The following is a 72,089-nucleotide window of genomic DNA, read 5'->3' as shown; positions in this document are numbered from 1 at the left end:
AAACACCACCTTTTTATTTATTTATTTATTTATTATTTATTTATTTTTCACTTTATTTATTTTTAATGTTACATTCCAAAAATTTGAGGACCCATATACACCCCACCCTCCTCATCTTACTCCTCCCATAACAACAACCTCCTCCATCATCATGGGACATTCATTGCACTTTGGTGAATACATCTCTGAGCACTGCTGCACCACATGGTCAATGGTCCACATTATAGTTTACACTCTTACCCAGTCCACCCAGTGGGCGATGGCAGGACATACAATGTGCTGTAACTGTCCCTGCAGTACCACACAAGAAAACTCCAAGTTATGAAAATGCCCCCACATCACATATCCTCTTCCCACACCCTCCCCTCAGCAGCTACTGTGGCCACTTTCTCCACATCAATGCTACATTAACTTCCATTACTAATCACAATAGTTTCAGAAGAGAATATCAGTAAGTCCACTCTAATCCATACTCTATTCCTCCATTCTGTGGGCCCTGGGATATTTATGTCCACTCCATCTCTATATCGAGAGGGTAATTAGATTCCACTTGGATGATGGATGCAATTCTCCTGCTTTCAGTTGTAGGCACTCTTGGCTCCCTGGTGTGGTGGTTGACCTTCTTCACCTCCATGTTAGCTGTCTGGGGTAAGTCCAATAAACCAGGGGGTAGGAGTTGCAAGTCTGTTGAGGCTCAGGGCCTGGTTATCACATGGTCAGTCCAGAGAGTCAGGTCCCCTGAGTATACACTAAACCCCAGAACCAAACACAGGTCCAGTAAAAGTAACAGGAGAAGCTTGTGAACAAAGATCACATCTGAGTCCAACTCCATCAAACTCAGGAACACAAACTCCAAAGTGGGGCCAACTGACATGGCACTGAACTCCATCTGCCATGATCATAGAACCTGTGGGTTTCTGTAGCCCTCAGAAGAATCAATACCTGGGGTTGTATCTACTTTATCTGTCTCTGGGACTCTGCTGAGGTGTGCATAAGAGTGACCCCTCTAATGACCTCCGAGCTCTCTTTTGGAGACTCATAGCCATATGAACTCATTTGTCCTTTCCATTTCCCCCTTTTATTCAAAGTCAAAAAGCATTTTTAGCTCCTGATATTATGATATTACATGTAGGCTGAGATATTCTGCTGGTTTGAGTTGACCCTTTTATTCAAGGTCTTTTTCCAGTTACATCAGCAGCTGGTACTTGGTAGCAATCCCTCGGTGCCAGAGAGGCTCATCCCTGGGAGTCATGTCCCACACTGGGGGGAAGGAAATGCATTTAAATGCTCAATTTGGTTTTGAGACTGGCCACATTTGAGCAACATGGAGGCTCTCAGGAGGTAACTCTTAGGCATCGTGCAGCTCTAGGCTGAGTTCTTATTTCAGGCGCACAGGCTCACAAGCATAGTCTTTAGTATCAAGGGCTCATTGTTGGACCATCCTTCTTCATTGGTCTTAGCCATTGCAATTGGGGGATTGTTGCTGTACCATTAGGGAATGGTACCATTAGAGATCCCTGGCTAGGAACTCAGCACTCCCTCAGTTGTCATTTTTCACTGTAGCAACTATGAAAATATCCATTTTTATGTAGCCCATATATATGCCCTGTAGATCTCACTCCCAACCATGTGCTCCCTATCAATAACAGCCCACACCAGTGTTCCTCCCCTGCCATTGCTGTACCTCTCTGTGGTCTGAAACTTCTTCAAAAATGAAGCCCAATATATTGCCAGGTTCCATTAATAGTAAAATGAAACATAGTGAAGGTTTTACAGATTAGATATACAATACATACTAATTTAGAAAAATTAAAGTAAAAATAATTGGGATATCAAAAAATTAAAAAAATTAAAAATCTTTGTTTTCGATGTTTTTCCTTCCATCACTGCAATAAGTGTTGCCCTGAATGCACATTGACAGGGCAACATCTTCCATCTCTTCATCAGTGTCATCCTTTCATTTTCTTTTCTTTTTTCTAATTATTAAGCTTATATTCACAAAAGTTTTAGATCACAGTAATTCATATATATGATATACAGTACTCCCACATATCCAACATCAGACACTTTGTCCCTTCCCAAGCAATAATCTTTTTACATGTTCAAACTATATTTACTGCAACTGATGTACAGATATTGAAACAATAGCTTTCAAACAAGGTTACACTTGGGTTTACATTATGTTTTATATTTTAGACTACACAATTTTCTAAATTTTAATTTATCTTATGTTTTACATTTTTATTTACATTTTAGCTTATACATTTTTCATCATCGTAATAGGTGTTGCCCTGTATGTACAGTGGAAAGGCAAGTTCTTTCATTTCTTCCTCAGTGTCTACATCCTTTCTTTCTTATTTATGAAGAAATTTTGGTTTCAGCACAGAGCTTCTGAATTCTCACATAGTCCTTTCAGGGCTGTTACAACTTTGTTGAGTTCCTAGATTTTCAAGTGTTCTCCTTTGTTGGAAGGACAGTGATTGTGTCATTAGGAATGACATCTACATCTCAACAATGGAAATATTAGGGTATCTCCAAGGTGAATGGAATAAGATCTACCTTTGGAGTACAACAGTTATGGGTGTGATTCCAAGTTCCACCTATATTTTACTTCCTTACTTACCTAGATCACATCACCAATTTTTTTCGTCTGTAGAAGGATAATTGTAATACCTATCTCTCAGATCTTTTGGAAATAACAAATGTAAACAGTCTGGCACACAGCTTATATTTAATATCGGTCAGCATTGAAATGATCTGTTTTATGTGATTCTTCTATACTGTGAGCTCCTCGAGGCACAGGCTGTGAGAATTATCTCTGTGTCCTCCAAACCCCTAGCCTAACATTTAAAGTAATGTCAGAGAATGCTTGTGGTACACAGCTGACCAGATCTCAGTTTTTTTATCTGGAAAACAAAAGAGCATTCTAATTCTGCTGTCCTCAAGTTCTTTGGAACTGCACATGCCCCAATTGTTAATATAGATCTCTGTTTTACACAAAGTCAAATTTTCCTGCGTTGCAATTCTTGCCATGATGATTTTCATTTGTGCTGAAGAGCTACTTAGGATTAGGGTTTGACTGCACTCTTTCTAGTCCTCAAATCCAGGTACAGCAATATGTGGAGGCCTAATGATTTTGTCTCTAACTGAGTATCTTTCTTAGGAGCAGAGAAATATATCCAAGAAGAATTGCCTAGCACTGGTCCTCAGGCCTAATCCTCAATCAGTCACAAACGGAAAATGTTGCAAAAGAGGTGTGAGTTATGTGTGTGTATGTGTGCCTGTGCGCACACACACATATGCCCAACTAACAAGTGGCTGATTCACAGGTCCAGCATGATGGTACAGAGCAAAAATGGCCCCATAGTGAACCCAGAGATTTCACCAAATAGGGGAAAGCTCACATGAAATTTATATATATCTGCCTAAGAGCATTAGGAGAAGAAAGTCCATCACATCTGTCTAGTACTTATTAATGCCTTGCAAATTGGATCTGAAATACTCATAATCCCATGGAAAAGTCTTTTTCTATCTTGAGCAGTGCTAAGATGAGCGTTGATATGTTTATTTCCAGACTGACCAAATATTTGCCTTTTGACTGATCTTCTCCTGTAGCTATAACATTTCAGTAGTTTTATTCTTAAATTTTAAAAAGTCTGTTCAAATGTCTTACTGGGTTTTGTAGCTCAAACATAGAGGACAAAATTTTTTGTCTCAGTTCATATTTTCTGGAGTATCAATGGTGCTCCTCATCATGAACTGTCAGTGGAAACCTTTTACAAACTGGGGAATTTTCTTAGGCTTCCACCTGTGTACATACTCATATAAGGAGCTCTTTCCCATGAGGGTAATGCTGGCCTTAAATCAAAAGTATAAGGACTGAATAAATTAATGACCACTTGTCGCACAAATTTCAAAATGGATGGAGATTCTACTGTAATCTTGAGTTATGTAGAAAATGACAGATTTGAGACAGGATTACCAGTGGCTTAGAGATAGCTAATGTTTACTGAACACTTACCATGAGACAAACCCTTTCCTCAATGCTTTACTTACATTAACATTTAATCATAAAAACAAGGCTTACTGCAATAGGTTAGTACATGGGGGAAATAAAATTAATGAAATCTATGGACTGTAGTTAAAAGCAATATCTTAATACATTTTCAACTGTAACAAAGTTACTACTTTAATGCTAATGTTAGTAATTGAGGGTATCAGGGGTATGGGGTTTTTCTTTTGGGGATAATTAATATGTTCTGAAATTGCATTGATGAATGCACAATTCTGTGATTATAAAAGAGCCACTTATTGCATGTACACTCTGGATGTGTTGTAGGGTGTGTGAATATGTTTCAATACAATTGTTTAATATAAAAATAAGGAGGAAGCAGATTTGGCTCAATGGATAGAGCATCTGCCTACCACATGGGAGGTCCAAGGTTCAAACCCAAGGCCTCCTGACCCGAGTGACAAGCTGGCCCATGTGCAGTGCTGATGCATGCAAAGAGTGCTGTGCCACACAAGGGTGTCCCCCGTGTAGGGGAGCCCCATGCACAAGGAGTGAGCCCCATAAGGAGAGCTGCCCAGCGCAAAAAAAGTGCAGCCTGCCCAGGAGTGGTGCTGCACACACAGAGAGCTGATGCAGCAAGATGACGCAACAAAAAGAAACACAGATTCCGGGTGCCGCTGACAAGAATACAAGAGGACACAGAATAACACACAGCGGATGGACACAGAGAACAGACAAGTGGGGTAGGGGTGGGGCAGGGGAGAGAAATATATAAAAAATAAAAATAAATCTTAAAAAAATAAGGCTCATTAGTTTAGGGATAGGTGTTATCCAATTTTACTAATGAAGATACTGATAAGAGGGGTTCAGTGACATGTTGATAGTCACTCAGCACAAAAGTAGTGGAAGCAGGATTTGTATCCAGGCAGTTTTCCTCCAGGGCCCAGCCTCATAACTACTGTGGCTTACTGCTTCCACTCCAATGGCTAGGACAGGAGAGAAGCTAGATTCTTTTGTTATTTGGGGGCAGTCAGTACGATCTAGTGTAAAGGGCATGAATAATCTACCTTCTGATTTTCTCTGATGTTGAGTGAGAGAAAAATTCATGCACATCACATGGCATTTATGGAGAAGCTCAATCAATAATAACTGAGGTCTATAAAAGAGATAAGAGAAGAAAACAACTCTTCTTGTATTATTTAAGGATGGAAACAACACAACCACAAGAAAATGGACTGTCAGACTGTTTTGCAACTGTCTTTCAGACATCTCAGACAAATCTACCTGTATGGATGGGGTTTCCCCTGAAAAGGAAAAACAGTCCCCTGCTAAACATCATAGATGAAAGTGGGTCAGGAGGTCTGAAATAAGGACTCTATATATAGAGTTCCTCTTTAAGACTGAGATGACAGAAAAGATTTCCCCCTCTTGAACTGTTGGTAACTTTGGCCATGATTCCAAGGTGGAAAGGCTCATAGAAAATTCTGGCAGTGCTGAACTTTTCCTGGTCATTTGGAAGCAGACTCAGAGCCAGGAAGGAAACTGGCAAGTTGATAGAACCCAGAATGGATCTGAGACCTACTGATGGCTGTAAACGCTGCTGTTGTAGTACTCTTTCCTATTATAATCAATGAACCATCAATAAAATCTCATTATATTTAATTACATTTCTAAGCCTCGTTTCTATTGTGTTGTGGGAACTTAGTGACTAAGTCCCAAGCCTGGAATAAAAAAGTAGAGTCAAGGGAGCAGTAACCTCTCCTAACGTGGGAAAGTGTGGGCTATGGTGTGGACCATTGGCCATGGGGTGCAGTGATGCCCAGAGATGTACTTGCCAGATGAAATGGATGTGTCATGATGATGGGGGAGAGTGTTACTGTAGGGGGAGTGGTGGGGTGGAGGCGGTGGGGTGAATGGGGACCTCATATTTTTTTAATATGTTTTAAAAAAATGAATACATAAAATAAAATTAAAAAACAAATAAAACCTCTCCTAAAAGGCCTGAGTGCTGATGGCTGATGTGCTCACCAGCAGAGTAACAAAGTACTCTGAGGAGGAACAGTATCTTAAGTGTCAGTCACGGCAGAGGGAACAGTGGCCTGCACAGAAAGAAGGACTCGAGGGGAATTTTCCACATTACATTTAAAACAGCATCAGAGCCACCTCTAGGAAATTTGTTTCCACTAACAAAATTACAGAAAGGACTCCTCACCTCTCTCATCAGGAAGATGGCTTTGGTTTTCTCCATTTTGTCATTTTAACATGAAAAGAATGATCATTGCAGAAAACCATTGTACAGAGTTTAAAAACTCCTTAATCTTTTAGTTTTGTTTTCCCTCTTTTAATTCCAAACCCTTATGGTAGATCATCAAAAAGGAAATTAGGAATTTAAATAAAGAGCATGTCTGAGTTTTCAAGATAGCAAGAGTTGATGTTACGCAGGGTTTTAGTGAAGGTTGCAGGATTTGGAGGCAAATATTTCTAAGGTCAAAGTATGACTGAGTGGTCTGGTGGCCATTACTAAACATCTGGTACTCTTAGTTTCTTCATCTATAGACGTAACTGATAATGGCACCTACATGAACATATTTAACTAGTTTAGATGTGGTGAAACAGTCATTCTCATAAAATGAAGGTAATAATGTGAAGCGATTCAATCTTTGTGGAAGTCACGGTGTGTGTCAAAGAATAAATAAACAGAACCGTAGAATAAGTAATGTCCCAACAATTTATTATCAAGGAAATAAATGGACATGTGTACAAACATGCAAGTAAAAGATTGTTCACTAGTGCATTGTCATAAACAGTAAAAGAATGTCCTAAAATTTCATTGCGTTTCAGCTTACAGGTCACTAACTTCCTCTAGGATGCATTCCCTGACCACATTTTATAAAGGTTATTTTCCTGCCCTCCTAGGAAGACATATGGCCTGCCCTGGGACTGGCTGATTTGGTCTCCTGTGGTCCTAATGGAAGCTCCTGGGTGCTCTGTGAAAGACATCGTGCCTAGAAGTTGAGAAGGTTGTGGGGCACAGATGTTAGGCTTTAGGGTATAGGGATATCCTGGAATCCCAGGTACATCCCCTCACCATCAAATCCTTGATTTTCCCGTCCCAGTGGCTCTCCACCTCAGCACTGTGCATCAGCAGTGTCCTGAAAGACTGCTCAGAAAGGCTGCCATGGCCTCCTGTGCCCCTGTGTGGCAGCCCCATGCTTGCTCCCCGCCCACCTCATAAGACTCCATATATCCCAGGGGCACAGGGCACTACCCTCTACATTTTATTTCTTATATCTATCTTTGTTCCCATTTTCCTTCCCTGGACTCCCTACCTCTTCTTTGCTGGTCCCTTCTTCGGGGGCAATATGAATTTCTGAGAAGAAGTGCATGTCCATGTTCCCCATCTCTGCCATCAGCCTGGACATAAGATGAGATCGAGGCAGAGGAGAGAGATTAAGGTGAGAGAATGAAGAGAAATAGATAATAGGGAAAGAACAGAGAGGTGGGAGGAAGATCAGTGAGCAGAAGAGGGTATAGAATGGGGGAGGGGTGGAAGATGGGCAACAGAGGAGGAGGAAGAAAAAGAAAAATGAAAAGGAAGAATAAAAGGAAAGGAGGGACTGAAGGACAGAGCAGAGACAAGAGGAGGAGGAGAAAGGGGGAAAGGAGCACAGAGAAGGGATTCAGGGTAAAGAGGGAAAATGATTAGGAGGTGGAGGTGAAGGATAACCAGAAGACGGAGGAAGGGGAAGAGGAGAGGGAGGTGGCATTATAGAGGAGGACTGGAAAAGGAGAGGGAAGGAGTTAAAGGAACTTGGAGGAGGTATGGGGAGAAGGGTAAGGGAGGAAGAAAGGAGAAGAGAAAGGGAGGAAGAGAAGATGAAGGTGGGGGGATTTGTACATCTGAGCACCCAGTTGATGAACCTGGGGTCAGTATGTTCAGATAGGGTTTGGGTCCAACTTCTTCTCTGCTTTCCCCACAGGCAATGTCAAATGAGGGTGTTCCTTGCCTACCTCTGACGCTTGCACTGTAGTTGCTGGTGTTGCTCGGAGGCTGCCTCCAGGAACTCCGTAGCCTTCTTGTACTCCTCCTCAAACAGCTCCCTAGAGGGACAGTCAAAGGAGTTGAAGGGTCATCAGACCGTCCTCCAACTCCTCCCTTCAGCTATTCTCCATTAGTCTATGGAAGAAGAGACCTTCGCTGAGTGCAGAGTGGCCCTCTCCACAGAACATCTTGCTCAGTTGAGGCAGGAAGTCCTCCAGCTTCACCTCAATTAGTTCCTCTGTGGATATAAGCAATGCGGGGCAGGGACCTCTTACCTCTGAGCCTCACTTTCCTTTCCCTCGCATTGTAGCAGGAAGATCTTCAGTGTCTCTGGGGGAAGAGGAACCAAAGAGGCCCTGTGAGAGCTCGTAAAAAGAATGAAAGTTGGACAAATAATGAGGTAGAAGATGTCAAATAAATTTAAAGTAATTCTGATTCCCTGCCTCAATGCCCTGCTTCCAAATCCCCTATCACAAAGATTGGGCCCTTAAAGGATAAACCTGTATCCTACTAATACTGTTAGCCTTAGCACACAGCAAGGGGCCTGGTACAATTGTTATACATTTGTGTGAACTGAACAGAATCCTCAGGTGCCAGAGTGCTCTCTGTATACCTATTGGTGTTTCTTCGCTCAGCAGGCATAGAGCAGAAACTCCCTAAGTATCTGTCATAAGTGGTGGCACGGACTGTGATACACTGACCAGCGAAGCAACAGGTTTACCCCACATGAATGTTTCAACAGAATCCATCTACTATGGGGAAAGTGGACTTTTATAACAAAGCTAGGGCAGAAACAAACACACACAGAGTGACAGAGCAGCTACTAAATACCTTGCTTTTTCCTCAAGACTTCCTCCAGGCGCAACTGTTCTCCATTCACTGGAAAAAATAATGACACTACCAAATTTCAGGCACCACACTATGACCTGTCCCTGACAACTCCAAATTCAGGGAAGGATCTCGCCAAAGGTCACACAAAAGGTCTTGTACAGATCCAGGAGAGCCTGAGTGTCTTCCTATAACCCCATCTCCTTCACCTAATGAAGATCTCTACGAGACCAGTCCTCTCCTCTATGTGTGCCCATATTCCCAATAAGAGGTACAGGGCCATGCCATTTGCAAATGGTGGTGTGAATATGACACAGAATGAACACTATTTTAGACAAACGTTACATCTGGTGGGAATATATGACCACAAAAATGTAACTGTATCAAGTCAGATGGGGATAAGTGATGTAAAGGGGAAAATACTAAGGGAAGAGGAATAGAGAGTGACCAGGTATGAGTGAGGTATTATTTTTAGATGGGAAGACATGGTAAGACCCCTCTGAGGAGGTGAAGTTTGAACTGAGAGCTGAATTACTAAAGACAATAAGATGACATGTAGAATATCAAGGGTAAAGATCACTGTAGGCAAAAGGAACAGACAGTGAAAAGTCCATGAGGAGGGAGTGTGCCCCAGATTTTTTTCTCTGAGGTACCAGGGCTAGGGATTGCGGGAAGCTGGCACTCAGCCACTGAACCAGATTGGCTCCCTTAAGTTGGTTTTTTCATTTGTTTACTTATTGTTTGTTTTTTAATTTGTTTTTAGGAGGCATCAGGTACTGAACCCAGGACTTCCCATGCAGGAAGCAGGTGCTCAACTGCTTGAGCCACCTCTGTTCCCATCCAGGAGTGTTTTGTTGCCATTGGGGTAGGCAAGAGGTAGAAGTTAAGGCCAAAATGGTGGCAGTACACCCCACTGGGCTTTGGGAATAACACTGAGAAATCTGGGTATCTGGAAACTAGAGTTTAGGTAGGGCAGTGGAATTTAGGGTTTTGAGATATTCTGGGACTACACTGTATTCTTCTCATACCACTTACATGAATCTAATTCCTTCTGTTTGGCCTCCCAGAGGGCATGGGCCTCTCTCACCTCTTCACTGGCTTTCTGTTTCACTGGGCCAGAGATGAGAAAGACCAACATTGAGCAAGCAAATTCCTCAACTCTCCATTCTCTCTTAAAGTGTAGCATTTCAAACTACTCAACAAGCATCTCTGGATTACAGAGATAAAGAAACAGAAGTTTCCAAAGCCCACATTCTTTGTGATATAAGCCAGAAGATTGAGGCCCCTGAGCTCACATTGTTTAAACTCCTTAATCCGTTTAACCAGGTCCTCAATCCGCGGATCCAGGCTTTCTGCTGCAGAGGAAAAGGAAGATTGAACTGGAGAAGGCCAGCAGTCCAAAGCAGGTAGAGATGGGGTGGGTGCTGGCATGGTGATTACACTGCTTTCATTCACATGCATTTATTGCATGTCTGCTGTGTCTCAGAAGTTGTGCAGGACACTCACGTGCTTCTGTTTTGGGTGGCAGAAAAAGACATTGAACAGAAAAACAGATCACAACTTGACATCATGTTGGGATGTGGCAACTGTGTTGTGAAAAAAAAATAATGCAAGATTTGGAGAGACAGATGGCAAAGGGGTGGAAGATGCTTCTCCAAGTACAGGAAGGACTTTCTAGGCCCTAAGTAAGGGAGAAGAGTAAACCCTACAGCTCACAAAATGGGGATAACATGAGAACCTTTCCAGAGAGAGGGAACAGCAAATGCAAACACCCAGAGCTGGGGACATAGGAAGTATTTATTTCAGGGAACAGGGAGGATACGCAGGGAGCAAGTGGACAGTGGCAGGATGTGAGGTCGAGTGAAGGAAAATGGAAGATCCCACAGGGTCTTGTGAATCAAGATGTGTGAGTCTGTATTTTATTCTCTGTGTTGTGAGAAGCCAATGGAGATCTCCTTGCAGTTGTACCTTGTTAAGACCCCTGGTAGCTGAAGGTGAGGGAACAGGATTAGTCTTTGACTTAGGGATAGTCCACATTTGACAAAAAGCAAAAAAATCTTCCCCTTGCATTTTAGGGGGCAGCTTGAGTGCCCTTCAGGAAAGGGGAGCAAAACTGTCCCTTGGGGAAATTTTTGCTACATTTTTTTCTAATTTAGCTGCCTCACAAGTTTCCCGGTTTAGATAATCTGAACCAAAAAGAGTTTTTCCTTTTTCTTTCCTCTTTCGTTCCAGGATCAACAGTGCAAAGCTGGAGGACTAGGCTGGAGAGAAAAACAACTCTCCTTTCTTAGGGAAAGGTTCACGAGAACTTCTAGGTCTCAAGTGCCCAGTTCTTTCTATTTGTCAGGAGTCTACCTGTGGGCATATTCCCTACATACTCTATTTCTGGGATTGGAGGGAAAAGCATAGAAATATAGGAATAAAACCTCTTCCTCACCTAAAGAAACTAACCAAGGCTTTAATATGCTTATCTCAGCTCATCCCTTAGGCTGGGCTCTCAATTCTCCCCAGGGCAAGAATTGAGTGTCTTCATCTCTGCATCTATCCAGGGCCAATTCTAAAGAACTTACAAAAAGTCCGCAGAGTTTATAAGCACAGGTTTTGGGTTTTGGAAGCAACTGAAAGGGTTTTATGACCTTTGGGCCAGGGAGCACTCTGAGGTGGTAATAATAACTTTGAACGTTACCAACTCCCAGGGCATTTTGTTTTCCTTAGAAGGTTATACTCATTCTATGGTTCCTGTCCTGTGGTCTCTACCTCATTTTTGTCCAGGCAACAGACCTTAAGTGACAATTTTGGAAGGAGAGCCAAAGTTCCTATTTATCTGGTTTCAACTGACTGACCACAGAATTTTGAACTGAGAATGGGCTTGGCAGGACCTCTTTGCCCCAACCCTTGTGAACTACAAGTGCAGATCATCTCTATAGTACAGCACAACAACAAAAGGAAAGATACGGAGTCATCTACATCATTTTCTGTCACTTGTGTATATAAATAGGGGGAAGTATATAAGTAAAACATCTCTGAGAGATATATACATTATTTAATGTTTCCTGCCTATAGGGAAGCCCAATGGGACACAAAAGTTTGGGAAAATCATTTACCTTCTATCCTCTGACTTCTTGAATTCTGAACCATGATGTGGTATTGGTGATTAAAACAATTATACTTTAAAATAAGAAGCACAATGGGATAATTTCCTGAGATTTGAATTGTGGTGACTGGATGTGAACCCATGTCTTGCCTGTCCTCAAACCCCAGACCCAGCCTCAGACACAAAAAGACACATGACCTTGCTGCAGGTTTTCTTCCATCTCCAGAAACTCTTTTATCTTATTTGCACTGGATTGCCCTGTGGAAACAAAACCAGAGTATAATTACAGGAACCACTGAGAGTGAGAGGGAACTGAAGAAAAGACCAGGCCCATCTGGCAGTGGAGAGAAAGGCTCCCCAGCAGACTTGGTCTTTTAAAAAAAAAGCTCAAGCTTCCTGATATTTCATATCCAAATAATTTGGAATGTATCTCTAAAACATAAATGTATTTTCTTAGAAATACACAGCTACATTATAATGGTCAAACATAAATATTCCTTAATATTCTTCCAAATCTAGACCACATTAAAATGTTTATAGTCCCAAACACGCCTCTTTTTAAGGTTGGTGGGTATAACCATTTCTCAGTGTAGCAGTGGCCAAAGAACAGGCAGTGTCCTCCACTTCTGATTTTACTCTTCACTACATTTCTAGGGCCAGCCACTAGATAGGACTTGGTGTATTCTCAATGTTTGCTTAGGATGGTGTCATCATTAATAATTGATATCTGCTTAAGCATTAAAAAAGACATAATACAACAAGAAACAAGTCAAAGCTTGTTGAAGCTAAATAATATATACAGAAGCTTATATTATTATCTCTACTTCTCTTTGAAAATATTTTAAGAAATTCTATAAGGACATATTTTTTCAAGGGTGGAATCCATTTACAGGAAAAGTTTTCAATTTTCTTCTCTTTTATGGACAGGAATTTTCCTGAAATTCTCTAAAGCAAAATGCACTATACTTTAATTAAATAGGGAAAATATAATCTGAAAATGAAGGGAAATGTGTTTTTCATAGAGACTGTTCTTGTTTGGAGATGCTTAACAGAATGTATTTACATCTATCAATGTGTGGACCTTGGTCTGAAAAAACCTCAGTTTTAAAAGTTATTGTGAAGACAAAAGAAAAATCTGGATATGGGTCTGGTATGTGATGATATATTGAGGAATTATTGCTAGTTTTCTCTGGAGTGGTATTAGTATAATGATTTTTTGTAAGGAAAATGTGTTCTATTATTAATGAGATGCATATGAAATATTTCAGAGCAAAGTGAAAGGGTGTCTATAATTTACATTAAAATACGTTAAAAAAATAGATGTAGCAAATACGGTAAAACTGAACAATACTGAAATCTAGATGGTAGAGATTCTGCAAAACTGGTGAATTTATCATTTTCTCTAAATTTCCACATAAAAACAGAGCAACTAGATAATATAATAAAACACCTATCGACAACATTTATAATATAACATGATGCCTAGCTAGTCTATCAGACCTTAAATAAAAGTGGTTGGACACAATTCCCTATGTTTGACAACATCAGGCCTCCCCAGAATGCGGGTGCAACTTCCCACTCATTGTATGGGTCTCTACCCAATCACATAAGACACTATTACAAGGTGATGTGGGAGAAGTGGGATAATGTGGGGCATATGGGAACCTCCTATATATTTTTAATGTAATATTTTTTGTGATCTATGTATCTTTTTTTAAAAAGGTGATTAAAGGAAAAAAGTTTTTTTTAAAAAGTGGTTGGAGAAAGACTACCAACAGCCACAGGACCTGTTGGCATCTGTGCAAGAGTAAAAGGAAGAAGTAATGGGATAGCTTCTGATGGTCCTGAGACAGTAGAACAAAATATCCAGCAGATATTCAGTAGAGAACACAAGAGGGCAATTTGAGAATAGCAGCTGAGGATGGTAGTGGTGTTTTCCTCTTCAATAGTGAGTTTAAGCCTGAGGTAACGACTTCTGGAGCAGTTTAAACCCTAAGTCTGTGGTATGCTAGTTAATGTTTAATAGCCAGCTATCCAAAGTAAAAGGAGCTCGTTGTGGTATTTGCCAATTGGTGTGGTATAAATACGCCAGCATGGCCGATTTAAAGTTACATAAGTGATGTCACTGAAAGCAGATTTGAGAAAAGATGTGAAATAGCACTCTATTATTCAGTATGTCTACCATACAGATACAATAGTCACAAAAAATCTCAAAAGCGTAACGGTAAAATGAAGTAATATACAAACTTAAACTTCCACGCTTTCAAAATACATGAAACAAGAACAAATAGAACTAAAAAGAATAACAGAAAAGTCCCCAATTACTTTAGAGATTTTGAAAACTACCTCTCAATAAAAGAAGCAGACAGAAAAACAAATAGAAAAATTGTGAGCATATGTAAGCCCGGAACAACACTTTTAACCTACATGAACTAGTTAATATTACTATTTATAGAACATTCCACATAAAATGACAGAATACTAATTCGTTTCAAGTGCTCACAGAATATTAATCAATGTAGAAAATATTGGGGGTTAAAAGCCAGGTCCAAATAAACTTAAAATTATGCAAATCGTGCAAAGTATGTTCTAAAGCCACAAAGGAAATAAAGTAGAAATTAATAAGGGAAAGGTATCAGGAAAAGAGTGAAATATTTAGTAAGTAGCACAGATCTACATAACCTACATAACCTATGGATCAATGAAAAAAAATTAAGAGAAATTGGAAAGTATTTTGTACTGAATTAAAATAAAAACACAAATTCTCAATATTTGTGGCATGCAGCTAAGGAAATTATGGCTGTAAATATGTATCCTAGAAAATAAGAAATCTCAAAACAAAGACGTAAACTTACATAACAAAAAATATACAAGAGCACATGCCACTTGATCTTAGCCAACAGGCTGATAACTGATAAAAGAAAGAGCAAATTGAACGCAAATCTGACAGAAAGCAGAAGAAAAGAAAAACACAAAAGAAGCAATGAAAAAAAGTAGTTAAATAAACAACTGGTCCTTTGAGAAATGGAAGTCAAATCACCACCTATAGTGATTAAGAAAAAAAGGGAAGACAACAATTACCAATATCAGGAAAGAAGAGGAGTTATCACCTATGTATTCTATAACATTGAAGTCATCATGAGGGAATATTATTAACAACTCCATTCCAATAAATGTGACAATTTAGAAGAAATGAACAAATGACTTGAAATAAACATTAACAAAGCTCACTCAAGTAGAAATAGGTAACTTCAATGACATTTTGAATATTAAGGAGATTTTATTTGCAGTCATAAATCCTGTCAGAGAGAACACACCAAGCCCTGTTAGCTTTACTGCTGGATCCTACTCAACATTTAAGGATGAAATAATATCAATTCTAGGCAAAATTTCAGAAAACTGAAGATATGGGACGACTTCCCAACTAATTCAATGAGGAATGCCTTACACTTAACCCAAAGTCAGGTATAGATAATACAAGAAAAGAACGAACAGAGTAATATCCCTCATGAATATACATGCAAAAATTCCACAAAAAATATTTAGCAAATAGAATCCAACAATATATCAAAAGAAAATGATATGACCAAGTGGGTTTCATCCTGATAAGGGAAGGTTAACTCAATAGGTAAATGTCAACTAATGGAATTTATCATTAACAAAATCATAAAATAATAATCACAATACATGCAGAATACCATTTGACAAAGTCCAGCTCCCTCTCATGATAAAGCCTTTCTTCTAAAATCAGGAATATGACAATGATATGACCGATTGTGCTCATTATTGTGTTGAAGAATAAAAGTTATACATATCGGAAAGTAAGAATTAAAACGTTCCTTATTCACAGATGATGTGATTGTCTATGTAGAAAACACAATGGAACTAAAATCACCGAGTACAGCACGACTGCAGAATACAAGGTCAATAAACAAAATTCAACTGCATTTTTATATACTAGCAACAAAAGAACACGTAATTGAAATGTCTGAAGATATAATTTACAACAGCATTAAAATTATAAAATATACGGGAAACGGACTTTGGCCCAGGGGTTAGGGCGTCCAGTCTACCACATGGGAGGTCCGCGGTTCAAACCCCGGGCCTCCTTGACCTGTGTGGAGCTGGCCCATGCGCAGTGCTGATGCACACAAGGAGTGCCCTGCCACGCAGGGGTGTCCCCCACGTAGGGGAGCCCCACCCGCAAGGAGTGGGCCCGTAAGGAGAGCCGCCCAGTGCGAAAGAAAGTGCAGCCTGCTGAGGAATGGCGCTGCCCACACTTCCCAGGCCGCTGACGACAACAGTAGTGGACAAAGAAAAAAGACACGGCAAAAAGACACAGAAAAAACAATCAACCGGGGGAGGGGAGGGGAATTAAATAAATAGAAATAAATCCTTAAAAAAATAAAATAAAATAAAATTATAAAATATTTAGGAATGAATCATACCAAATAAGTGCAAAATGCGTACTCTGAAAAAATATATAAAACTTTGAAAAGGAACACTTAAATAAATGCAGGTATAAGCAGCAGTATTAATAGGTTAAAAGATAAAATATTAAGATAAAAAATTACACAAATTGAGCTATAGATTCACTGCAATACAAATCAAAATAACACTGACAAATTGATTAAAAATTTATTAGGAAATGTAAAGGATTTAGAATAGCCAATAAATTGTGAAAATGAATGAAGCTGGAATTCTTACAGTATCTGATTTCAAGCTTATTATAAAATTACAGTTTCAAAACTGTGAGGTATTCATATTGAGATGGACAAATTGATCAATGAAACAGAATACACTCCAGAAATCTACCTACACATACATAGATGAATACTTTTTGCAAATGTGAAAGGAAATTCAGTGTAGAAAGGACGGTCTTTTCTACAAATGGTGGTGATAGTTTGGCTACTGATTTGCAACAAAAAGAACTTAGACTCATATCTCACAACATACAAAAAAAGTAACTCAAAATGAATCATAGGCTTAAACATAAAGCATAAAACTACAAAATTTCTGGAACAGGCAAGAAAACATACGAGAAAACCTCTGTGAACTTAGGTTAGGCAAAGATTTCTTAGGTCCAACAGCAGAAACAGGATCCCTAAAAGAACAATCTGATAAATTGTACATCATCAAATTTGAAAGTGTCAGCTCTTAGAAAGACACCTTTTAGAGAAAGAAAAGACGAATCATAGACTGGGAAAAAAGCTTTGCAAAACATATATCTGATAAAGGAATTGTATTCAGACTACACAAAAAACTCTCAAAACTCATTAACGAGCAAACAAACAATGCAATAAAATACGGGCAAAAGGTCTGAGCAGCCAATTCACCATGGAAGAGATAATGATGGCAAATAAGCACATGAGAAAATGCTCAATATCATTAATCATTACGGAAATACAAATTAAAACCGCAATGGGGTACCACTACACAACTATCAGGTGTTGTTGAGAATGTAGAAGAACCGGACCACTCACACACTGCTAGTGGAAATGTAAAATAGTACAGCTACTTTGGAAAACTGGCAGATTTCTAAGACGTCAATCATACACCCAGCTATTCCAATCTTAGGCAGTTACACAAGAGCAGTATAAGCATGTTTTTGCAAGGACTTTTACACCAGTATTCCTAACAATGCTATTTGTAAAAGCCAATTCCGAAAACAACTCTAAGGTCCATCAACATATGAATAGTTGAAATAAATTATGGTATATTCATAAAATGGATCGCTGTTCTGTAATAAAAAGGAATGAACTGTTGATACACTCACCATGGATGAATATCAAAATGATTATGCTGAGTGAAAAAAGTCAGGCCAAAGAGCCATATTATATTATTCCACTCATATAAAATCCTAGAAAATGCAAACTAATCTATAGTGACAGAAAGTTATTCAGTGGTTAGGGAAGGAGGAGACTCGGGAGGGAGGATTACAAGAAGTCACAAAGCAACTTTTTTGAGCGGTGAGTTCATTCCTTGTTTTTATTGTGATGATTTTTCGGGTGTATACGTATGACAAAACATCACTTGGTAGGCTTTAAATAAGTGCAGCTTATTGTACATCAATTACATTTCAATAAAGCAGTTCAGGATAACCTAGGTGATGGTTTTGTATGTATGTATTAGTCTGTCCTCTCCACTTTTCATAATAAAAAGCTTAATCTATCATTATGTTTTTAATTGATTATTAATAGTTTTACTGTTAATATTTTATCAGGAGAAAGCCTCCCGCTCTACCTCAGACCCTCACGCCCAAGCCTGTCTCTGCCGGTCGTGAGGAACAGACCCTCGCCCCTTGCCCTCCCTCAGACATCGTGCCTTACGGAGGCCCTCCAAAACCAGCCACCGCCTTACCTTCAACCTGCTCAGTCAAGTCCGTAGCTCCTGAAGGCCCCAAATTGGACATCTCTGACATTCCCGCCATTATCCGCGGTCTCTCAGGCAGCCCTCGCTTGCCTCGCCTTCACTTCAACTGGTGATTGGACCAATCATAAGCGAGGGCGGGGCACTCAACTGTTTGAGCCTGCGCAGTGCACTCTTTGGCCAATATTCGCGCCATAGGTGCAACCGGAGTAAGGGCGGCATGTACTGGGCAAGCGCAGAACATCTAGTGTGAGGCAGATCGAGAGGAGAGCACCAGACTTATATGTAGTGGTTTGAAACGTCTTAAGCACTAAGTTCTCCTTTTAAAACCACCTCAGACAGGCTTGGGCAGTGATCTCCTTTCAGGGCTGGGCCCCACAGTTCCCCAGTCGGACACCATGTCCCAAACAGAATGTCCCCCTCTCCAGAACCCCAACACCACTGGAACGGCTGACCAACTGCCTCCAAAATCTTGGAAGGTCAAGGGTAATCCAGACCTCATATCCACTCAGGAGGCGGATCCCTGATGCAGGGGCTTAGGGTGGGGTGTCCAAGAAGGGAGGGGGCAGCCCCTGCAAAGACTGGAATATCACCTGGTGTGCGGTGGTTTGGTTAGAGAAAGTAGGGGCAAGGGGTTCCCAAAGGCCAAGGAGACTCCCTCTGGGGTATTCCACATATCAGTTTATGCACAGCAGCCACCCTACATTCCTCACATTGTGTGCAGACCCTCAGAAGCCACCCTCCTGAGCAGAGAGTCCAGCCACACCCCTTCTGGCAGTCCTCCCCTCCTCACTCCACCCCCCAAAAGAGATGTAGAGGGAATGAGTAAACTCTTAGGCTGGTTGCTCCCCATCCCACTCCCTAGAGTTCTAGTTTTCAGAAGCGCATGCATGAGTTATTATAATGGGTCAGTTCTATAAGAGAAAGGTGGGGTGGAAAATAAGATAGTCCTGTGTCTTCACCCAGTTGGTATTTATTCAGAACTCAGTGTATATAAGACTCCTTTATGAAAGATTTACCTATCCCAGTTTTCCTCATCTGTGATATGGGCATAATGCCAAATAAATAAAAATTCATTTCAATGGAAGAAATTTTTACACCGTCACTGTACCTGAATTTTGGCAATTAAAAGGAAAATTCAGTACCTAATCCTTTTAAAATCTAATTATTAGTATCTGCTCATAGTTCATCTCCAGCTGTGGGATGTGCAAACATAAGTGGAAATATGTACAAACCTGTAGGAAACTATAGTTCACTATAGTGCTGTTTGTAATAGTGAAACACATACACTTGTACATAATTAGGGGATTTGTTAAATAAATTATGGTTCATACATATCAGGAAGTGTAAGCACTTAAAATCTCCATGTGCTCTGAGGTCATCAGGCCATACACTTACCAAATTCAGGCTTAGACAAGCTAGAGTTCTGTGTTGCTTTGGCCTCTGGGATACGGAACATGATGCTTCATCTACGTAGAAACATTTTCCTCTCCATCTGGCTAATTCCAACCCTTCCTTCTGGTCTCATCCAGTTCACTGTATTTCTCTGAGTTCCAAATACTGAAATTAACCTTGTTTTTTTCCAGAGTATGTCTGAATGTGGGGCCTAAGTTCTTTCTATCATCCATTTCTTCTCAAAATATAGACAGTTATGATGAAAGTACCTCTCACTGAAAACAGTTGTTGGGATAAACAGTTTCTGGTTCATCATACACCTGTTCGAACTGGATGCAAAAGGTAGCAGTACAAGTCTGCGTATTGTTGCTTGCAGCCCAGTACAGTCCTACCTGAATTGGGCTTTTTGGTATTTCATAAACTTTAAAAATCATTCAGAGCATTTTAAGGGGACTATCTCCTTCAATATAGCAGCAACTTGATGAATTATGTATTGTTTATCTTGTTATTTTCATAAGTTACAGATGAGGAAAGACACATGAAAGAAGTTGTTGATATGGGAAGGGTAGGGTATGTGCGAACTTCTTATATTTTTTAATGTAACATTATTTGTGATGTATGGATCTTTTAAAAAGAAAGACAATTTAATTAAAAAAAAAAAAAGACACAGAAAGAAGTTGAGTAACTTCCCCAAGTTTACACAGCTGAGGAGTGACAGAATTGGGATCAACCTCGGTGGCTCTGACCTTAAACACACGTTATTCTCTCCCCCTCAGAAAAGTCTGCATCAGTTAGCATCCCTGTGCCTGCAAGAAATAAAAACATTCTCCTCAAGCTGATGAAAAAATAAACACATTCATGCTTTCATATAAACGAACGTCAAGAGGTGGGGTGAACTACAGGCTATTTCCTTTTCTCTTTTCTGTTATCCTCAGTGCTGGCTTGATCCACAGACTGGTTCCAAGACAGATTCAGGAGTTCCAGGCCTCATATCCAGGTAGGCTTTTATGTCCAGGGAGAAAATGGTACATCTCCTCCTGTGTCTGTTTATTAATGGGAATGGAAAACTTCCCAACCCTAACCCCAGCAGGTATCTCCTCCCAGTATATTTACCAACACTGGGTAACAAAGGCCACTGTACAAACCATTATGAGGGGGTGATTTGTTGCATGTGACTGTGTGCATGTGAGGGAGGGCAGGAAGGAGAGAGAGAAAGAGAGCAAGAGAGAGAGACAGAGACAGAGACAGAGACAGAGACAGAGAGAATGAATCTGAAGCAGGGTTTATTTCTTATTCCAGGTCGATGCAGAGTAAAATAAGAGTGTGATTGTGTTGACACAAACATCATAGAATGGAAAGAAAAATTACATTGATTTTTTTTTAAGTAAGATTTTACTACTTTTTCAGTGTGGTATTTCCACTGTCAGCTGTGTATACCTTGTGGCCCCCTAACCAGTGACTCACTGTTTTGCCCTCTCCAGAGGTGAGAAAGGGCAGTCACCTAGCTATGAAGAGTAAGGCCTACAATCTAGGGTTCTAACTGCTTCTTTTTTTTTTTAAAACAAAGCAATTTTTTAATAAAACATAAATCCAACCAAAGTGTACAATCAATGGTATTCGCTGTAGTTACATATTTGTGCATTCATCACTTCAATCATTCTTAAAGCACTTTCTTTATTCCAATAATATTAATAATAAACAAAAAAACCACAAAACTCATCAACTCTCAATTTTTATGTTTCCCCTGCCATAAATAACTGCTATTCCTCTTCCTTCTCTCTAGTATATTTGTATTTATATTTTGTAAAAATAGTCATATATATGAAATATATGTCCGTGCTTTCATTTACATGGAACTTCACGTATTTATGCTTTACTTGAGGTTTTACTACATTATACGGCTCCATGTTATAGTTATTAGCTTTCATTCTAGTTATATACAAGACCTTATAATTTCTCTTTCAACCATTGTCATACATCATATAATAGCTCTGCTAGTTACAAACACCATGATGTACTTTCAACATTTCTATTAATTTCCAAAGATTTACAACGTTTTTACCAATTCTGCACAGATTAATCCTCAGTTTTCCATTCTTTACTGTCATTCCATTTTCTGGTGACCTTTATTCAAAGTAATAACTCCATGAGTTGACACAATGTATTTAGTTCAAAATAGCGCCATCATACAGTATTTGTTCTTTTGTGTCTGGCTTGCTTCACTCAACATAATCTCCAGGTTCATCCATGTTGCCAGATGCTCCATGAATTCATTTCTTTTTACCACTGCATAATATTCCAACGTGTGTATACACCACAATTTGTTTATGCATTCATCCGTTGATGGACACCTGGGGTGTTTACAACTTTCGGCAATAATGGCGCTTGAACATCGGAGTGCAGATATTTATTCGTTTCTCTGTTCTTAGTTCTTCTGGGTATGTAACTAGTAATGGTATTGCCGAGTCAAACAGCATTTCTATATTAAACTTCCATAGGAACTGCCAAACAGTCCTCCACAGTGGCTGTACCACCAACAGTGAATAAGCATTCCTATCTCTCCACATCCTCCACCATCAGTGAATAAGCATTCCTATCTCTCCACATCCTCTCCAACTTTTACAGTTTTCCGACTTTTTAATAGCAGCGAGTCTAATGTATGTGAAATGATATAGCATTGTAGTTTTGATTTGCATTTCTTTAACCGCTAGTGATGTTGAACAATTTTTCACGTGTTTATTTGCCATGTTTATTTTTTCTTTGGACAATTGTCTTCAAGTGTTTGCCCATTTTTTAATCGGATAGTTTGTTTATTGCTGCATTGTATGAACTCTTTGTATATCATGGGTAGGAGGAGTGGGTTAATGGGGGTGGGGGTATATGGGGAACTCATATTTTTTGAATGCAACATTAAAAAAATAGAGAGAAAAAGCCTTATCACATACGTGATGGCCAAATATTATCTCCCATTGAGTTGGTTGCCTTTTCACCCTTCTATGAAAGTCCTTTGAGGTGCAAAAATGATTAATTTTGAGGAGGTCTCATTTATCTATGTTTTCTTTTTTTGCTCATGAATTGGGTGCAAGGTTTAAGAAACTGCTGCCTACCACAAGATGAAAGAGGTTGTTGATGTGGGAGGAAAGTGGGGAGGTGGCGGGTATATGTGAACCTCTTATATATTTCTTTCCCTTCCTTCCTCCCTTCCTCCCTTCCTCCCTTCCTCCCTTCCTCCCTTCCTTCCTTTTCTTTCTTTTTTCCCATATAACCCACTCCCCACGCCCCCACCACATCATTTTTGTAAATTGTATTTTTGAAGATATATACATCATATCAAAATTGTTACATTAAAAAATATAAGAGGTTCCCATATACCCCCCCCACCCCACTCCTCCCACACCAACAACCTCCCACATCATTGTTTACAAAGTAAAATTTTTCGTGATCTATGTATCTTTTTTTAAGAAAAGACAATTTTAAAATTTGGGGAAAAAACCGGAAACTGCTGTCTACCATAAGATATTGAAGCTTTTTTCCTAAATTTTCTTCTTGGCGTTTAATGTTTGTCACTTTTCTATTTAGGTCTTTGATCCATTTCGAGTTCAATTTTGTATTCTTTCTTTCTTTTAAATATGGATATCATGTTCTTCCAGCACCACTTCTTGAATAGACTGTTCTGGCCAGCTGGGACGGCTTAAGGGCCTTGTTAAAAATCACTTGAGGGTCTATTTCTTAAGTCTTGATTCGGTTCCTTTGGTCAGTGCATCTGTCTTTATGCCTGTACCTTGCTGTTTTTAACACAGTAGCCAAGTAACATGCTTTAAAGTCTGCAACTGAGAATCCTCCAACTTCATTCTTCATTTTTGAGATCTTTTTGGTTATTTGGGGTTCTTTACCCTACCAAATAAATTTGTTAATTGTTTTTTTCCATTTCTGAAAAAAAAAGACTGTTGGAATTTTTATTGGGATTGCATTGAATCTGTAAATCAGTTTGGGTAGAATTGATATCTTAAAGGTATTTAGTCTTCCAATTCATGAAAGCAAAATGTCCATCCATTTATTTTTAGCAATGTTTTATAGTTTTCTGAATACAGGTTCTTTATAACCTTGGTTAAGTTTATTCTTAAATAATGGATTATTTAGTTGCTATTATAAGTGGAATTTTTTGATATTTGCATATTAAGCTCGTATCTCGCTATGATGAACTCCTCTAGTAGTTCTAATAGCTTTGTCGTGGATTTTTCAAGAGATTTTAGATATAGAATATCATCATCAGTGAAAAGTGAAGGTTTACTTCTTCCTTTCTTATTTTATTGCCTGTTATTTCTTTAAATAACCTAATTGCTCTAGCTAGATACTGACTACTAATGGTGACAGTGGGCATCCTTGTCTTTTGCCTGATCTCAGTGGGAAAATATTCAGTCTTTCAGCATTGAGTAAAATGTTAGCTGTATGTTTTCTATATATGCACTGTACCATATTGAGAAAGCTTCCTTGTATTCCTATCTTTTGGAGAGTTTTTTATTAAGAAAGTATGCTGTGTTTTGAAAAATGCCTTTTTTGCATCAATCAAGAGGATAACGTGATTTTTCTTCTTCAATTTATCAATGTAGTTTATTACATTAATTGGTTTTCCTGTGTTGTACCATCCTTGCATAACTGGGGTGAAACCCACTTGATTGTGGTGTATATTCTTTTAATGTGCTTTTGATTTTGGTTTGCAAGTACTTTGTTGATGATTTTTGCGTATGTATTCATTAAAGGAATTGGAATGTTATTTTCTTTTTTTGTAGCATCTTTATCTGGTTTTGGCATTAAGGTGATGTTGGCTTCATAGTTTGGTAGAGTTCTTTCCTGTTAAATTTTTTGGAAGAGCTTGAGTAAGATTGTTATTAGATTGTATTTCTTTTTTTTTTTTTTTAAAGATTTATTTATTTATTTAATTTTCCCCCCTCCCCTGGTTGTCTGTTCTTGGTGTCTATTTGCTGCGTCTTGTTTCTTTGTCTGCTTTTGTTTCTTTGTCCGCTTCTGTTGTCATCAGCGGCACAGGAAGTGTGGGTGACGCCATTCCTGGGCAGGCTGCACTTTCTTTTCACGCTGGGCGGCTTTCCTCATGGGCGCACTCCTTGCGCGTGGGGCTCCCCCACGCGGGGGACACCCTTGCGTGGCAAGGCACTCCTTGCGCACATCAGCACTGCGCATGGCCAGCTCCACACCGGTCAAGGAGGCCCGGGGTTTGAACCGCAGACCTCCCGTATGGTAGACGGACGCCCTAACCACTGGGCCAAAGTCCGTTTCCCTAGATTGTATTTCAGTGATTGTTAAAATTCACCTGGGAAGCCATCCTGTCCCGGGCTTTTCATCTTTGGGAGTTTTTTTTTTTTATGTTCTTTTTTTATTTTTTATTTTATTTTATTGACTTTGTAATAATATTACATTAAAAATATATATTTGAGGTCCCATTCAACCCCACCCCCCCACCCCACCTCTCCCCCCCCCCAGCAACACTCCCTCCCATCATCATGACACATCCATTGGATTTGGTAAGTACATCTTTGGGCACCTCTGCACCTCATAGTCAATGGTCCACATCATGGCCCATACTCTCCCCCATTCCATCCAGTGGGCCCTGTGAGGATATACAATGTCTGCTGATTGCCTCTGAAGCACCATCCAGGGCAGCTCCATGTCCCAAAGACGCCTCCACCTCTCATCTCTTCCTGCTTTTCCCCATACCCATCAGCCACCATGTCCACTTTTCCCAATCCAATGCCACCTCTTCTATGTGGACATTGGATTGGTTGTGTCCATTGCACCTCTATGTCAAGAGGAGGCTCAGATTCCACATGGATGCTGGATGCAATCCTCCCACTTTCAGTTGTAATCACTCTAGGCTCCATGGTGTGGTGGTTGTCCTTCTTCAACTCCATCTTAGCTGAGTGTGGTAAGTCCAATAAAACAGATTGTAGGTGCTGGAGTCTGTTGAGGCTCAGGACCTGGCTATCACATTGTCAGTCCAGAGATTCAAATCCCCTAACTATATCTTAAACCCCAACATTAACTGCACCTCCAGCACATTAGCATGAAAGTGTTATGAAGGGAGATCCCATCTGAGTTTTGGGAGGTTTTTGAGACTGTTTCAATCTCTTCACTTGTGATTAGTTTGAAGAAGTCTTCTATTTCTTCTAGGGTCAATATAGGATGTTTGTATGTTTCTTGGAATTTGCTCATGTCCTTTATATTGTCTAGTTTTTTGTCATACAGTTGTTCCTAGTATCCTCTTACGATGTCTCTTATTTTCGTGGGTTCAGTGTTAAGGTCCCCCCTCAAATTTCTGATTTTATTTATTTTCATCTTTTCTCTCTTTTGGTCAGTCTAGCTAACAGTTTGTCAATTTTTTTGATGTTCTCAAAGAACCAACAATTGGTTTTGTTGATCCTCTCTATTGATTTTTTGTACTCAATTTTATTTATTTATTCTCTGATCTTTACTATTTCTTTTTTTTGACTTGATTTGGGTTTAGTTCACTGTTGTTGTTTTTGTTTTTCTAGTTCTCCAGGTGTGCATTTAGACCTTCAATTTTTCATCTTTCTTCTTTTTTAAAACCCCATTGAGGGCTATGAATTTCCCTCTCATCAATGTTTTTCAGTGTACCATAGGTTTTGACATGTTGCGCTCATGTTTTCATTTGTCTCAAGATATGTCCTGAATTATCTTGCAATTTCTTCTTTGACATACTGATTATTTAAGACTGTTTCGATTAATCTCCATATATTTGTAAATTTTCCATTTTTTCCATCCATTATTCATTCCAAGCTTCATTCCATTATGATCAGAGAAAGTGTTTTGCATAATTTTAATCTTTTAAAATTTATTGAGACTTGTATTGTGTCCCAACATATGGTCTAATTTGGAGAAGGATCCATGCTCACTTGACAAGAAAGTATATCCTGCTGTTTTGGGATGCAATGCTCTATAGATGTCTGTTAGATCTAGTTCCATTATCATATTATTCAAATTTTCTGTTTATTTTTCCTTTGTCCAGACATTTTATCAAATACTGAGAGTGGTGTATTGAAGTCTTCAACTATTATTTTAGAGACATCTCTTTCTTCCTTCAGTTTTGTCAGTGTATGCCTAATATATCTTGCGGCACTCAGGTTAGGTGCATAAATATTCAAGATATTTATTTCTTGGTGAATCGCCCCTTTTATTAATCTATAATGAGCTTCTTCATTCTGTATAACAGTTTTTCATTTGAAATCTATGACATCTGATGTTAGTATTACTCCTCCAGCTCTATTTTCATTGCTTTTTGTGTGGGCTATCTTTTTCCAACCTCTCACTTTTAACCTGGTTGTGTCCTTCCATCTGAGGTGGGTCTCTTGTAGACAACATATAAATAGCTCATATTTTTTTATCCATTCTATCAGTCTGTGCATTTTGATTGGGGAGTTCAATCCATTAACATTCAATGTTATTACTTTAAAGGTATTACATACTTAATCCATTTGTCCTTCAGCTCTCTGTTGTCATATCATTCTACTGTCTGTCTTTACTTTTAGTTTATCCTTCCTAATAATCTTTATTTCTATACTCTTCTCCAAATTTCTCCCGCTGTTTTTTTTTTCTTTTCAGGCTGCAGTACTTCCTTTAGTATCTCTTGGCATTTGGTAACATATTCTATCAGTTTTTGTTTGTCTGTGAAGACTTTGAATTGACCCTTATTTCTGAAAGACAATTTTGCAGATACAGAATCTTGCCTGGCAGTTTTTCTCTTTCAGTACCTTAAATACATCACACCAATTTCTTCACCACCTCCATAGTCATCTTTTCCTGTTTTCTAGTATGGCTTGTAACTTTTTGCTGATGTATTGGAATATGTTGGTGATTTATTCTAATGGTCAGTTTCTCTCTTTTGCATATTGTTTTTCTTTACAGATCTTCTTTGATATTTCTTTCAATTTATTCTAAGTCTTTAAAATTGCCTAGCTTAAGTTATAAAAATTGGGGCAAGGACTCACTAATGGGGTCCATATTTCTTCCAGGTGTTAGGATACAGAATATACTGAAAACAATTTTTTTTCCATGCAATTTCCAGACTGCTTAGCAGATGGCACTCCTCTGCACACCTTTGCAAGGAGGTGTTTCAGTCTAGGCTTTCCTGTGTTCCTGTGTTTACTCTGCAGAGTGGAGATTTAAAGCTGACTCTGCTGGGTAAATTCACTGAAGAAAAGCCTCCCAACTCCCCCCTCCCTTTTACCTTGAAAAAGCTGACAGCGAGGAAAACATCTGTTCCCCTCTCAGTCAGCTGCAGTGAGCAGGGATTTTATCCTTGCTCTATTTCTTGATGGTGTGGGATGGGAGACCTTCTGGGCAGCTGCAAGGACTTGGTAAGTTATGTTTGTTGTTTTGGCTTCTTTGTCTCTCTGTCCCTCACCCTCCTGGGAGTTGTGTAGCATTGTCCTTTTCTGCTGACCCCCAAAGCTGGTCCCTCAGACTGCTTTTGGCTTTTTCTCTATTTTGTGTGTGTGAGATTATTGAGTGCTGCCTTTCATCTGATGCCATCTTCCCACAGTCTCTTGTCGTCAAATTTTCATATACTTTCCTATTTAATGTCACCAAAATAAAATAATCCATTATATCTATCTCACTTTAGGGAAAAAAAGCTTTCCAGTAGGACCAGAACTTCTTCTATCTCAAAAGTTTGAATGAGCATTGCTAGTGTTTATTTGTCTGGTTGAGCAACCCATGCCCTTATGAATGGCACATTCTGTTTGCAATCATAATAATATCTTTGGTTGACTTTTTGTCTTACCTTAATCTGAGAGACAATACAATCTTCTAATGTGATTTTCCAAGTCCAGCAAATCAGTGCGGCTAATAGGCAATTTGTAGAAGGGCCTGAGGACTCTTCCTCCAGGGTGGTGCACAAAACCATGGATTTTGGAGGTAAGAAGTAATTCTGTCTTTCCACAGTATTTATCTAGTCACCCTCTTCCCCTTTTTAAGTCATGTAGGAGGGGAAGGCTAAAAGAAAATCCCAATAGATGCAATTTGACCCATACTTTTTTAAAAAATAATAATTATTTATATTTTCAAAAAGAAAAAAAATTTAACATTTGCAAGTTTTCCCCTGTAGAGAGGGGTTAATTGGAAGGAACAGGCCTGGCTTCTATGCAGGCAGCAAGTCAGGTACAAACAGATGCGCAATCTGGGCTGGAATTGTTTTCACACAGCATTAATGAACAGTAAAATTCCCTTTTGTTTTGTGTTCTTTTGGTTCTCTTTTTTTGTTTTGTTTTGTTTTGGGGATGGGGGAGGAAAAATAAAAAGAGAGAACAATGCCAAAAATATTTCCAACAATATAAAAAAACAGAGTACCATATTTCTTGTCAAGACAATATGAATTCTGGAAGAATGATTTTTTCTGGTTTTCAAAACTAATATATCTTTTTGCCAAAGCTGCCACATCAGAATTTTGGACTTCCAGATCAAATAACCTCCTTCCCCCATACATCCTCACTCGTCATTTCTCAAAAAAGTGTAAGTGAATGTGTTCTGTTCTTGCAAACATAAGTGCTAATAACAAAAGACCTCTTCTGGTAGTTGTATGGTGGTGAGGAGTTTTCATAAATATCCAAGTTTTACAATAGTTGGAAAGTCAAAAATTTGTTGCTCTAAACATAAATATTACTGTAACTGTCAACCAGCTGATTTTTTTAAAATTCTGCAATATATTCTTTATTGTTTCTTTGCTTTCCCCTTCACTGAAAATTGCCCGTTTTTTTTCTTCTTTTTGTGCCAGGCAACTGACGATTAGTTCTGCTCAGTCAGATACAGACAGAGTTCTCAGAAGTACAACCACTGTGATATCTCAGGTGCAGTACCCAGCCTGAATCCCCACAGTACCAAAATCAGGCCCAATGCTACACTGTGAACCAGCAACAGGGTTTTCATTATGTTGAATATCCCCAAGTCCTGGGCCCTTTCCTCATCCTATTTCCCCAAGTTACTTAGTGCTGTTTAAAAAGTCTGGTGTCATGATGGACTCTTTTCTCCCCACAAGAGTAAAAGCTCCACAGATTGTGCTGTCTACATAGTGGTCAATGGCAGCAGCAGTGACTGATGCTTCTGGAAAATAAACAGTCTTACAACAGGCAGGATCTTAGGACTGCTTCAGGCATTTGCATGGGGGGCGCAAACGAGGGCACTGTGTTGAAGCCAGAGAGTGTTATGCCTTCGCCACCAAGTGGGGATGTGATACCCCCATTGGTTTCCACCAGAGTTCTCCAAGACATGCAAAGCATGATAACTGATGAAATCCACTGCCTGAGTTTTCAACTGATCTGCACTGTAGAGGTTAGCCAGAATGAGAGTTTCTGCAGCATTCTCCATGGAGAAGATATTCACAGGGCATCCTCACACATGAACCTTAAATGCTCCAAGGCATACTTTTCAGCAGCTGCCAGCAAGTCATCAGCCATTTTGTCAACTTGTGCAAATGAAGCCACATCATATCCTTAAAAACTTCAGGCTCCACATCATTGATTTCAACCCAATTTTTTTGCTCTTCTCCATTTCAAGTTCAAACAAGGCACTAAATCTGGAGAAGGAACTGCTAAGATAGCTTTGTGAGCCTGGAATTCCCAGCCAGCAACATACGAATAGATGTCTGTTGCGACGGTTTGCTCGGTCGGTAGAGGTGGGGTCTGGCTGCGGATGAGGGGTCGGTCCAGCTCTGGACGAGGGGTCGGTCCCGCTTGGGACGAGGGGTCGGTCCGGCAGCAGATGAGGGATCGGTCTCACAAGGGGTTGCGCGGTTCGGCTGACGGGGTCGCCCGGCGAAGCCGGCGACGAAGGGGTCGCCCGGAGAAGCCGGCGACAAAGGGGTCGCCCGGAGAAGCAGGCGACAAACTGGAGACAAGGGAGGCCAGGCCCTTGTCGGGGGCTCTCAGGACTGGAGGGCGCACGGCAGAAGAACTACCGCGGAGACAAGATAAACACGCAAGTCCACTTTACTGAGGGAGAGGCAACAGTTTTATAGGGGCTGGGGAAGGCTGATAGGTCGAAGCCACGCCCTGTTCTGATTGGTTGCTGGCAAAATGTCAGTGGGCGGTACTGGACGGGGGAGGGGTGGTGGTTAGGGATTGGCTGTCGCTGTTGCTGGGGGAAGGGGCAGGGTTTAGGGATTGGTGGCTGCTGTTGCTGGGGTGGAGGGCAGACTTGAGTTTCCCGCCCACGCCTGGCTGTTGCTGCTGTTGGGAGAGGGGGAAAGGGCAGACTGGAATTTTCCACCCTGCGCCTGGCTGTTGCTGCTGTCGGGGGAGGGGAAAAGGGCAGACTGGAATTTTCCGCCCTGCGCCTGCACAGGGAGAAAGAAGAAGAAGGGTACTGCCCCACAGGCATCGTATGGCGCCACCCAGGAGGAGGGGCGGCCGCGGAAGCATGGCTGCCGAGAAGGGGAGACCCGAGGGCACTCTGCGCCCATGCCGAGCTTCCTTCAGGGGTGGTGGTGAGTCCGACCAGCCACCCTATTATGGGGGCAGCGGCTTGGCCTGCCGCGGCTGCTCCCCCACCGGGCCAGCAAACCACTGTTCAGCCCGAGGGGTGACCGCATTTCCCCCTTCTTTTCAAATAAGGACCAGGATGGCAGCAGCAACAAGTAGCTGAGGCCCAAGAGGCAGTAAGCAATGAGGGAAGCGGGGCTGAAGAGGGAGGTGAGTATGACGGGGATATAAATGTACAATTTAGGGGGTGGTATCTTGCCGTTGTAAGCAAGGGTGGCCAATGTCCAATTCTTGTTGATCTCGGTGGCTATAAGATCCATCTGTTGTTAAAAGTCCAGGATGACAGCGCGTTGCAGGTAGTTGATCTCTCCTTGGCAGCGAAGACATTGTAGGAGAGGATTACTTTTTCCTGCCAGAGGCTTACTGTCCAATTAAAAGGCTGATGGCTGGGGTTGGTGAGTGCAATGGGGAGTGTGAGGAAAAGAAGGGTGATGGTTTTGGACAAGAGGAGGCTTGGTGAAGTCATTATGGGAGGAAGATAAGGAGTAAAGCATAAAAGAGGATAATAAACAGAAAGGCGATGGAGAGTAGAATTCGTTGGCCAAGGTTCCAATCTTCTGGGGCAGTAGTGGCTAGACAGATGGCGGAAAATATTATCAAGAAAGCAAAGGTTATGAGGAAGAAATAAAGTATTAAAGGCTGTGGGGGAAGTGAGAAGATCACTTAGAGGATAGGGTTGAGGATGCTATGTTTAAGACAGAAGCTTTGTGGTTTGTAGGAGACTGCTTTATAAACGAAGGAGAATGAGGGCAGTAAATATAGTAACGATAGATAGGAAGATGACAGTGAGGAGGAGTCTTTGTTTAAGGTTCCAATTGTCCGGCGCAACAGTGGCTAGGCCGATAGCGAGGGGTGTTGCTAAATAGACAATGGCTTGAGAGCGCGGCGATGGGAGCCGAGGTGCGCGGTGAGACGAGGGGTCGGAGTCGGTGGGGCTCCGACGGTGGTTGCGGGCCAAGAGAAGGCCCCGACGAGGGGAGGGCGGGACGACGAGCAGTGGAGCAAGGCAAAGGGGAGCAAGCACGGAGGGGAGGAGGCAGAGGTGAAGGCAGGGATGGAGGTGCTCAGGCACGTGCTCCTGAGAGTTTTATTGGCGCCTCTTAATCATAGCGGGTCGGTATAAGCCCCCGACATGGAAGGAGAAAGCCATCCAGCGATTCTCCCAGACCGCCGTGGATCATATGAGGTCACCAAGGTTCAGGAGCAGCAATGCAGAGCGAAAAGATAGGGGTGAGAAGAGAGGAGGGCATAGGGCTGTGGTAGGGTTGCTTCAGACGTGCAAGCGCGCGCTCCCGAGAAATCCAAGGCTCCTCTTAATCATAGCAGGTCGGTATAAGCCCCCGACATGGAAGGAGAAAGCCATCCAGTGATTCTCCCAGACCGCCGTGGATCGTATGAGGTAGCCAAGGCTCAGGTAGCAGCAATGTTGCACGAGAGAAGTCCCAAGGTGAGAAGAGAGGAGGGCATAGGGCTGTGGTAGGATTACTTCAGACGTGCAAGCGCGCGCTCCCGAGAAATCCAAGGCTCCTCTTAATCATAGCAGGTCGGTATAAGCCCCCGACATGGAAGGAGAAAGCCATCAAGCGATTCTCCCAGACCGCCGTGGATCATATGAGGTAGCCAAGGCTCAGGTAGCAGCAATGTTGCACGAGAGAAGCCCCAAGGTGAGAAGAGAGGAGGGGGTAGGGCTGTGGTAGGATTACTTCAGACGTGCAAGCGCACGCTCCCGAGAAATCCAAGGCTCCTCTTCATCATAGCGGGTCGGTATAAGCCCCCAACATGGAAGGAGAAAGCCATCCAGCGATTCTCCCAGACCGCCATGGATCATATGAGGTAGCCAAGGCTCAGGTAGCAGCAATGTTGCACGAGAGAAGACCCACGGTGAGAAGAAAGGAGGGAGGGGGCCGCCAGGTTATGGAGTGAGGCTGTGGTGGAGTTGCCTTGCCCCACGTTGTGCTGTGGTGGGGTTGCCTTGCCCCACATTGGGCGCCAACTGCGACGGTTTGCTCGGTTGGTAGAGGTGGGGTCTGGCTGCGGACGAGGGGTCGGTCCAGCTCTGGACGAGGGGTCGGTCCCGCTTGGGACGAAGGGTCGGTCCCACTTGGGACGAGGGGTCGGTCCGGCAGCAGACGAGGGATCGGTCTCACAAGGGGTTGCGCGGTTCGGCTGACGGGGTCGCCCGGCGAAGCCGGCGACGAAGGGGTCGCCCGGAGAAGCCGGCGACGAAGGGGTCGCCCGGAGAAGCAGGCGACGAACTGGGGACAAGGGAGGCCAGGCCCTTGTCGGGGGCTCTCAGGACTGGAGGGCGCATGGCAGAAGAACTACCGCGGAGACAAGGTAAACACGCAAGTCCACTTTACTGAGGGAGAGGCAACAGTTTTATAGGGGCTGGGGAAGGCTGATTGGTCGAAGCCACGCCCTGTTCTGATTGGTTGCCGGCAAAAGATCAGTGGGCGGTACTGGACGGGGGAGGGGTGGTGGTTAGGGATTGGCTGTCGCTGTTGCTGGGGGAAGGGGCAGGGTTTAGGGATTGGTGGCTGCTGTTGCTGGGGTGGAGGGCAGACTTGAGTTTCCCGCCCACGCCTGGCTGTTGCTGCTGTCAGGGGAAGGGAAAAGGGCAGACTGGATTTTTCCGCCCATGCCTGGCTGTTGCTGCTGTTGGGGGAGGGGGAAAGGGCAGACTGGAATTTTCCGCCCTGCGCCTGGCTGTTGCTGCTGTCGGGGGAGGGGAAAAGGGCAGACTGGAATTTTCCGCCTTGCGCCTGCACAGGGAGAAAGAAGAAGAAGGGTACTGCCCCACAGGCATCGTATGGCGCCACCCAGGAGGAGGGGCGGCCGCGGAAGCATGGCTGCCGAGAAGGGGAGACCCGAGAGCACTCTGCGCCCATGCCGAGCTTCCTTCAGGGGTGGTGGTGAGTCGGACCAGCCACCCTATTATGGGGGCAGCGGCTTGGCCTGCCACGGCTGCTCCCCCACCGGGCCAGCAAACCACTCTTCAGCCCGAGGGGTGACCGCAGTCTGTGAACAGGGAATTCTCCCACAGTCCTCCTAAGGCATCTGCCAACCGGCATTCAGGGACTTTCACCTTATTCATAGTATTCTGGTGAGAAATGTTGACAGAGTCTTGCCCACACTCACCTTACAGAACAGAGTAAGCTTGCCATCAGGGAGAAGCCTCTGGCCTCTTCCAAGAGAAAATCTCTACAGATGAATGTTTTGAGTCCCCAGTTCTTGCCTTGCACAAACCTGTATGCCTGTTGACACTCCATTGCTTTGGTTTCTTCTTCCTTGGCATTCAGGATAGGGAATTTAAATTTTGCCCAAACTTCACCCTTTGGACAGCTGACCAGTAACAGGTGAAATGACAGATAATCTTTTCTTTCTTCATCAAGCACTTTTGGGTTTACTTGCAAACACCATTTCAGTTTATTATTGGCTCCTGGTGAAAAGGTTGAACTTTTAATGACTTCACCCACTTCCGTCTGGTAAAGGCTAAAGTTATTTATTGATGGTTCATGTGGCAGTTTGTTATTGTTTATGGATTCCAAAAACAGATATTGGATTATGTTTATGAACTGGTCTGTTCCTCTGGGCATGTTAGATTAGATTGGATTGGATTTAGAGGTCTCACTTTTACTTGATTAAATAAAGATTAAGGCTTTGATTGGGCCTTTAAAGCAGGATGACTTTGAGTCCACACCCCATTGGTGGTCAGAGACTCACAGAGAAAATGACATGGCAGAAGATAAAGTTAGAATTTTGATCCTGGAGCCCTGGAAGTAAGAACACAGAGAAGCAGATATGGGGTAAAGGGAGAAGGCTCCAATAGACTTGGAAGAGGCACCAGGAAGAGAGATTATCCATCAGCCTGACAGTTTACAGCTGGCCTTATGGAGAGAGCAGAGCAGCTGTTCCCAGAGAGAAATGAGCCCTGGGAGAGAGACAAGACTTGCCCCAGCCTGGGGCTGAGATTAGAATTGAAACTAGGACCATGGAATCTTAGGAGGAGGAGGAAGACCAAACCATTACAGACATTGCCTGCCATCTTGCGTCAGCACATGGCAACAGATTCTGGGTGAGATTTTACCTTGAGTTGGACTCTTTAGGGCCTTGTGACTCTAAGCTCCTACCCAAATGAATACCCTTTATAAAAACCAACCGATTTCTGGTATTTTGCATCAGCATCCCTTTGACTGACTAAGACAGTCTATATGCAGGAGTATTTTACTGCCTTGATCTGTTTGTAGCACAAGCTTTCAAGTACGAGGCCACTCAACATTTCTGCCAGAGGTGGAGGATGTGGATCCCTTGACATTGATAGTTTAAAGGGTAAACAAGATTTACAAGGGGAGGGGCAAGAAGGCATCGGATTAAGTGCACCCACATCATCTCTCCTAAAAAAATGGCTAAGTGGGGGCAAAATCCTGCCTGAGTGAGCTGTTTGGGGAAGGCACAAAGGAGAAGGCTGTAGAGCATCAATCTGGAGACAGCATGACAGAAAGAGAGATGGCTCAAGGTAAAACCATGTGTTTCTAGTGCTTCAGGTGGGAGCTGTGGGGTCACTAAGCCTCTCCCTCAGGGCAGGAAGCTGCAGGAATCCCCTACAATTGCTGGTCACCCAGCTGGAAAAACTAACTCCAAGAGTGGGAGAGTTCTGATGAAGAGTGGAGGGGTGTCCCCTAAGCGCAGGTTCAATTGTCTGGACGCCTCTTTTTTCGAGCTTTGAGGATCATACCAACTGCTTGAGGAGAAACCAGGAAGAGGGGAGAGGTGAATTTGCTGAGGCAACCTGATTTACGTAACCTCCATGGGATAGGGTAAATTGGTTTGGGAAAAGGTGGAGTCAGGCAATTAACTAGTGCTGTGCAACTCACCTATGGGAGGAGGACAATAGGAAGTGTTTAATAAGCTTCCAAGAGCATATTTAGGGTTCTTGGCAAGATGTGGGTGCTTTCTCTCAAAGTGACTGAGAGTCATTTCTTTCTGTGGCGAGCTAAGTAACCAAGGTCCCATTTGAATTTCAAAAGGAAATTTTCACACAGTCTATTGCTTCCTGCTGCCCCAAGAGAGAAAGCAGTTAGAAAAAATAAGGGAGGGGGAGGACAGATTCCTAATTAGCAGTTTATCCAATCGCAAAAGTCAATCCTGCCCTAGGGAAAGGGACATTTTCTGAAGCATTAATCAACCCAACAAGAAAGTTTAGCTTAGTGGAAGAGTTTTAGCCTTGAATATACAAGGTCTCTAGTTTGATTTCCAGCTCTTCTTAGAGTAGTGACCCACTGCAATATTAAACATCTAGATGATACTTTAGGACAGGAAGAACATAGACATTATCTCTGTATTAGTGACTCTTGGGTCTCTTATTTTTCCTTAAAAAAAGTTTTCTTTTGTCATATAATTTAACTTAGTTTACTAACTAAAGCCCACTTCAAAATCTGCAGCGAGAAAGTTGCAGGGTAATTGATTGATAAACACCAGCAGCCTGACGAGCACCATAGGGACTGAAGAGGGAAGTCTGTTGCTTCTTGGAGTTTGGTTGACTCCTTGCTTGTGGGTTTGTCTGTTTTTGTTTTTCTTTTTTCTTATCTTTCTTTTGTCTTTATCCTCCACTCCCCCTCTTTTTAATTAGATGCTGTCATTTTTTTTGCTGAGTTTCCTCTTCTTCGATTTCCTCTTTTCTGTGTGTACTGATTTTGAATACCAATGCTATCACTTTTCCTTCCTATATCTTTCCATCTTCCAAATTCTGTTTTTGTTCTTACGTTCCACCTCTCTTTGCTTTGTCCCAATTTTTACGACTTTTTATTTCTAACACTTCTGTTCTGTTTTCGATCTTTTCTTAACTGTTTCTGTTATTGTCATTTCTTTTCTCTTTGCCTCTATCCTCATTTTACTGGCCTTTTAATTCACACTATATTCTTCTCAATATTCAGTTTCCCATTTCATTGTAGGCACTCCACTTTTTTATTCCTATAACTCTACACTGCTTACATGAGTTTAATCATCATTTTCCTAGGTCTTATATGGTTCTTCTGCTAACTTTTACTATCAATATTACTATTATACTTTTCATACCTCTTTTGCTTTCCTTGACCCTAGTCATTTTCCTTCAAGGGAACTTAGATAACAGAAAGGAAATAGAAGAAGAAGAAAAAGTGTGAAAGAGAAAACTTAACACACACACACAAACAGCAACTAAATAAAACCTGAGAATAGATGGAGAAGCTTATCAACTCAACAAACCCATCAAGTTAAATGGAGGCCTGACAGCAACTAAAAATTACAAACCATGCAATTCTCAGGAAGACATGGCCCAGTCCACTGGGCAAACTAAAAATTAGGAAGAGAAACAGAACATTGAACAACTAATCAAAGCTGTCTAAACATATATCATGGAACAACATAATGAAGTGAAAAAGAAATTAAAGGATATTATGTAAAAACTTGGAGAGCATACTGAAGAAATTGTAAAGATACAGAAAAAGATAACAAATATGATGGTGATGAATGGCACAATCGACGAAATACAAAAATACACTCTCAACAAATAAGAGCATATCTGAAGAGGTAGAGGAAAGAATTAGTGATGTGTAAGACATTAACTCTAAAAGAAAACAGATAGTAGAATTGAGAGATAAAAAGATAGAAAAAATCAAGATGGCATGAAGGGATTTAAATGACAACAAAAAACACGCAAAATGCATTATAGGCATTCCAGAAGGAGAAGAGAAAGGAAAGGAGGCAGAAAGGGTGCTGGAGGAAATAATGGTTGAAAACCTCCCAAACCCATTGAGGGAGATGGATGTGCATATCCTGGAAGTGCAGTGCACCCCATACAGTATAAGTCCCAACAGGTCTACTCTAAGACATATACATGTCAAATTACCCAATGCTCAAGACAAAGAGAAAATACTGAGGGCAGCAAGAGAACATAGAACCATCACAACCAAGGGAAGGTTGATAATACTAAGTGCTCATTTCTCATCTAAAACCATGGAAGTGGGAGAGGTGGGGCAAGATGGTGTCTGAGTGAGTGCACCTTATAGTCTCTCCTGCAAAGAAGCAGCTGGAGAGCATTGGAAATTCTTCTGGACCACATTGTTTCAGGATTTTGCAGGGCAGGAGGTGCCTGGACATCTATTTGGTGGGAAGGTGACAGAGAAGATTCATGTAAAAGGTAGAATTTATTGTCTCTTTCACAGACATCAGGGGTGTGCGGCGGGATGCTTCCCCCTGGGCGGGCGGCATGGCAGCAGTGATTCCTGGGGGCTCTGCTGCACTGGGGAATTCCTAAGCCCTGATCAGGCTATACGGGGGCTTGCAGGGCAGGAGGTGTCTGGAAACCTATTTGGTGAGACAGAGACAGAGGAGAGTTTTGCAAGACGTGGAATTTTGGGTTTCTGACACAGAGATCATAGCTTCCGGGCAGAGCCCCGCCCCCTAGGGCTGGCTCCCGATCTGCGGTGGTCCTCAAATTCTTTGCAATACAAAGGCATCACGAGCAGGCTGTTTCGGGGGCTTGCAGGGTGGGAGGTGTCCTGAAGTTGACTTGGTGAGACAGCGAAAGAAGAGACACTTGTGAGAGGGGGAATTTTGGGTTTCTGACACAGAGGTCAGAATTTGTGGATGTGACCCCCCCACCCCATAGGGCTGGCACCCAGCTGTGGGGATCCCTGAAGCCTGTGTTGCATTGTGTTGCTCCCAGGCTCCCTGTTAACTGGATTCGTGGTTCTCAGGTCTGTGTCCCCTAAACCCTGGTGGCCGACATCCCAGAGACTCACACCTCTTGAGTGTCCAATATCACAGACTTCCCATCCCTGAATCCACCATGCACCGAGGGCCATCTGAGGTCCTTGATTGTCCTAGGCATCAGTGTTTGTGGTTTTTTTTTCTTTTCTTTTCTTTCCTTTTTCTCTCTCTCTCTTTTTTTTATTGTCTTGGTTGCTAATATTGCATAATCTCCTAGGCTTTTCTCCCTTTGTATCCCCCAAGGTCTTTTGTTGCTTATTGAGGGGTTTTTTTCTTTCTTCTTTTCTTTTTCTTGCTTGTTTCCCTCAGTTTCTTGGCCCACCCCCTCTCTTTTTCTTTTTTTCTTTTTCTTTTCTTTTCTTTTTTTATTTTATTTTATTTTATTTTATTTACTTTGTAATAATATTACATTAAAAATATATATATATGAGGTCCCATTGAACCCTACCTCCCCCACCCCACCTCTCCCCCCCCTCAGCAACACTCCCTCCCATCATGATGACACAGCCATTGCATTTGGCAAGTATATCTCTGGGCACCCCTGCACCCCATGGTCAACGGTTCACACCATGGCCCACACTCTCCCCCATTCCATCCAGTGGGCCCTGTGAGGATTTACAATGTCCGGTGATTGCCCCTGAAGCACCATCCAGGGCAGCTCCATGTCCCAAAGACGCCTCCACCTCTCATCTCTTCCTGCCTTTCCCCATACCCATCAGCCATCATGTCCACTTTTCTCAATCCAATGCCACCTTTTCTATGTGGACATTGGATTGGTTGTGTCCATTGCACCTCTATGTCAAGAGGAGGCTCAGATTCCACCTGGATGCTGGATGCAATCCTCCCACTTTCAGTTGTAATCACTCTAGGCTCCATGGTGTGGTGGTTGTCCTTCTTCAACTCCATCTTAGCTGAGTGTGGTGAGCCCAATAAGTCAGATTGTAGGTGCTGGAGTCTGTTGAGGCTCAGGACCTGGCTATCACATTGTCAGTCCAGAGATTCAAATCCCCTAAATATATCTTAAACCCTGACACTAACTGCACCTCCAGCACATTAGCATGAAAGTCTTATGAAGAGAGATCCCATCTGAGTCCAGATTCGTCACACATAAACACCAGTTCCAAAGAGGGGCCATCTGACCTGGTAGTTAACCCCATCGGCCATGACCATAACTCCCATGGGTCTCTTTAGCCCTCGAAGGAACCGATATCTGGGGGTTGTATCTGCTTTATCTGTCTCTCTGTCTCTGCTCAGTTGTGCATAAGGGCAATCCTTCTGACAGCCTCCAGACTCTTTTTTAGAGACTCGTAGCCATATAAACTCATTTCTCCTTTCCATTTCCCCCTTACTTTAGGTCAAACAGCATTTTAAAGTCATGCTATTTTATGTAGACAGGGATATTCCACTGATCCGCGTTGAACCTTCCGTATGAGGTCATTTTCCAGTTGCATCATCAGTTGGTAGTTGATAGTGGACCCTCGGTACCAGGGAGGCTCATCCCCGGGTGTCATGTCCCACGCTGGGGGGAAGGCATTGCATTTACATGCTGAGTTTGGCTTCGAGACTGGCCACATTTGAGTAACATGAAGGCTGACAGGAGGAAATTCCCAGGCACAATGCTGCTCTAGGCCTTGTTCTTATTTTAGGCTTATCAGCTCACAAGCATAGTCATTAGCGTCAGGGGCTCACTGTTGAACCCTCACTCCCTCCCGGTCCCTGCCGCTGCACCTGGGAGACTGTCGCTGCTCCCCTAGAGACCACGACAGAGCACCACTGGCCAGGAACCCAGTACCCCCCCTGCTGTGGTTTTTAATTGTTGCCACTATGAGTATATCCAAACATTGCCATGCACCCTGGACATATGTTCTGTACAGCTCCCTGTCAGCCATATATCCCCTGTCAATGGTATCCCATACCAGTATTCCTCCATTGCCTTTGTTGAACCACTCTGTGGTCCAGAACTCCCTGAAATTTGAAGCCCAATATAATGTAAGGGTCCCTTACTAGGAAATGGCATATAGCTATGGGTTTAAAGGTTATATAAAGAATACGTGTTGACTTGGAAAAAATTCTACATCCTACCTTTCCTCCCCCCCCCTAATTATTGAGCTTCTCTTCACCGGAGCCCTAGACCACAGCAATGCATATATATAGTATACAGCACTCCCATACATCCACCACAAAACCTTTCCCTTCCACAGCGATACTCTTACACCCTATTCACGTCATATTTACTTAACGTAATGTACAGAGTCTGAGACAATAGCTTTCAAACAAGGTGACATTTGTGCTTACATTGTGGTGCATACTTTAGGATACACAGTTTTTTACATTCTTAGTTATCCTATGTTTTACATTATGGTTTACATTATCAGTCTGTCATCTCCTATATGGTATGCTGTAATATTACATGTTTTATATCCATCCTTATGTACTCTCACGAAACTCCTCTCTTACCCCCCATTTACCTTGGTTACACACATTTAACGTCCATTTTCCCTTCCACCTTGGTGCCCACAGTGACAGCCAGCCTCCATTTCCTGAGGAGCCACTTCCAGATATAGATGGAATAGTGTTCAGGGTCTAACTTGCTCAACTGCCCCAATGCCCTGGGAGCCACCCTTTCTCTCGAGGGATACAGTTCCCTCTATTTGATGGCATTAGTCCTCCCCAGGATGTGGGTCCACCCCCACTCTCACTACTTGGGTTTCTACCCCATGGTGTCACCCACTCTGGCAGAATGAGCATTTAGACATTCCCCAGGAGCCCGTCTTGCATCAGACCCTCCCCTCCGAGCATTCTAAACAGGTAACCCTCTTTATTATATTTTGATATGATTTTCTCAGCATTTTACTCTCCACCAACACCTGACCCTCTCCTGTGTTCGTATGCTACCCCTCCCTCCCCCCACTTTTGGGCAATGTTACCCATCCGCCCATCCCCAGCCTCCCTCAAACCCGCAAAGCCCCAACCAAAGGCAACCCCTGCCCCCCTTTTATCTCTTCTTTGTGTTCATACTTACCACCATCTCGTCTTAAATTCCACCCCTGCAGACATCGGCTCATATCCTTCCTCCACCCTCCGATTTCCTGTAAGCCTATCGTTCAGTCTCTTGCTATCTAAGGCAGCTTGGTTATTTCAAATCATTGAGGTCATGTAGTATTTGTCCTTTAATGTCTGGGTTGCTTCACTCAACATAAGGTTCTCAAGATTCATCCATGTTATCACATGTGTTTGTAGTGTGTTTGTTCTTACAGCCGAGTAGTATTCCATTGTGTGTATATACCACATTTTATTGATCCATTCATCTGTTGATGGGCATTTGGGTTGTTTCCAACTTTTGGCAATAGTGAACAATGCTGCTATGAACATTGGTGTACATATATCGGTTTGCGTCCTTGTTTTCAGTTCTGCTGGGTATATACCCAGCAGTGGTATTGCTGGGTCATATGGCAAATCTATGGCTAGTTTTTTGAGAAACCACCATACTGTCCTCCAGAATGGTTGGATCCTTCTGCTTTCCCACCAGCAGTGGATGAGTGTTCCCCTTTCTTCACATCCTCTCCAGCACTTGTATTCTTCTGTTTTTTTCATACCTGCCAATCTTATGGGTGTAAGATGGTATCTCATTGTGGTTTTGATTTGCATTTCCCTGATAGCTGGAGATTTGGAACATTTTTTCATGTGCTTTTGTGCCATTTGTATTTCTTCTTTGGAGAAGTGTCTGTTTAAGTCTTTTTCCCATTTTTTAAATGGGTTGTTTATCTTTTTATTTTCAAGATATAGGAGTTCTTTATATGTGCAAGTTATAAGTTTCTTATCAGATATATGGTTGCCAAATATTTTCTCCCACTGTGTGGGCTCCCTTTTTACTTTCTTGACAAATTCCTTTGAGGTGCAAAAGGCTTTAATTTTGACGAAGTCCCATTTATCTATCAGTTCTTTTGCTGCTCGTGCTTTTGGTGAGATATTCATAAATCCATTACCTATTACAAGGTCCTGTAGATGTTTCCCTACACTGCTTTCTAAGGTTTTTATGGTCTTGGCTCTTATATTTAGGTCTTTGATCCATCTTGAGTTGATCTTTGTATAAGGTGTGAGATGGTAATCCTCTTTCATTCTTCTACATATGGCTATCCAGTTCTCCAGACACCATTTGTTGAATAGGCCACTCTCTCCCAGTTGAGAGGGTTTGGTGGCTTTATCGAATATTATGTGGCTGTATATGTGAGGTTCTATATCAGAGCTTTCAATTCGATTCCATTGGTCTATGTGTCTCTCCTTATGCCAACACAATGCTGTTTTCACCACCGTAGCTTTGTAGTATGTTTTGAAGTCAAGTAGTGTGATTCCTCCAATTTTGTTTTTCTTTTTCAGTATGTCTTTGGCTATTCGGGGTCTCTTTCCTTTCCAAATAAATTTCATAGTTAGTTTTTCTAGTTCCTTAAAGAAGGCTGTGTTGATTTTTATTGGGATTGCCTTGAATGTGTAGATCAGTTTTGGTAGGATAGACATCTTAATAATGTTCAGTCTTCCTATCCATGAACAAGGAATAGTCTTCCATTTATTTAGGTCTTCTTTGATTTCCTTGAACAATCTTGTATAGTTCTCGGTGTATAAGTTCTTTACTTCTTTAGTTAAATTTATTCCTAAGTATTTGATTTTTTTATTTACTATTGTGAATGGAATTTGTTTCTTGATTTCCTCCTGATCTTGCTCATTATTGGTGTACAGAAATGCTACTGATTTTTGCGCATTGATCTTATAACCTGCAACTTTACTAAACTCATTTATGAGTTCTAGAATCTTTGTTGTAGATCTCTCAGGGTTTTCTATGTATAGGATCATGTCATCTGCAAATAATGACATTTTGACTCCTTCCTTTCCAATTTGAATGCCTTTTATTTCTGGCTCTTGCCTCAGTGCTCGAGCAAGTACTTCTAAGACAATGTTAAATAGGAGTGGAGACAGTGGGCATCCTTGTCTTGTTCCTGAGTTTAGAGGGAAGGAGTCTAGAATTTCTCCATTGTACACAATATTGGCTTTAGGTTTTTCATATATACTCTTTATCATGTTCAAAAAATTCCCTTGTATTCCAATCTTTTGGAGTGTTTTTATCAAGAAAGGGTGCTGTATTTTGTCAAATGCTTTTTCTGCATCTATAGATATAATCATGTGATTTTTTTCCTTCAATCTGTTTATATGGTGTATTACGTTGATTGATTTTCTTATGTTGAAACATCCTTGCATACCTGGGATGAATCCCACTTGGTCATGGTCTATAATTCGTTTAATGTGTTGTTGAATACGATTAGCAAGTATTTTGTTAAGTATTTTTGCGTCTAGGTTCATTAGAGAAATTGGTGTGTAATTTTCCTTTCTTGAGATGTCTTTGTTTGGCTTTGGTACTAGGGTAATGTTGGCATCATAGAAGGAGTTGGGTAATGTTCTTTCTGTTTTGATTTTTTGGAATAGTTTCAGCAGGATTGGTGTCAGTTCTTTCCGGAATGTTTTGTAGAATTCACCTGTGAAGCCATCTGGCCCTGGGCTCTTCTTAGTTGGGAGATTTTTAATAACTGATTCTATCTCTCTGCTTGTGATTGGTTTTTTAAGATCATCAATTTCTTCTTTTGTCAATATGGGCTGCTTATGTGTTTCTAGGAATTTGTCCATTTCCTCTAGATTGTCATTTTTGTTGGAATATAGTTTTTCAAAATATCCTCTTATGATAGTCTTTATTTCTGTGGGGTCAGTGGTGATATCGCCTTTCTCAATTCTTATTTTGTGTATTTGCATCTTCTCTCTTTTTTTCTTTGTTAGTGTCGCTAAAGGATTGTCAATTTTGTTAATCTTCTCAAAAAACCAGCTCTTGGTCTTGTTTATCTGTTCAAGTGCTTTCTTATTTTCTATTTCATTTAGTTATGCTCTTATCTTTGTTATTTTCTTCCTTCTTCTTCCTGTTGGGTTACTTTGTTGTTGTTTTTCTAATTCCTTCAAATGTGCTGTTAGTTCTTCACTTTTTGCTCTTTCTTCTTTTTTGATATATGAATTTATGGCTATAAACTTCCCTCTCAGTACTGCTTTTGCTGCATCCCATAAATTTTGGTATGTTGTGTTATCATTATCATTTGTTTCAAGGTAGTCATTGATATCTTTTGAGATTTCCTCTTTGACCCACTGTTTTTCTAAGAGTGTGCTGTTTAATTTCCAAATCGTGGTGTGAAATCTGGGCTTCTGTCCCTTGCAAATCTCCAGCTTGACTCCACTGTGGTCAGATATAATGTTTTGTATGATTTCAATCTTTCTGAATTCGTTCAGCCTTTCTTTGTGGCCTAGCATATGATCTATCTTGGAGAATGATCCATGTGCGCTTGAGAAAAATGTATATCCTGCTGTGTTTGGGTGTAGCGATCTATATATATCTATTAGATCCAGCTCCTCTAATATACTGTTCAGATGTTTTGTTTCTTTGGTGATTCTCTTTTGAGATGTTCTGTCCAGAGTTGATAGTGGTGTATTAAAATCCCCCACTATAATTGTAGATGTATCTATTGTTTCACTTAGTTTTTCCAGTGTTTGCCTGACATATTTAGAGTCACCCTTGTTAGGGGCATAAATATTTATGATTGTTTGATCTTCTTGACAGATTTTCCCTTTCACTAAAATGTAGTATCCTTCTTTGTCTCTCACAATTGTTTCACATTTAAAGTCTATTTTGTCTGATATTAATATAGCTACTCCTGCCTTTTTTTGGTTATTGTTAGCTTGTATGATTGTTTTCCAGCCATTCACTTTCTATCTCCATGCGTCTCTGGGTGTAAGATGTGTCTCTTGTAGACAGCATACGGATGGGTCATATTTCCTTATCCAATGTACCAGTCTGAATGTTTTGATAGGTGAGTTTAATCCGTTAACATTCAGTGTTATTACTATCAAGGAATTATTTGTGTTAGCCATATTTTGATTGGATTTGTGTTTGTCATATTTTGTTTGTATATATATTTTTTTGTCTTTTTTGTTGTTGTTGTTGGTCTTATACTCTCCTCCAACTCTGCCTTTCCTGTTTTTTCCTTTCTTCCTGCAGAACTCACTTTAGAATTTCTTGAAGGGGAGGTTTCTTGTTGGTATACTCTTTCAGTTTCTGTTTGTCTGCGAATATTTTGAACTCTCCATCATGTTTGAATGCTAGTTTAGTTGGATAGAGTATTCTTGGTTGGAAATTTTTTTCCTTTAGTACCTTGACTATATCATACCAGTGCCTCCTTGCCTCCATGGTTTCAGAAGAGAAATCAGCACTTAATCTTATGGAGCTTCCCTTGTATGTGATGGTTTTCCTTTTCTCTTGCTGCTTTTAGGATTTTCTCTTTGTGTTGAGCATTGGATAATTTGACGAGAATATGTCTTGGGGTGGGCCTGTTGGGGTTTATGACAAGTGGAGTGTGCTGTGCTTCTTGGATATGTACGTCTGTCTCTTTCAGTAGATTTGGGAAGTTTTCAGCCATTATTTCCTGCAACACTCCTTCTGACCCCTTTCCCTTCTCTTCTCCTTCGGGAATACCTATAATACGTATATTTGAGCGTTTTGCATTGTCATTCAGGTCCCTAAATCCTAATTGGATTTTTTCTATCTTTTTATCTACCCCTTCTACTATCTGTTTGATTTCTGATGTACTGTCTTCCACATCACTAATTCTCTGCTCTGCCTCTTCTAGTCTGTTGATATTTGCTGCAAGTGTATTTTTGACTTCTTGAACTGTGGTGTTCATTCCCATCATGTCTGTTATGTTTTTGCGTATGTCTGCAATTTCCCCTCCCAGTGTTGTCTTCATGTTGTTAACCTCTTTCATTACTTCATCAAATTTGTTGTTGATAAACGTTGTGAGATCTTTCATTGCTTGTGCGAAGTTCTGCTCCCCTTCCTGATTTTTAGTTTGTTGATTGGATTCAGCCATGTTTTCCTGATTACTGATTTGGTTTGTCAATTTTTGTTGCTTTCTGGTCATCCTTTTATCTTGATGGGTTTAATCAGTTCCTTAGCTTCTTTGCCTAGTCTTGGAGATTAATTAGCTGTTATTTTTGTGTAAGTGTTATATCTTCTTTTTGTCACTTTGTTCTTCTTATTCTAATTTCTTGTTGCTGGTTAAGTTCACTTTAAAGGAAAGTATTAGTGCCAGGGAAAGGCAATTGTGTAAGCAAGGAAAAAGTGTAGAATTGTATTGGTGATATATGTTAACAAAGCAAGAATATGAGATCTGGGAGGATGGAGGTTAGATTCATGTAGATTGTGTAGAGTTATAGCTGTAGGTAGAGTACCTTTTATGAGGTAGATGACTGAATATGGGAGGAATATGGTATGAACTACAAAGCTATTGTTTTTGTGAGAGAGGGAAAAAGAAAAGAAAGGTAATAGTTTCAAGAGTGGATACCAGACAGAAAACAGAACAAAGGTATTAGAAATTAAGAGTTAGACACATTGTGGATCAAAGAACGGGAGGTGGGGGGTGGAATATAGGAGAGACAGTAGATGATAGTGGATATCAAGATGCAGGGGAAGGGGGATAGTGTAGGTAGCCTAAATCAATTCACAGAGAAATGAGGCAGTGGAGGTTGGGAAAACCCAGCAAATGTGAGGTGTTCCCTGTAGCACCTATTGTATACTTGAATTAAAATAAAATAAGTGGAAAATGAGGGACAAGAGGGAAAGAGAAAACCGAAAAAGAAAAACTAATTATAATAAAGAAAAAAAGAAAGACAAGAAGAAAGGAAGAAAGAAAAAGAGGATGGGCAAACGGTGGGGAACAGATGGGGGAAGAGAGATACAGGTATACACGTGTCACAATTGCAACACTATCTAAAACAACAACAACAAAAAACCCTAAATAACTGTATAAAAAAAAGGACTTTGGGGGACACGCTAGGAGAAAAGACTAGGGGATAATGCAATATTAGCAATCAGGGCATCAAAAAGAGTGAAAAATAAGATAAAGTGAAAATAAAAACAAAACAATATGAACCAATAAAGATAAAATGCAAACGTTAAGGTCCAGGGCACTCAAGGACCCCAGGTAGACCCCAGGGTGTGATGGATTCAGGGGTGGAAAGTCTGAGACACTGAAGACTCAAGAGGTGTGAGTCTGGGGTGTGGACCGCCAGAGTCCAGGGGACCCAGACCTGGCAACCTCAAATCTGGTCCACAGGAACCTTAGGAGCCCCGCAGTGCAACACAGCCCTCAGGGATCCCCGTAGCTGGGTGCCAGCCCCGTGGGGGAAGCCAGGTCCGGAAACTCTATATTAAATGTCTGATCCCTGCAATTCACCTACTCCTCAGGGTTTCAGCCTTTGGACAGCTCCCTCCCTGTGCTCCCACAAAACGGCCACTTGAGGGCGCCTCTACACCACAGCCAGTTCAATGACCCAGATCCCAAGCCCCTCCTGGTGGGCTGGGCTTCAGCTGGAAACGCCAAAAACAGACTCCAAGACCGGAAATCCCAAACTTTGCAAAATATTCCCCAATCGGCTTCCAGACGTGTCCCCCTCCCTCACTGCACCCTACAACATTCTCCCAATTGTGTCCCCTTATTGCCAAAAATCCAATTCCATTGCAGATCGGCAGCCAGACCTGTGGGGATGGAGCTCCAGGCGGAAGCGCAACCCCCCTTATCCGGCGACCAAAACGTCCCCCGCTTCACAACAAAACACCGTCTGTCTCCCCAAATCGATCTGCTAAGGAGTCTTGTCCCATCAACCCCTCACCAGCCGGCCCAGTATCCACGAATTCCTCAGCACCGCAAAGCCTCCAGAAAAAGGAAAAAAAAAAACCCTGGCGATGGAGGCTCCCCGAGCTGCAGCAGCGCCCGATACTGCGGCTCTGCCCACCCAAGGAGGGAACTTCCCGCGCCCAGCTGGGACCTCCATTTATATATTATAGACGTATCCTCTCTGTTACCTTCCCACCAAATTGACGTCCAGACACCTTCCAACCAGCAAAAATCCCAGAAACACCGCGGTCCCAAAGAGCCTTCAATGCTGCCCAGCCGCCCCCTGCAGAGACATTACCAGGCAAGCTCACTCAGCCACCATCTTCTCCCCAGCCTCCTTCTTTTTCTTTTTTTATCTCCTCTTTTATCTCTTTTTCTTCTTACTTTATTTTATCTAATTATACAATAGGTGCTACAGGGAACACCTCACATTTGCTGGGGTTCCTAATCCTCCATTTCCTCATTTCTGTGTGAATTGATTTGGCCACCTACACTATCCCCTTTCCCACTCATCTTGCTATCCTCCATCATCTACTGTCTCTCCTATATTCCACCTCCCTTTCTTTGGTCCCCAAAGTGTCTAACTTTTAATTTCTAATACCTTTGTTTTGTTTTCTGTCTTTTATCCACTCTTGATACTATTGTCTTTCTTTTCTCTTTCCCTCTCTCATGAAAACACTGGCTTTTTAGTTCATACTATATTCCTCCCCATATTCAGTTTACTATCTCATTATAGGTACTCTACTTACTGCTATAACTCTACACAACTTACATGAATCTAATATCCATCCTCCCAGATCTCATATTGTTGCTCTGTTAATATTTATTACCAATACTACTTTACACATTTTCATTTTTACACAATTGACTTTCCCTGGCCCTAATATTTTCCTTTAAAGTGAACTCAGCAAGCAACAAGAAATTAGAATAAGAAGAACAAAGTCACAAGGAGAAGATATAACACTTACACAAGAACAACAGCTAAAAAATCCCCAAGACTAGCCAAAGAAGCTAAGGAACTGATTAAACCCGTCAAGATAACATGATGATCAGACAGAAACAAAAATCTACAAACCAAACCAATAATCAGGAAAACATGGCTGAATCCAATGAACAAACTAAAAATCAGGAAGGGGAACAGAACTTCCCACAAGTAAGTAAAGATCTCAGAACATATATTAGAGACAAACTTAATGAAGTAAAGGAAGAGTTTAACAATATGAAGAAAACATTTGGAGAGGAAATTGCAGACATACACAAATAGATAACACATATGATGGGAATGAACAGCACAGTTCAAGAAATCAAAAATACACTCGCAGCCAATAGCAGCAGATTAGAAGAGGTGGAGGAGAGAATTAGCAATGTGGAAGACAGTACATCGGAAATGAAAGAGATAGTAGAATTGATCAATAAAGAGACAGAAAAAATCAAGTTAGGACTTAGGGACCTGAATGACAATGCAAAATGCATGAACATATGTATTATAGGCATCCCAGAAGGAGAAGAGAAGGGAAAGGGGTCAGAAGGGGTGTTGCAGGAAATAATGGCTGAAAACTTCCCAAATTTACTGAGAGAGACAGATGTACATATCCAGGAAGCACAATGCATCCCAAACATCATAAATCCCAACAGGCCCACCCCAAGTCATATACATGTCAAATTATCCAATGCTCAAGACAAAGAGAAAATTCTAAAAGCAGCAAGAGAAAAGAAAACCATCACATACAAGGGAGGCTCCATAAGATTAAGTGCTGATTTCTCATCTGAAACCATGGAGGCAACAAGGCAGTGATATGACATAGTCAAGGTACTAAAAGAAAAAATTTCCAACCAAGAATACTCTACCCAGCTAAACTAGCATTCAAGGATGATGGAGAGTTCAACATATTCACAGATAGACAGAAATTGAAAGAGTATGCCAACAAGAAACCTCCCCTTCAAGAAATACTAAAGGGAGTTCTTCAGGAAGAAAGGAAAAAAACAGGAGAGGCAGAGTTGGAGGAGACTGAAAGAGTAGCAAAAAAGACAAAAAGAGAAGGAAAACAAACAAACAAAATATGACAAACACAAATCCAATCAAAATATGTCTAACATAAACAATTCCTTGAAAGTAATAACACTGAATGTCAACAGATTAAACTCACCTATAAAAAGATTCAGACTGGGACACTGGATAAGGAAATATGACCCATCTATATGCTGTCTACAAGAAACACATCTTAGACACAGGTCTTCATGGAGGTTGTAAATGAATGGCTGGAAAACAATCTTACAAGCAAAAATGACAAAAAAAGGCAGGAGTAGCTATAGTAATATCAGACAAAATATACTTTAAATGTGAAACAATTGTGAGACATGAAGAATAATACATATCAGTGAAAGGGACAATTTGTCAAGAAGAATGAACAATCATAAGTATTTATGCTCTTAACAAGGGCACCTCCAAATACGTGAGGCAAACACTGGAAAAACTAAGGAAAGAATAGATGCATCTACAATTAGAGTGGGAGATTTTAATACACCACTATCAACTTTGGACAGAACATCTCAAAATAGAATCACTAAAGAAACAAAATATTTGTACAGTATATTACAGGAGCTGGATCTAATAGACCTATACAGATCATTACACCTGAATACAGTAGGATATACATTTTTCTCAAGTACACATGGATCATTCTCCAAGATAGACCATATGCTAGGCTATAAAGGAAGGCTCAATAAATTCAGAAAGATTGAAATCAAAGAAAATAACATCTCTGATCACAGTGGAGTGAGCTGGAAATCTGCCAGGGGCAGAGACACAGATTTCACACCAAGATATGGAAATTAAACAGCACACTCTTAGAAAAACAGTGGGTAAAAGAGGAAATCTCAAAAGAAATCAATAACTACCTTGAAACAAATGATAATGATAACACAACGTACCAAAAGTTATGGGATGCAGCAAAAGCAATACTGAGAGGGAAATTTATAGCCATAAATTCATACATCAAAAAAGAAGAAAGAGCAAAAATTGAAGAATTAACTGCACATTTGGAGGAATTAGTGAAAAAACAACAAAGAAATCCCACAGGAAGAAGAAAGAAAGAAATAACAAAGATAAGAGTAGAACTAAATGAAATAGAAAATAAGAAAACACTTGAAAAGATAAACAAGACCAAGAGCTGGTTTTTTGAGAAGATCAATAAAATTGACAAACCCTTAGTGAGACTAACAAAGAAAAAAAGCGAGAAGATGCAAATACACAAAATAAGAAAGGAGAAAGGAGAGATCACCACTGACCCCACAGAAATAAAGACTACCATAAGAGGATCCTTTGAAGAACTATATTTCCAACAAAAATGACAATTCAGAGGAAAGTTACCTGTTTAAGATACTTAAAGGGGAGAATCTGATGTAGGACAGACTCCTAGGGAATATGTGAATGCTCATTTTGCCAGAGTGGGTTATATCATTCCGTAGATCCCATATAATGAGAGAGAAGGTATACCCACATCCTGGGGAGGACTGATGCCATCAAATAGAGGGAACTGTATCTCTCAAGAGAAATGGTGGCTCCCAGGGCATTAGGGCAGTTGAGCACGTTAAGGCCTCAACACTGTTGCAAGTATCTCTGAACGTGGCTCTTCAAGAAATGAAGATTGACTGTCACTGTGAGCCCTAAGGGGAGGGAGAAATAGATATTGAATAGATGGAATCAACATAACTGTGAGGGCAATAGACATGTTTCAGAAGAATACGCAAGGATGGATATAAACCATGTAATATTACACACACACAAAAAAAGGGGCTGATAGACTAATAATGTAAATCATAATGTAAAACATAGGATAACTAAAAATTTAGAAAATTATATAGCCTAAAGTATAAACCGCAATGTAAACACAAATGTTACCTTGTTTGAAAGCTATTGTCTCAATATCTGTACATCAGTTTCAGTAAATACGATATGAATATGTTAAAAGATTATTGCTGTGGAAGGGAAAGGTTTTATATTGAATATGTGGGAGTACTGTATATTGTATATATGAATTACTGTGATCTAAAACTCTTGTGAAGATAAGCTTAATAATTAGAAAAAAGAAAAGAAAAAGATAGGATGTAGAATTTCTCCAAACTAATATGTATTCTATACCTAACCTTTAAACTCATCACTATATTCCATTTTACTATTAAGGGAACCTGACATTATATTGGGCTTCACTGTTCAGGAAGTTTTGGATCACAGAGTGGTTCAATAATGGCAGTGGAGGAATACTGGTATGGGATGTTATTGACAGGGGACATATGGTTGACAGGGAGTTATATAGGGCATGTGTCCAGGGTGCATGGAAATGTTTGGATATACTCATAGTGGAAACAATTAAAAATAGCTGGGGTGGTATTGGGTTCCTGGCTGGGGGGGGGGCACTGTCGTGGTCCCTAGGGGAGCAGCGGCAGTCCCCAGGGTGCAACAGCAAGGACCAGGAAGGAATGAGGGTCCAACAGTGACCCCCCTGATACTAATGACTATGCTTGTGAGCCTATACACCTGAAATAAGAATAAGGCCTAGAGCAGAACTGTGCCTAGGGGTTCCCTCCTGACAGCCTCTGTGTTACTCAAATGTGGCCAGTCTCAAAGCCAAACTCAGCATGTAAATGCAATGCCTTCCCCCAGCATGGGACATGACACCCGGGGATGAGTCTCCCTGGCACCGAGGGATCACTACCAAATACCAGCTGATGATGTAACTAGAAAATGACCTTGATTTAAAGGTTAAACGTGGACCAGCAGAATATCCCTGTCTATATATAATAACAGGAGTTAAAAATGCTGTTTGACCTAAATTAAGGGGGAAATGGAAAGGACAAATGAGTTTATATGGCTATGAGTCTCTAAAAAAGAGTCTGAAGGTTGTCAGAAGGCTTGCCCTTATGCACACCTGAGCAGAGTCCCAGAGACAGATAAAGTAGATAAAACCCCAGGTATTGGTTCTTTTGAGGGCTAAAGAGACCCACAGGTTCTATGGTCATGGCAGATGGAGTTCACTGCCATGTCAGTTGGCCCTCTTTGGAGCTGTGTTTCTGCATGATGGAGCTGGACTCCAATATGATCCCTTTTCACAAGCCTTTCATGCTACTTTCCTGGAATTGTAGTTGGTGCTGGGGCTTAAGATATATCTAGGGGATTTGAATCTCTGGACTGATAGCCAGGCCCTGAGCCTCAACAGACTTCAGCTCCTACACTCTGATTTATTGGATTTACCCCAGTCAGCTAACATGGAGTTGAAGAATGTCAACCACCACACCATGGAGCCTCGAGTGCCTACAACTGAAAGCAGGAGGATTGCATCCAGTATCCATGTGGAATCTAAGCCCCCTCTTGACGTAGATGTGGAATGGACACAACCAAGCCAAGGCCCACAGGAAGGAGGAATACAGTAAGGATTAGAGTGGACTTAATGATATTCTATTCATGAACTATTGTGGTTAATAATCGAGAAAATGTGGCATTGGTGTGGAAAAAGTGGCCATGGTGGCTGCTGGGTGTGGGGAATGGGAGGAAGAGATGAGATGTGGAGGCATTTTTGGGACTTGGTGTTGCCCTGAGTGGTGCTGCAGGACAATTGCTGGACATTCTATATCCACCCATGGCCCACTGGATGGAACGTGGGAGAGTGTGGGCTATGGTGTGGACCATAGGCCATGGGGTGTAGCGATGGCCAGAGATGTACTCACCAGATGCCATGGATGTGTCAGTGTGTGACTGTGGGGGGAGTGGTGGGGTGGGGTGGTGGGGGTGAATGGGGATCTCATATTTTTTGAATGTAATATTTTTTTTAAAATGAATAAATTGAGTAGAATTTGAAAAAAAATAAAAATAAATAAAGTTGGCCTAGAATTTACAATATATTTGCACTTTGCACCACACAATTTTTTAGGTTTTGACAAATGATGGCCTGTATACATCATTGCAATGCCATGCAGAACAATTCTAATGTCCTAAAATGCCCCATGTTGCATCTCTTCTTTCTTCACCCTCCCCTCAGAACCCCTGGTGACCACTATCTTTATATCAATGTTACAAGTTCTTCCATTACTAGAATAATAATAAGTACACATTGGTCCATGGTTTCATTCTCCCCTTATGTGTGTTCTTTCCTCAATCTTGAGGATTTTCAGATAATGAAGCCAGCTCTGCTTCCATTTGGAGGGGCTTAGATCCCATGGGACAAGATGGAACACTTGAAAGGTCACAGAACAACACTCAATGAATTCAGAAATACTGAAATTATACAAAGTAATTTTTCTGACCACAACAGAATGAAGCTGGAAATTAATATGGTGCAGAGAACCAGAATAGGCACAATGATATGAAAGTTAAACAACACACTCTCAGATAATCAGTGGATCAAAGAGGACATTTCAATAGAAATCAGCAACTATCTTGAATTGAATAAAAATTACAACACAATGTATCAAAAGTTATGGGATGGAGCAAAAACAGTGCTGAGAGGGAAATTTATAGCCATATATTGAAGAAGACAAAAGACCTAAAATCAAAGACCTAACTGCACACCTGGAGGAACTAGAAAAAAACAAGAAAGTAATTCCAAAAAAGCAGAAAGAAGGAAATAACAAAAATTAGAACACAACTAAATGAAATTGTGAATTAAAAAACACTAGAAACAAATGAACAAAACCAACAGCTGGTTCTTTGAGTACATTAATAAAATTGAGAAACATTACTTTTAGTAACCTCCATGGCCGTAGACATTTCCTTTAAAACAATTTCATACCTACATAATAGTGCTGCTAGGTACAAATGTTATGTTAGGCTTTCATCTTTTATATTTCTCTCCAAATATTAACACACACCCTTTTTATCAATTTTATAGAAGTTAACCCTCAGTTTTCCATGTAACATGGAATTGTATAGCATAGTAAACCACATGTGAAATATGAATATGGGTAAAATTGTATATATATGAACATTTTTCTTTTAAGCTGAACAAGTGTATATTAATACCACAAAACATTAAATCACACAAAATAATATGCTAAGTGAAAGAAACTAGACACAAAGTGCTACATATTGCATGATTCCATTTATATAAAATGTAAATATAATTCAATTTATAAAGAATCAAACTATATTAGTGGTTATGTAGTGCAAGGGAAGAAATGCTAAGTGGTGTGGAATTTTTCTTTTATGAGTAAATGAAAATGTTCTAAAATTTTTTATGATGATTAATGCATGACATTGTGATTATAGTAAAGCCATTGATTACACATTTTGGATACATTGTATAGCATGTGAATATATCTCAATAAAACTGCTTAATACATTCCCTAGTAAGGGACCATGACATTATATTGGGCTTCAAATTTCGGGGAGTTCTGGATCACAGAGTGTTTCAACAATGGCAATGGAGGGATACTGGTATGGGATACCAATGACAGGTGATATATGACTGACAGGGAGCTGTACAGAACATATGTCCAGGGTGCATGGTAATGTTTGGATATACTCATAGTGGCAACAATTAAAAACCACAGTAGGGGGGGTACTGGGTTCCTGGCCAGTGGTGCTCTGTCGTGGTCCCTAGGGGAGCAGCGACAGTCTCCCAGGTACAGTGGTGGGGACCGGGAGGGAGTGAGGGTTCAACAGTGAGCCCCTGATACTAATGACTATGCTTGTGAGCTGATAAACCCAAAATAATAACAAGGCCTAGAGCAACTTTGTGCCTGGGAATTTCCTTCTGTCAGCCTTCATGTTACTCAAATGTGGCCAGTCTCGAAGCCAAACTCAGCATGTAAATGCAATGCCTTCCCCCCAGTGTGGGACATGACACCCGGGGATGAGCCTCCCTGGCAACGAGGGACCACTATCAACTACCAACTGATGATGCAACTGGAAAATGACCTTATACGGAAGGTTCAATGCGGATCAGCAGAATATCCATGTCTACATAAAATACCATGACTTTAAAATGCTGTTTGACCTAAAGTAAGGGGGAAATGGAAAGGAGAAATGAGTTTATATGGCTACGAGTTTCTAAAAAAGAGTCTGGAGGCTGGCAGAAGGTTTGCCCTCATGCACAACTGAGCAGAGTCAGAGAGACAGATAAAGCAGATACAACCCCCAGATATTGGTTCCTTTGAGGGCTAAAGAGACCCATGGGAGTTATGGTCATGGCCGATGGGGTTAACTACCAGGGCAGATGGCCCCTCTTTGGAAATGGTGTTTATGTGTGATGAATCTGGACTCAGATGGGATCTCCCTTCATAAGACTTTCATGCTAATGTGCTGGAGGTGCAGTTAATGTTGGGGTTTAAGATATATTTAGGGGATTTGAATCTCTGGACTGACAATGTGATAGCCAGATCCTGAGCCTCAACAGACTCCAGCACCTACAATCTGATTTATTGGACTTACCACACTCAGCTAAGATGGAGGTGAAGGACAACCACCACACCATGGAGCCTAGAGTGATTACAACTGAAAATGGGAGGATTGCATCCAGCATCCAGGTGGAATCTGAGCCTCCTCTTGACATAAAGGTGCAATAGACACAACCAATCCAGTGTCCACATAGAAGAGGTGGCATTGGATTGGGAAAAGTGGACATAATGGACAAAGGGTATGGGGAAAGGCAGGAAGAGATGAGAGGTGGAGGCGTCTTCGGGACATGGAGCTGCCCTGGATGGTGCTTCAGAGGTAATCACCGGACATTGTAAATCCTCACAGGGCCTACATGATGGAATAGAGGAGAGTATGGGCCATGATGTGAACCAATGTATATGAGGTGCAGAGGTGCCCAAAGATGTACTTACCAAATCCAATGGATGTGTCATGATGATGGGAACGAGTGTTGTTGGGGGGGGGGAGAGGGGGGGTGGGGGGGTGGGGTTGAATGGGACCTCACATATATATTTTTAATGTAATATTATTACAAAGTCAATAAAAAATAAAAAAATTAAAAAAAAAAAAAAAAAAAAGAATGTTGACTTGAAAAAATTCTACATCCTATCTTTTTTTTCCCCCCCCCCCTAATTATTCAGCTTCTCTTCACAGGAGTCCTAGACCACAGCAATGCATATATATAATATACAGCACTCCCATACATCCCCCACAAAAACCTTTTTCCTTCCAGAGCAATACACTTACACCCTATTCACATCATATTTACTTAACGTGATGTACAGAGTCTGAGACATTAGGTTTCTAACAAGGTGACATCTGTGCTTACATTATGGTGCATACTTTAGGATACACAGTTCTTTACATTCTTAGTTATCCTATGTTTTACATTATGGTTTACATTATCAGTCTGTCATCTCCTATATGTTATGGTGTAATATTACATGTTTTATATCCATCCTTGTGTACTCTCAAGAAACTCCTCTCTTACCCCCCATTTACCTTGGTTCCACACATTTAACGTCCATTTTCCCTTCCACCTTGGTGCCCACAGTGACAGCCAACCTCCGTTTCCTGAGGAGCCACTTCCAGAGATAGATGGAATAGTGTTCAGGGCCTAACTTGCTCAACTGCCCCAATGCCCTGGGAGCCACCCTTTCTCTCGAGGGATACAGTTCCCTCTATTTGGTGGCATCAGTCCTCCCCAGGATGTGGGTCCACCCCCACTCTCACTACTTGGGTTTCTACCCCATGGTGACACCCACTCTGGCAGAATGAGCATTTAGACATTCCCCAGGAGCCCGTCCTGCATCAGACCCTCCCCTCCGAGCATTCTAAACAGGTAACCCTCTTTATTATATTTTGATATGATTTTCTCGGCATTTTACTCTCCACCAACACCAACCCTCTCCTGTGTTCGTATGCTACCCCTCCCTCCCCCCACTTTTGGGCAATGTCACCCATCCGTCCCTCCCCAGCCACCCTCAAACCCGCAAAGCCCCAACCAAAGGCAACCCCTTGCCCCCCTTTTATCTCTTCTTTGTGTTCATACTTACCACCATCTCGTCTTAAATTCCACCCCTGCAGACATCGGCTCATATCCTTCCTCCACCCTCCGATTTCCTGTAAGCCTATTGTTCAGTCTCTTGCTATCTAAGGCAGCTTGTTTATTTCATATCATTGAGGTCATGTAGTATTTGTCCTTCAATGTCTGGGTTGCTTCACTCAACATAAGATTCTCAAGATTCATCCATGTTATCACATGTGTTTGTAGTGTGTTTGTTCTTACAGCCGAGTAGTATTCCATTGTGTGTATATACCACATTTTATTGATCCACTCATCTGTTGATGGGCATTTGGGTTGATTCCAACTTTTGGCAATAGTGAACAATGCTGCTATGAACATTGGTGTACATATATCTGTTTGTGTCCTTGTTTTCAGTTCTGCTGGGTATATACCCAGCAGTGGTATTGCTGGGTCATATGGCAAATCTATGGCTAGTTTTTTGAGAAAACGCCATACTGTCCTCCAGAACGGTTGGATCCTTCTGCATTCCCACCAGCAGTGGATGAGTGTTCCCCTTCCTTCACATCCTCTCCAGCACTTGTATTCTTCTGTTTTTTTCATAGCTGCCAATCTTATGGGTGTAAGATGGTATCTCATTGTAGTTTTGATTTGCATTTCCCTGATAGCTAGAGATTTGGAACATTTTTTCATGTGCTTTTTTGCCATTTGTATTTCTTCTTCAGAGAAGTGTCTGTTTAAGTCTTTTTCCCATTTTTTGAATGGGTTGTTTATCTTTTTATTTTCAAGATATAGAAGTTCTTTATATATGCACGTTATAAGTTTCTTATCAGATATATGATTGCCAAATATTTTCTCCCACTGTGTGGGCTCCCTTTTTACTTTCTTGACAAACTCCTTTGAGGTGCAGAAGGCTTTTATTTTGAGGTAGTCCCATTTATCTATTAGTTCTTTTGCTGCTCGTGCTTTTGGTGAGATATTCATAAATCCATTTCCTATTACAAGGTCCTGTAGATGTTTCCCTACACTGCTTTCTAAGGTTTTTATGGTCTTGGCTCTTATATTTAGGTCTTTGATCCATCTTGAGTTGATCTTTGTATAAGGTGTAAGATGGTAGTCCTCTTTCATTCTTCTACATATGGCTATCCAGTTCTCCAGACACCATTTGTTGAATAGGCCACTCTCTCCCAGTTGAGAGGGTTTGGTGGCTTTATCGAATATTATGTGGCTGTATATGTGAGGTTCTATTTCAGAGCTTTCAATTCGATTCCATTGGTCTATGTGTCTCTCCTTATGCCAATACCATGCTGTTTTCACCACTGTAGCTTTGTAGTATGTTTTGAAGTCAGGTAGTGTGATTCCTCCAATTTCGTTTTTCTTTTTCAGTATGTCTTTGGCTATTCGGGGTCTCTTTCCTTTCCAAATAAATTTCATAGTTAGTTTTTCTAGTTCCTTAAAGAAGGCTGCATTGATTTTTATTGGGATTGCATTGAATGTGTAGATCAGTTTTGGTAGGATAGACATCTTAATAATATTCAGTCTTCCTATCCATGAACAAGGAATAGTCTTCCATTTATTTAGGTCTTCTTTGATTTCCTTGAACAATCTTGTATAGTTCTCGGTGTATAAGTTCTTTACCTCTTTAGTTAGATTTATTCCTAAGTATTTGATTTTTTTATTTACTCTTGTGAATGGTATTTGTTTCTTGATTTCCTCCTGATCTTGCTCATTATTAGTGTACAGAAATGCTACTGATTTTTGCGCATTGATCTTATAACCTGCGACTTTACTAAACTCATTTATGAGTTCTAGAATCTTCGTTGTAGATCTCTCAGGGTTTTCTATGTATAGGATCATGTCATCTGCAAATAATGAAATTTTGACTTCTTCCTTTCCAATTTGAATGCCTTTTATTTCTGGTTCTTGCCTCAGTGCTCGAGCAAGTACTTCTAAGACAATGTTAAATAGGAGCGGAGACAGTGGGCATCCTTGTCTTGTTCCTGAGTTTAGAGGGAAGGAGTCTAGGATTTCTCCATTGTAAACAATATTGGCTTTAGGTTTTTCATATATAGTCTTTATTATGTTCAAAAAATTCCCTTGTATTCCAATCTTTTGGAGTGTTTTTATCAAGAAAGGGTGCTGTATTTTGTCAAATGCTTTTTCTGCATCAATAGATATAATCATGTGATTTTTTTCCTTCAATCTGTTTATATGGTGTATTACGTTGATTGATTTTCTTATGTTAAACCATCCTTGCATACCTGGGATGAATCCCACTTGGTCGTGGTGTATAATACGTTTAATGTGTTGTTGAATACGATTAGCAAGTATTTTGTTAAGTATTTTTGCGTCTAGATTCATTAGAGAAATTGGTCTGTAATTTTCCTTTCTTGTGATGTCTTTGTTTGGCTTTGGTACTAGGGTAATGTTGGCATCATAGAAGGAGTTGGGTAATGTTCTTTCTGTTTCGATGTTTTGGAAGAGTTTCAGCAGGATTGGTGTCAGTTCTTTCCGGAATGTTTTGTAGAATTCACTTGTGAAGCCATCTGGCCCTGGGCTCTTCTTAGTTGGGAGATTTTTAATAACTGATTCTATCTCTCTGCTTGTGATTGGTTTGTTAAGATCATCAATTTCTTCTTTCGTCAATATGGGCTGCTTATGTGTTTCTAGGAATTTGTCCATTTCCTCTAGATTGTCATTTTTGTTGGAATATAGTTTTTCAAAATATCCTCTTATGATAGTCTTTATTTCTGTGGGGTCAGTGGTGATATCGCCTTTCTCATTTCTTATTTTGTGTATTTGCATCTTCTCTCTTTTTTTCTTTGTTAGTGTTGCTAAAGGTTTGTCAATTTTGTTAATCTTCTCAAAAAACCAGCTCTTGGTCTTGTTTATCTGTTCAAGTGCTTTCTTATTTTCTATTTCATTTAGTTCTGCTCTTATCTTTGTTATTTCCTTCCTTCTTCTTCCTGTTGGGTCACTTTGTTGTTGTTTTTCTAATTCCTTCAAATGTGCAGTTAGTTCTTCAATTTTTGCTCTTTCTTCTTTTTTGATATATGAATTTATGGCTATAAACTTCCCTCTCAGTACTGCTTTTGCTGTATCCCATAAATTTTGGTATGTTGTGTTATCATTATCATTTGTTTCAAGGTAGTCATTGATTTCTTTTGAGATTTCCTCTTTGACCCACTGTTTTTCTAAGAGTGTGCTGTTTAATTTCCAAATCGTGGGGTGAAATCTGGGCTTCTGTCCCTTGCAAATCTCCAGCTTGACTCCACTGTGGTCAGAGATAATGTTTTGTATGATTTCAATCTTTCTGAATTCGTTCAGCCTTTCTTTGTGGCCTAGCATATGATCTATCTTGGAGAATGATCCATGTGCGCTTGAGAAAAATGTATATCCTGCTGTGTTTGGGTGTAGCGATCTATATATATCTATTAGATCCAGCTCCTCTAATATACTATTCAGATGTTTTGTTTCTTTGGTGATTCTCTTTTGAGATGTTCTGTCCAGAGTTGATAGTGGTGTATTAAAATCCCCCACTATAATTGTAGATGTATCTATTCTTTCACTTAGTTTTTCCAGCGTTTGCCTGACGTATTTAGAGGCACCCTTGTTAGGGGCATAGATATTTATGATTGTTTGATCTTCTTGCCAGATTTTCCCTTTCACTAAAATGTAGTATCCTTCTTTGTCTCTCACAATTGTTTCACATTTAAAGTCTATTTTGTCTGATATTAATATAGCTACTCCTGCCTTTTTTTGGTTATTGTTAGCTTGTATGATTGTTTTCCAGCCATTCACTTTCAATCTCCATGCGTCTCTGGGTCTAAGATGTGTCTCTTGTAGACAGCATATGGATGGGTCATATTTCCTTATCCAATGGCCCAGTCTGAATCTTTTGATAGGTGAGTTTAATCCGTTGACATTCAGTGTTATTACTATCAAGGAATTATTTGTGTTAGCCATATTTTGATTGGATTTGTGTTTGTCATATTTTGTTTGTATATTTTTTTTGTCTTTTTTGTTATTGTTGTTCGTCTTATACTCTCCTCCAACTCTGCCTTTCCTGTTTTCTTCTTTCTTCCTGTAGAACTCCCTTTAGAATTTCTTGAAGGGGAGGTTTCTTGTTGGTATACTCTTTCAGTTTCTGTTTGTCTGCGAATATTTTGAACTCTCCATCATGTTTGAATGCTAATTTAGCTGGATAGAGTATTCTTGGTTGGAAATTTCTTTCCTTTAGTACCTTGACTATATCATACCACTGCCTTCTTGCCTCCATGGTTTCAGAAGAGAAATCAGCACTTAATCTAATTGAGCTTCCCTTGTATGTGATGGTTTTCTTTTCTCTTGCTGCTTTTAGGATTTTCTCTTTGTCTTGAGCATTGGATAATTTGACAAGTATATGTCTTGGGGTGGGCCTGTTGGGGTTTATGACTTGTGGAGTGCGCTGTGCTTCTTGGATATGTACACCTGTCTCTTTCAGTAGATTTGGGAAGTTTTCAGCCATTATTTCCTGCAGCACTCCTTCTGACCCCTTTCCCTTCTCTTCACCTTCTGGAATGCCTATAATACGTATGTTTGAGCGTTTTGCATTGTCATTCAGGTCCCTAAATCCTAATTGGATTTTTTCTATCTTCTTATTGACCCCTTCTACTATCTGTTTGATTTCTGAAGTACTGTCTTCCACATCACTAATTCTCTGCTCTGTCTCTTCTAGTCTGCTGATATTTGCTGCTAGTGTATTTTTGATTTCTTGAACTGTGGTGTTCATTCCCATCATATCTATTATGTTTTTTCGTATGTCTGCAATTTCCCCTCCAAGTGATGTCTTCATGTTGTTAACCTCTTTCATTACTTCGTCAAATTTGTCGGTGATAAATGTTCTGAGATCTTTCATTGCTTGTGCCAAGTTTTGCTCCCCTTCGTGATTATTGGTTTGTTGACTGGATTCAGCCATGTTTTCCTGATTACTGGTTTGGTTTGTAGATTTTTGTTGCTTTCTGGTCATCTCTTTATCTTGACGGATTTAATCAGTTCCTTAGCTTCTTTGTCTGCTCTTGGAGGTTAATTAGCTGTTATTTTTGCATCGGTGTTATATCTTCTCTTTGTCACTTTTTTCTTCTTATTCTAGTTTCTTGTTGTTGGTTAAGTTCACTTTAAAGGAAAGTATTAGTGTTGGGGGAAGGCAATTGTGTAAGCAAGGGAAAAGTGTAAAGTAATATTGGTGATATATGTTAACAAAGCAAGAATATGAGATCTGGGAGGATGGAGGTTAGATTTATGTAAATTGTGTAGAGTTATAGCAGTAGGTAGAGTACCTATTATGAGGTAGGTGATTGAATATAGGAGGATTATGGTATGAGCTAAAAAGCTATTGATTTCGTGAGAGAGGGAAAGAGAAAAAAAGTGGTAATAGTTTCAAGCGTGGATAACAGACAGAAAACAAAACATAGATATTAGAAATTAAGACTTAGACCCTTCATGGATCGAAGAAAGGGAGGTGGGAGGTGGAATATGGGAGAGCCAGTAGATGGTGGCGGATATCAAGATGTAGGGGAAAGAGGATAGTGCAGGTAGGCTAAATCAGTTCACACAGAAATGAGGCAGTGGAGGATGGGAAAATCCAGCAAATATGAGTTGTTCCCTGTAGCACCTATTGTGTACTTGAATTAAAATAAAATAAGTGGAAAATGAGGGACAAGAGGGAAAGAGAAAACTGAAAAAAAAAACACTAATTATAATAAAGAAAAAAAGAAAGACAAGAAGAAAGGAAGAAAGAAAAAGAGGATAGGTACACGGTGGGGAACAGATAGGGGGAAGAGAGACACAGGTATACAAGTGTCACAATTACAACACTATCTAAAACAACAAGCAAAAAAACCCCTAAATAACTGTAAAAAAAAAAGGGACTTTGGGGGGCACGCTAGGAGAAAAGACTAGGGGATAATGCAATATTAGCAATCAGGGCGTCAAAAAGAGTAAAAAATAAGATAAAGTGAAAATAAAAACAAAACAATATGAACCAATAAAGATAAAACGCAAACGTTAAGGTCCAGAGCATTCAAGGACCCCAGGTAGACCCCAGGGCGTGATGGATTCGGGGGTGGAAAGTCTGAGACACTGAAGACTCAAGAGGTGTGAGTCTGGGGTGTGGACCGCCAGAGTCCAGGGGACCCAGACCTGGCAACCTCAAATCTGGTCCACAGAAAGCTTAGGAGCCCCGCAGTGCAACACAGCCCTCAGGGATCCCCGTAGCTGGGTGCCAGCCCCGTGGGGGAAGATAGATCGGCGAATTCTATATTGAATGTCTGATCTCTGAAATTCACCTAATTCCTCAGGGTATCAGCCTTTGGACAGCTCCCTCCCTGTGCTCCCACGCAACGGCCACTTGAGGGCGCCTCTACACCACGGCCAGTTCAATGACCCAGATCCCAAGCCCCGCCGGGTGGGGTGGGCTTCAGCTGGAAACGCCGAAAACAGACTCTAAGATCCGAAATCCCAAACTTCGCAAAATATTCCCCAATCAGCTTCTAGACGTGTCTTCCTCCCTCACTGCACCCTACAACAGTCTCCCAATTGTGTCCCCTTATTGTCCAAAATCCAATTCCGTTGCAGATCGGCAGCCGGACCTGTGGGGATGGGGCTCCAGGCGGAAGCGCTACTCCCCCCCTGTCCGGAGACCTAAAACGTCCCCGCTTCACAGGGAAACACCGTCTGTCTCCGCAAATCAATCTGCAAAGGAGTCTTGTCCCAACAATCCCTCACCAGCCAGCCCAGTATCCGCGAATTTCTCAGCACCACAAAGCCTCTAGAATAAGGAAAAAAAAACAAAAAACAAAACAAAAACCCTGGCCGCCGCGGCTCCGGAGCTGCCGGAGCGCCCGCTACCGCGTCTCCGCCCACCCAAGGAGGGAACTTCCCGCGCCCAGCTGGGACCTCCGTTTATATATTATAGACGTATCCTCTCTGTTACCTTCCCACCGAATTGACGTCCAGACACCTTCCAACCAGCAAAAATCCCCGAAACAGCGCGGTCCCAAAGAGCCTTCAACGCTGCCCAGCCGCCCCCTGCAGAGACACTACCAGGCAAGCTCACGCAGCCACCATCTTCCTCTTCCCTTCTCTCCAACCTTGTTCTTGATGTATTATATTGGTTATATATTGCCAAATTTAGTTTTCTAATATTTTCTTGATGATTTTCCATCTAATTTCATGAGTGTGATTGATCTCTTATGTTTCTCTTTCCCTTCCTTCTTTTCCACATCCATCACTTTCACCCCTTGCAGCATAACTATTCTGACTTCTGTCATAATTACTCCTTTGCTTTGCTTTATAAATTTCCAATTACATTTGCATCTCTGAAACACTATAGTCTCATCTTCCACGTTTCTTAGATTTTTATAAAAGAAATCAGAAATTATGTATGTTTAAATCTGGCTCCCTTTATCCAACATTATATTTGTGAAGATATTCTTGTTCTTTCAGAGTGTTCCATTATAATAATATACCAAAAATGAATGTATCCATCCTTCTGATTATGGAAATTTAAATTGTTTCCAGTTTAGGCCTATCATGAAAAATGCTGCTGAGAGGATTTTCATCTATTCATCTTACTGCACAAATGTGTACCTTTCTGTTGGGCACATACCTAGAAATGGAATTATCAAATTAAAGGATATGCGTAATGTCAACATTAGTAGATGAGGCAAAACTCTTTTACACAGTGATTGTTTTGTTTACACTCCTGCCAACAACATATGAGAGTTCTTGGTTTTCCACATTGCTGGCAAACCTTGGTATTGCTACATATTAAACAGATAGGAGGTTTTCTCCTTGGGGTTTAAATTTGGGTTTCCCTCATTAAAAATGAGGTTGAAAATTCAAATATCATATGTTCACTGGCTATTTGATTTCTTCTCTTGTGGAGTGCCTGCTCAAGTCTTTCTTACATTTTGTATCGGGTCACCTCATATTTATGTTGGTATATAGATGTGTTTCATATATTCTGGTTAAGAGTTCTCTGACGGATATATACTGCAAGTATCTCATCTCATATTTATCTTATCTCTCTATATAATATCACTTGCCTAAAAGAAGTGCTTTATTTAAATGTAATGAAACATTAATATTTACTCTATGGATGGGGTTTTTATGTCTTTTTTGAGAATCATTCTTTCACTGGAATTCATAAATATATGTAGTCCTTTATTATATTCAAAAAGATGTAACTTTCCTTTCCAATTTAGGTACAACCAGAAATAATTTTTGTTTATGATGCAAAGGAGAGGCCCACATTTACCAATTCCAATAAGAAAAAGACAGTCATTTTTCCATGGTCTGCAGTACCAATAATTATCATTGATCAACTGTCTATGTCAGAAGCACACTTATTTCCCACATTTTTCTTCCTCAAATAAGACTTTGCTTGTATATTTGAACATTCAAACATAATTTAGAATTTGTCTATCAAATTCCACAAGCAAAAAAGTAGACATTTTTTACTGGATTGTTTTGAATACATAGATCCATTTAGGGAAAAAAGGCATCTTTAAAATACTCAATCATCCATTACTTGAACAAGGAATATCTCTCCATTTATTCTTCCCCTATTTTCACTTTCAGTAACATCTTATTAATTTTCACTCAAAGATAGCATGTATTTTATTAGTTTTGCTAATCAGCACTTGTTTTAATTTCAGAATATGTTAATTTTAGTTATTTTATTGAGATATATTCATATACCATTGAAACCATCCAAAATATACATGCAATGGCAGCAGACTTGGCCCAATTGTTAGGGTATCTGTCTACCACATGGGAGGTCTGCAGTTCAAACCCCAGGCCTCCTTGACCCATGTGGAGCTGGCCCACACACAGTGCTGGTACGCGCAAGGAGTGCTGAGCCATGCAGGGGTGTTCCCCATGTAGGGGAGCCCCACGCACAAGGAGTGCGCCCCATAAGGAGAGACGCCCAGTGTTAAAGAAAGTGCAGCCTGCCCAGAAATGGTGCCACACACACGGAGAGCTGACACAACAAGATGATGCAACAAAAAGAAACACAGATTCCCATGCCACTGACAACAACAGAAGCGGACAAAGAAATCGCAGCAAATGGACACAGAGAGCAGACAACCGGGTTGAGAGGGGGAAGGGGAGAGAAATAAAAAGTAAATAAACAATTAAAAATTGAAAAAAAAACAAAATATACATGCAATGGATTTTGGTATAATCACAAGAGTTATGCATTCACCACCAAGATCAATATTAGAATGTTTTAATTACTCCAAAATGAAACACCTCTCACCCCATCACCTGTCAATGCCTCTATCCATCCCCTGCCATACAGATCTTCTAATCTATTTCCAGTGATGTAAGTTTATTTATATTGACAATTCACATAAATGGAATAAAAAATACTCAGTACTTTCTGTTTGGTTTCAGTCACTTATGATAATTCTCTCTCTTTTTTTATAATTGAAGAAAAATATTACTATTATTTACCAAAGGCCATAGGTCACTTTAATTGCATTTTAGCTCAGATACCACCTTATTATTAAACTATTGTAATATTAATGTACAGATGTTCTAATTCATTGAAAAACATTCTGATATTTGTACTATTAAACACACTCATTGTCTGCCACAGGGTTCACTATGCTATAAAATTCCGTGTCTTACTTAGTTTTTCTTCTAGTGACACACATAACACCAAACAATCTTACTCCAATATTAGTGCTCCTAATTATATTTATTCTAAAATGCTACCATCAATTCTATCCAATTCCAAGCATTTAAAATTAACAGTATTACAAATTCTGCCCAAGTTTTGCCATTGCACCTCATTTGCTATCCTCATTCTAACTTCTGGTGACCAATCTTCTAGTCCACAACTTTGCTCATTATATTTAGTTCATATTAGTGGGATCTTACAGTGTTTCTCCTTTTCTTCTGGCTTGTTTAACTCAAACTAATATTCTCACAGTTCATCCATGTTTTCATATGCATCATGATTTAATTTCTTCTCACAACTGAATAATATTCCACTTTATGCTTATACCACATTTTGCCTGTCCATTCATCTGTTGGTGGAAACCTGGGCTGTTTCCATCTTTTGGCAATTGAGAATAATGCCTCTATGAATATCATTGTTAAAATATCTGTTCACCTCCCTACTTTCATGTCTTCTGTGTGTGTACCTAGGAGTGGACTTGCCACATCTTATGACAGATCTATATTTAATTTCCTTAGGAAATGCCAAACAGTCTTATACAGTGGCTCCACCATTCTACACTCCCATCAATGAGGAATAATCATTACTACTTCTCCAAATCCGCTGCAACACTTGTAGTTTTCTGTTTTCCCAACAGTGGCCTTTCTAATAGTTGTGAAGTGGTTTCTCATAGTTTTGATTTGCATTTCCCTAATAGCAAGTGATGTTGAACGTCTTTTCATGTGCTAGTTTGCCATTTGTATTTCCTCTTTGGGTAAACACCAATTCATGTCTTTTGGCCATTTCTAAATTAAGTCATTTGTATTTTTGTCATTCAGTTGTCCTATCTCCTTATATATCACAGATGTTAAACCCTTATCAGATATGGGGTTTCCAAATATTTTCTCCCATTGAGTAGACTGTTCATCTTCTTGACAAAGTCCTTTGAAGTGCAAAGGAATTTAATTTTGAAAAGAACCCATTTATCTACTTTTTTCTTTCCTTGCTCATGCTTTGGGTGTAAAGTCTAAGAGAACACCTACCACCACAATGTCTTTAAGATGCTTTCCTACATTTTCTTCTAGAAATTTTATGGTCATGCCTTTTTTATTTAGTTCTGTAATCTTTTTTTAACAAATCAATTTTATTGATGTACATTAAAGAAGCATAAATACATCCAAAGTGTACAAACTATGGTGTTCTGTATAATCATATAGTTGTGCACACATCACTTCATTTTATCTTACTTATTTACTTTTTAATTGAATTGAATTTAATTAACTTTTCTTAAAGTTCATAGATCACAGAAAATGTTACACTAAAAAACAACATAAGAGGTTCCAATAAAATGCGCTCCATCCCCAACACACCAGTCATTTTTTCTTGTATTTTTTTAAGATACATAGATCACAAAAAATGTTACATTAAAAAATATAAGAAGCTCCCATATACCCCTCACTACCTCACCCACTCCTCCCACATCTACAACCTCTCTAATCATTGAGGTACATTCACTTTAATTGGTAAATACTTTTTGGAGAACAGCCAACCTAAGAGATTATAGTTTACGTTGTAGTTTACACTCCCCCACAGTACGTTCAGTGGGTTACGGGAGGATATATAATGTCCAGCATCGGTCCATGTAATATCATTTAGGACAGCTCCAAGTTCAGAAAATGCCCCCAAATCACATCTCTTCTTCCCTTTCCCTGCCCTCATCAACTACTGTGGCCATTTTCTCCACATCAATGCTACAATTTCTTCCATTGCTAGTCACAATAGTTCCATAGTAGAATATCAGTAAGTCCACTCTAATCCATATTTTATTCCTCCATCCTGTGGACCCTGGGATGGTGATGTCCCCTCCACCTCTATATCAAGAGGGGGCTTATATCCCACATGAATGATGGATGCAATTCTCCTGCCTGCAGTTGTAGGCACTCTCAGTCCTCTGTTGTGTTGGTTGACCATATTCACCTCACTGTTAGATCGCCTGGGTATGACCAATGAACCAGAGAGCAGGAATTGTAACTCTGCTAAGGCTCAGGGCATAGCTGGCACATGGACAGTTCAGAGATTCAAGTCTCCTGAGTATACGCCAACCCCAGCACCAGTAAAAGTGACAGAAGAGGCATATGTAGAAAGGTCACAACTGAGCCCAACTTTATCACACTCAGGAAAACAAATTCCAAAGTAGGACCCACTGACATGTCACTGAACTCCACAGCCATCTGCCATGACCATAGAACCTGTGTTTCTCCATAGCCCTCAGGAGCACCAGTACCTGTGGTTGTATCTACTTTGGCTGTCTCTGGGATCCTGCTTAGGACCCCCTGATGATCTCCCAAATTTTTTTTGAAGACTCTTAGCCATAAAAACTCATTTGTCTTTGCCATTTCCACCTGTTATTCATGGTTCAAAAAATAGTTTTTAGCACATGATCCTACATATAGGCTTAGATATTTTACTGGTCGGAGTTAAACCTTTTATTCAAGTTCTCTTTCTAGTTGCATCACCAGGTAGTGATTGGTAGTAATCCCTCAGCACCAGGGAGGCTCATCCCTTGGAGTCATGTGCCATGTTGGGAGAAAGATTATGCATTTTCATGCTGAGTTTGGCTGAGGGAGTGGCCACATTTGAGCAACACAGAGGTTCTCAGAAGATAACTCTTAGGCATTCTGAAGCTCTAGACCTAGTTCATATTTCAGGCACACAGGCTCACAAGCATAGTCATCAGTATCAAGGACTCATCATTGGACCGTCCTTCTTCATTGGTCTCTGTCCTTGCATTTGGGGGATTGTTGCTGTTCCATTGCAGAATGTGACAGAGCTCCCCTGGCTAGGAACTCAGCACTCCCTCAGTTGGCATCTGTAACTGTAACTATGAAAATACCCAACATATATCTGAACATTTTTATGTACCCTATATACATTCCCTGGAGTACTCCCTCCCAACTATGTGCCCCCTATCAATAACACCCCACACTTGTGTTCCTCCCCTGCCACAGTTTAACCCCTATGTAATCCAAAGCTTTTTTCAAAATGAAGCCTAATGTAATGCCAAATTCAATTAATAGGAAAGTGAAATAGTAGTGATAGGTTTAAAGATTAGAAATAGAATACATACTAATTTAGAAAAACTAAAATGAAGCAAAAATAAATTGTGATATTAAGAAATGAAAAATATCATAAACCTTTGTTTTTTGTTTTGCCTTTCATCACTGTAATAGGTGTTGCCCAGTATATACAGTGGATAGGCAATTTCGTTCATTTCTTCCTCAGCATCTACATCCTTTCTTTTTATTTCTTCTAATTTTTTATTTTGTCTTCAAAAAGTTTTAGATAACAGTAATTCACATATACAATATAGGGGACTCCAAATATGCAACATTAAACCCATTTCCCCCTTCCCTAGTAATGATCTTTTTACATGTTCATGTTATAGTTGCTGCAGCTGATGTATGGATATTTAAACATAGCTAAGACTGGTGGCTATCAAAAAAAAACAAAACAAAAAAAACCCAGAAGACTACAAGTGTTGGAGAGGATGGGGAGGAATGGGAACAATCATCCTCTGCTGGTGGAAATGCAGAAGGATCCAGGCATTCTCGAGGACAGTTTGGCGGTTTCT

General features: G+C 40.7%; 1 protein-coding gene and 1 pseudogene across 2 annotated transcripts; both read right to left on the bottom strand.

Annotated features, from left to right (window-relative positions):
- Positions 1-6,726: 6,726 nt before the first annotated feature.
- On the bottom strand, positions 6,727-12,230 carry LOC131277197 (synaptonemal complex central element protein 1-like). 2 transcript variants are annotated; one of them, XM_058291399.1, is made up of 7 exons: positions 12,175-12,230; positions 10,178-10,237; positions 8,886-8,933; positions 8,330-8,384; positions 8,024-8,113; positions 7,342-7,426; positions 6,727-7,017 (listed from the first exon to the last, which is right to left on the bottom strand). In XM_058291399.1, exons 1-7 carry the CDS (start codon positions 12,194-12,196, stop codon positions 6,925-6,927), a joined length of 453 nt encoding a protein of 150 aa, XP_058147382.1. In that variant the 5' UTR covers positions 12,197-12,230; the 3' UTR covers positions 6,727-6,924. The 2 variants fall into 2 exon arrangements, with proteins under 2 accessions (XP_058147382.1, XP_058147381.1); XM_058291398.1 differs by lacking the exon at positions 12,175-12,230 and having other exon boundaries at positions 10,178-10,616.
- Positions 12,231-29,905: 17,675 nt separating this feature from the next.
- On the bottom strand, positions 29,906-35,622 carry LOC101424181 (speckle-type POZ protein-like; annotated as a pseudogene).
- Between the last annotated feature and the right edge of the window lie 36,467 nt (positions 35,623-72,089).

Source organism: Dasypus novemcinctus, chromosome X (genome assembly GCF_030445035.2).
Source record: "Dasypus novemcinctus isolate mDasNov1 chromosome X, mDasNov1.1.hap2, whole genome shotgun sequence".
Classification (NCBI taxonomy): Eukaryota; Metazoa; Chordata; class Mammalia; order Cingulata; family Dasypodidae; genus Dasypus; species Dasypus novemcinctus.
This window is presented reverse-complemented; position numbering and strand designations above follow the sequence as displayed.

What these genes read in the sequence shown, in the direction of transcription:
- LOC131277197 (XM_058291398.1), bottom strand. Translation starts at nt 10,343, where the DNA reads ATGCATGTGAATGAAAGCAGTGTAATCACCATGCCAGCACCCACCCCA. An exon ending in CTACAGTGCAAGCGTCAGAG is followed by an intron (nt 7,427 to 8,023) that starts GTAGGCAAGGAA and finishes TCTTATGTCCAG; the next exon opens with GCTGATGGCAGAGATGGGGA. An exon ending in AAGGGACCAGCAAAGAAGAG is followed by an intron (nt 7,018 to 7,341) that starts GTAGGGAGTCCA and finishes CTCAACTTCTAG; the next exon opens with GCACGATGTCTTTCACAGAG.